Raw genomic sequence first — 70,308 nt, forward strand, 5'->3', positions numbered from 1 at the left:
CCTGCTTTTCCATCGAGTCCATTTTCGGGAGGCCAGTGGGCACTCACGGTCACGCCGGGGAGTGGGGAGGAGAGAGTGAGGGGTGGAAAGAGCAACGATGGAAAATGCTGTGGTGGTTTAAGAGGGACAGGAGAGAACAAGAGGGCAGATTAATGAATCATAAGGTGAGAAAGTAAAAGCAGGCTAGGGTTAGAACCGAGCTTAGAACAACTGCACTTGAATTTCCTACAGCATGGTTTATATTGCCTTCCTTCTTTTTCTCTTCTTTCTAACGGTAACTTAAAAGAAACAATAACAGCCAACATCTGAGATTGTCCTTCTTTCCGTAGCATTCACTGACACAAGATGAGTCAAGAAAGTCCTTCTCCAGAAGGAGCTGGGAGAGCAGGAGCGCACGAGGGGCTCTGCGGTGCCGAGCATGGAGCCACCCTTCGGCTTTCGTCCAGGGGCTGGTGGTGGCCACGCATGGGCTGTCTGTCTGGAAGAGCTCAGCCGCAGGACAGGGTGCTGGGCTGGGGAGGGGCCAGTGTGGGTGCTCCTGCATGTGGTGCCAGCACATGGCGGCACGGCTCCGGCACGGCTCCGGCATGGCTCCGGCACGGCTCCGGCGGCTGCCAATGCCGGCGAGCAGAGCTCAGCTGCTGGGTGGCCAGCGACGGGTTGCCCTCCGTGGGGTCTGCACCTGCATCTGCGGCCAAGGTCACCCTTCCCATTCTTCCTCATGGATGCTGTTGATGGATTTGGTAGGATCAGGCAGTCCAGTTGGCTTTCAGGGTCTTCTTACAACGTCATGATCTTTTTGGGCTTCCTTTTTTCTTTGTTGAAAATCTGTAAACCAAACCACTTTGATTTTCAGAACATCTGATACTGGAACATACAGGTCGGCTTTGTCTTTTTTAGGTATGGATGTATTTTTTTTATTTTTTGAGAAGCTCCCTCATTCTCTTGGGGTTTTGTGTCCCTTTTGACAAATGGAAAAATTTAAAAGAATAATTTAAATTTAAGAAATAAAAGAACCATTGAAATCAGTATTCACAGAAAAAGGCTATTGGGGTGGGGGGGGAAGATGAATTAAATGTTTCATCTGGTAGTTCAAGGTAATTATTTGAGCTAAAATATGAAGAGTGTATAAAGACTTATTCTACTTTTACCTAAAAATGAGGTAAAAAGTAGCAGTGAAGTAACCAGCACAGGCCCCGGTCCGGCAAAAACTGACACGTGCGCTACCTTTACGGCCATGGCATCGGGCAAGTGCTCACACTGACGGAGTCGAGCAGACCATTGCCAAGGCGCAGGCACTTTCCGCATGGCTCCTGGAGTCTTTTTTCCCTGACTTACCATCGTTATTACAACTTTCAGGTCATTGCTCCGGCCTGGGAGCGGCGTTGCAGCGGCTGTACGAGAGCAGTAGCCCAGCAGATAATCAGAGCAAAGGTGCTGGGGAGGGAGCAAGTGCTGCATTTCTCGGTTGAATCTGTAGATAGACAATTATTCACCGCTAAACTTCTGCATTAGCACTTTTCTCTGCTGTGGCTTCATGTGCCAGTTGGGTCAGGTGAAACCGCCTGTTTTGAAGCAGATATATCAGATACAGAAGCGGGAGGAGCCTGGTTTTTAAACACTGAATTTCCTCCACTCAGGGGTGAGGAAGAGTGTTTAGGGCAGATAACTGGGTCGAAATCTTTTTGTAGGGTAGGAGGCTTTCAGGGAGGTCATTCACTTCCTGAAATAACTCGGTGAACTGGCCCCTTGCCTGCATTTTTATCGTAAAGGACATGGGACATGCAGAAAGAGCAGCCTTGAGAAGGAGGGGGAGCGGGTGTTGCATGGGGTGAGCGGTGGGATGTTCTCCACAGGCCACGGGAGGAAGGACTGTTGCCAGCGACTCCCAGTTCACCTGTGCCGGAGCAGGTTGCAGCTGGGATGTGATTCCTTGGCAGCCTAAGCCCGGCAAGCTGGGCTGTCCCTCCCCTGCTCGCCAAGCTGAGCTGCGCTACCCAGCCTCCCTCCTTTGACCTGCGACAGGGCTTGTGCAGACCCAGTTTGGACCCAGGAGCTGAAGTGGCTGTGCACAGTCATTTGCTTGCTATGCCAGGCGTGCTCGCAGCTCCTCGCGGCTCCCACCGCCGGGTTGCACAAGCACCGGTGCTGGTGCCGGCTGAGGACACCGCACCTCTCCTGGCTCTGCCGGAGCCAGGCACGCATGTGGGTCACTCACACGGCGTGCTCAGGGTACCATCCATCCACCCCCCGCTCTGGTCTTAGCTGTACCGGTGTGTCAAGAGCAGTGTTTGCCCTTTGCAGTTCCCTGGGCAAAGTGGTGGACAGGGCGGCTTCAAAGCCTCGGAGCTTCTTCCACGTGAAGTGAAAGAGGCATAAAAGAACTTTTAACAAGCAAAAACTTCCTAGCAAAGGAAAAACTTCCTAGGAAAGCAAAAGCTTTCTAGCAAAGCAAAAATGTCCTAGCAAAGCAAAAACCAGGATCAAGTTCAGTTAAAAGATACAAAACACTGTCACATATAGAATTCCAGAATAATGACTTAAAAATTAATTAAATGTATTAAATAGGATGACAAAAGCAATCCTGCCATGTAGCCTCCCAGATTGAACAGTCAAGGCTCAAATAATTCTGTAAAGAAACATTATAGCAACAAAACCGCTAAGGGTTTGGTCAAAAGTCCCTTCAAGTCAGTGTCCTTTAGTTCTGCCAGACATTATTTAGGGTTCTTATTTGTCTCCTGCTCTGGTTTCACAGACGGCACGTCATGGGCTGTGGGATGAGTCGGGCAGCCCAGCGAGCACCCAGCACGGCTCACTGCCCGCCGGGCGCAGCCCTTCGCACCTTCAACCTTTAACAAGGGGACTAAAAGCAGGAGGTGAAGCTCTCCACATGTGCATGGGGAACGGCAGGCATCACCCCGCCATCTCCTCCGGACCTGTGCTCGAGAGTTGTGTCACCTCCTGGCTGGAAACTCCTCACTAATAGCTCGTCCTTCCTTCTCCCACGTGAGTCTGCGGCGAGGCTGGGAAGTGAGTAATCGGTGCGGCTCCCCGATGGCGTATGTCCTGAGAATGCGAGTCTGCCTCATAGACACCCCTAGATTAAGCCAGCTTAGAGCTCTAAAAATGCCTGTGGAAGCACAGCTGTTTATAACCTATTTACAGCTTCTTCCAGGTGAAAGACGGTGGCTCTGTCTTTGCGAGAGGAGAAGGTGCTTGACTACCGTGGCTTATCAAATTTTCACGTCATGTGTGCAGGGATCAATAACCTTATCTCCTCCAATTCACTGCAGTCCAATCCTTATGCTCCTGATTAAATGAGCCGTTCAAGGAAAACCAACAAAACTCGCGGGTGCCCAACATCTTTGCTTCCAAATGTTTCACCTCGTCATCTCCTCATCTACTGTGTCAAAGAAGAACATAAAACTGTGAAAAGCCAGAGCTTGCAATTGCTTGATGCCGTCTCGCTCCGTGATTGTACATGGAACAGAAAGCCCGAGGGCTACGAGCGCAGAGTCTGCTCTCCGAAAGCAGAGGAAGGGCTAATGGGAAGCAGTTTTAGATCGAATGAGGGCACGTCTTGGGTCCTTAGGCTTCTCGAGGTGAAATTCGGTTAGCAGAAGAAGGGTGATTCAGCCGTCAAAAAGTCCAAGCCCCGCTTGGGGGGAGCTGAGCAGCCGCCCTGTGCGATGGCACGTCCCCTGCGCAATGGCGCGTCCACTCGGGCGGGAAGTCGGGATGTGGTCCTCGGAGCGAGCCCACGTTGAGTCACAAAATACTGCTGGGGCTTCACTGCTGAGACACTGGCGCTTTTTTTTCCAGTGGGAGGCCACGATGATTTTATCATGTCGCTTCTGCAATGCCGTGCCTAGGAGATAAAATCTGGTACCGTGTGAAGAGCCGTAAGCAGTGCTATCATTTCTCAGATGCGGAATTAAATGGAAGTGGCACGTTTTCAAAACTGTTAGAACAGAACCCCCAAATTTATCACTGTCTGTCATTTTTCAATATGTTTCTTTCTAAGCCTCGCTTTCTGATGAGTAGAATAATTATAATTTAGCTAGAGTAACTTGGGGCTCCATTTTCAGTTAACAGATTGTTTATCAAAATGAAGACCCAGAGCAGCAGCTGTAGGATGGGGAGAAGGAGATTGACATGGATCGCAGACCAGTCCTGTGGGAAGCAGCTGAACAGAAGGGAATTTAATGACTACCTCCAAACACAAGTGATCGATTCACTGAACCCACTCAAGCAAGGCAGCACCGAGTGATTGGGTTTGGAGGATTCATTATTCATATGTAGTTATTGTGTGGTGAGAAGAGACACCTTTGGATAGAAATTCAGACCGAGTGGACTTTGCAGGATTAAATTTGCGAGGGCTATTTTATTTTAAAATTCAAGAATGTCTGCTCTGCAGGAAGACACCCAGACAAGTGCAGACTCATGTATTACACACCAGCCCCATCGCTAAAATCATCAGGGGTTCGATAAAATCCCGTCTAGCTGCACATGTGCACATACATTGAGCCTCCCGCAAACAACGGTGCTCTCATCACATGGCAGGGTCAGCCCACCCGAACGACACCCCAGACCCTGGGCCGATGCTCCTGGCAGTAAATCACTGGCCAAGACCCAGCCCCGCTGTCCCCAGCAGCAAAGTGCCCCCTGAGCAGTGACTTTTAACCCTTTGCTGGGGTTGACAGGCTTTGTACGGAGAGGTTTTCAATTTTTTAAGTTTATTCTCACCCTTGTGTCTAGATGGCAAAAATGACATGTAGTTCATATACATCTCATTTCCACCCTCTGTGGCAACCCTATCAAAATAAATGCAAGTACTATACAAACACACTGAAATTATATTTTTAAACAGCTTTTAAACTGTGTTTTTGCAAGTTTTTTGAGCAGTTTTCTCATTTTCCATCTGACATTTACTGGCACCCTGTTTTCTGGCATGAGGATTCTGAACATAATGCCAAGGTATGAAGGCAAATGAGTTCCAAGCAGGGAAAAGATGCTGATATACAAACTGCAACTCAGAAAATAACATCGGTAACGGAATTTAACTACAGTCATACCCCAAGTATGGACTGCAGAGTATCTGTAATCCACAGCAACATTGGTAAGGGTCCAAATCTGTGTCGTAGTCATGTTGTTTTTACTGTGTTTTCAGTTTAATACTTGATGACACAATCGCTTGAAAATCAGTGAGAAAACGTGATGGGTGAGAGGATCAGAAAGTGCAACAGGGATTCATGTAGATCTCCTATTTCCCTCGTCCCAGAGGAATAACGTGATTTGGGGGATGGTGCTGCAAGACTGCAGATCTCTGAGATGACTCTGTAAAACAACGGCGAGAACTCCTCCTCTCCGAAGCGAGTTGCTCTGTGGTTGTAACGATGACTTCATCTTTCCAAACCTGAATCCGCCGGGTCTACACGGCAGCATTCCTCCACCCTTACACATGCCTGCTGCCCCGCTCACTGAAGCACTCCTGGGCACGTTTTCAAGCACCTGACTAATGCTCGAATCAGTGGGATTTTTCCTGTGTTGAGAGGCAGGAAAATGTCTCAGGGCTAAAGCTACGAAAAGAATTAGGTGTCTCATCTAAGTGCTGCTTTAAGAAACTGAGTGTGAATGTGTATCCTCAACACCGGGGAGATTTTGGGTAAGCCCAGACATTTCTCCTGATAGATCGCCAGGTCAGTCATCAGTATTTGCTGGTCAGCACGTGGCTGCTGCTGACCCGCCAGTTCATGTTTCAGCTACGTTAGCACTTCAGGATTAGGCCCTGTCCTGTTTATCTCACCCGCACGAGCTCCTTGGGTGTACCTGCTGGGCTAGGGCCAGCTGGAAGCACCTCCAGAAGGATGGTGCCTTCCCTTCACTTGGTGTGTTTGTGCACTGTGCGCTCACCTAGGCTAAATCTCCCTTTCTGCTTGAATGGACATAAATGCCCATTGCCCATGCACAGGTGGTGTCTCCTAAGTCACACGTTGCATTGGGGCAGAAGCTATAGGCTGCAACTCATCTCCTCCAGGATAACTTGGTTCGCAAGGGTCATAACTTGGTACTCAGGGGTTTTAACTTGGTGCCCAAGGGTCATAACTTGGTGCCAAGGGGTTTTAACTTGGTGCCCAAGGGTCATAACTTGGTGCCCAAGGGTCATAACTTGGTGCTTGAGGGTCATAACTTGGTGCCCGAGGGTCATAACTTGGTGCTCAGGGGTCAAGGCTGTGGGCTCCTCCAGGCAGCAAAGCAATGGTGTCTGGGGCAGCAGTGGGTGCTCACCTGGTGCTCTTCTGGGCTGAACTTTCTTGCTACAGGTCAAACGCAGATTATGTGACCCAAGGCTGTGAAAGGCAGATTCAAGTTTTTCCTGCACCATGCAATGCAAATCCTAGAAGATTTACACATTTGTGTATTCCAACATGTTCATGAGGGGAAAAGAAAACCATAACTTTAAAACCCAGAATAACCATAACTTTAAAACCCAGAATGAAAGACAGCTTGATTTGTTAGCAGGTAAGAGAATATCAGTGAATCATTTATCACCCAGAGTGTTTACATCAGCAAGTAAATGCGTGTCTTGGATCTTCTTCTTTGGCAGCAGACCATGAAAATAGTTATTTTCTAAAAGCAATCTCATATAAAGACTAAAAACCCCCGCGTGTCGGTGCTTTAGCGTGCCACACAGCTGCGCAGCAGGTCAGGGTGGGAACTGGTGAGTCACAATTTCCAGACCTTACTTTCCTCACCAGCACCAAAGCTTTACGGCAGCCAGGTGTGAAAATAACCGTAGTGGTGCAGGTCCGGTTTTTCCTGACTCCTTTGAATCTCTTTGTGAGAAGACAGCCTATCTTCCTAACCAGAGACCCCTTCCCAGGGTGGTCTCCATGCACTGTGTAACTCCGTTAGCCAGTTCATACGAACTCGTTCGCCAGCCTCGTGCTGGCCCAAGGAGCCTGCTAAGGAGTAAGCGTCACTGAATGATCCGCTGGTGGTCTCGGGGAAGTGTAAGAGTTTTCCTCCAATTTAGCAAAACGCACAGCAGAAATTAAACTGGACCTTAAAACAACTTGTGGGAGAGAGAGGAATCCAGAGAGGAAAGGAGGGCAGGGTGTCTATCCCAAGCGTCCCATGTGCTCCCCGCTATCCAGGGTAGACCAGGCGAACGCGGAGAGCCTTCCGAGCACCCCTCTTTCTGCTCTGGGACCCCACGCGGCTCGCGTCCCCGGGAGCCGAGTGCCCTACACCCCTGCGCATCCCGGGAAAGGCGACTGCAAAGGGAAGCCCCTTCCACAAACAATATCAGGCGTGTCTCAAACATCAGCCCCCAGGCAGGCGCTTGCCCACGGGAGCGATAGAGACGATTTCAATATGCAACTGCGTAATTATATGGGACTGCTCAGAAAGGCAAGTAAAGTTTGGTAGGATTATTTAATACTGACAGAGCATATAAATCCTGCCAATAACCACCCCTAATTCTAATCACAGCGAAGCAAGTTTTATAGGGAGAGCATTTTGTTAGAACAAATGATCTATTTGGGGGAAAAAGGATTACAAGCTTTTCGGTTCACAAGCTCTTCTGTACATATGAAATGGAAGGAACAAATTTCAAGCTTTAGTTTCTATTTCATTAATTCAAATTAGTGGTTGGTTAGACCAGACACAATATTTATTTCATTTCCAAATAACAAATATTGTGAGAGGACCTATTTAGTCAGGAGTAAGCAGGCATTTCCTAGTCTTGGTTAGATGCTTTTAAAATGTCTCTATAAACTGCAGGAGGAGTGAGGGCTTCATTTTCCTGCTAATGTTGTGTTTTCAGCCTAGGTAAGATAAGAAACACCCTTTATTCTTGCCCAAACTACTCATGCAACAAAACTCTTATCGTAAAAAGACATTGACAGGAACAGTTAACGCACTGTATAATTAAAGCAATAAATTAATTACCAGGCTTCCCTGGTGACTATTAAACACTTGAGGCAAAAGAGCTGCCTTTTGCTCCTTGTTGAAGGATTATTACTATTTAGTTTGAACGCTAGCTTGAACAAGCTAGGTTACTTCCTCTGGAGCAAACGCGTAGCCACGAAACCCTTCCCGTTTGCAGAGACGTAGAGGTTGGTGAGGCAGCTTTGCCCACGTGTTCTCGACTCAGGAGTTGGGACCTCCTCTGACACATTCCTCCAGATTCTGGGTGATTTCGGTGGTTGCAACAAGGAGCCTTAAGAGCCGGACACAGCCCTCAGCTGCAGGAGGATTTTAGTTGTAGGGAAATGCCTGTAAGCCACTACCCGGGGTCGGGCCAGGGGAAACGGCACCAGTGAAAGGCCACGCGTGTGGCACCCCGGGACACACAGGGTATTTGGCATCTCCTCGGGTCTGTGTGAGCACAGGGTGACTCACGCCAGGCAGCAGACGGAATGACTCACGGTTTTTACTGAGCTGATGGACTTCTCAGACCCAAAATGTAATCTGCTCTTCTTATCTAAGAACTCTTAACATTCCGTCTTTGTTTAAATACCTTCTTTCCAGCATTTTGTACGGAAAACATTTTAAACGCCATCAGTAAAAGGCTGTTTATGCGCGGGGAGCTTTGCTCAAAGGAACTTTGAAACTCTATTACAATTTATAAGTCTTCATTTCACATCTTCCTTCATTTTTTTCCATGGAAGTTGGCTTCAGATAAGCTCCCTGGGGAGCAGAGCATGAGATGTGCGGGTAGCAGCAGCGGGCAGAGGCGGGCAACACGGCGTTGGGATGGTGCGTGGCGGAGGACCACGTGGAAGAGCCGGCTGCGTGCTGTGGGCGGAAGAAACGTGAGTCAGGGCAAACTGGTTCCCAAAGAGGGACGTGTCGTGCCTTGTTGATCAGCAGCCTTCCCACTGAGGAAATCCCAACCACGCGGGAGCTGAGGAGCTAATTGAGACCTGGGATGTGGTTGCTGAAGCTTGCAGGTCTCTGCAGTCACGCCCATGAAAGAGCCATCGCACTTCCAGGGGAAAAAGTGATGCGGCTGAATTACCGGTTGTATTTCCAGTAGAGCCTCTTTCGCAGACACATACAAAGTTTCCCTCCATTGTATTCAACAGGCTTTGGGCCAGAATCCCCCAGATTTGCAAATAAGTCCAATGCTTTACTCATCAAAACACATAACTGAAGTTTTGAGGGAAAACCTATAGCAACCTATTAACTTTTCCATTCTCTTTTTCATGACTTTGTGGCTATAACTGTGGGCTTAGGTAGATAAATTTAGATGTTTGAATAATAACATGAAGTAGTTGCCTCACTGAACAAGCTCTCGGAGCTGAAAGACCTTCCATTCATATGCTGAGCTTGCTGCCGATCCCATAAAAACCTACGTGCACTGCAATAACTGGATCAAAACAGGATGCTGGGGCAAGGAGGAACGATGATCCCAGGGCAAGACTAAATCGCTAGCCTAATTTACCAGGGTTCATTAGCCTCCAGTGCCACGTGGGTGATTAAGGGCTCAGGTTAATCCTTGAGTCCAAGCCACTAATTTGAGAGACTCGGCCTATCTCTTGTGTGGGGCAGGAGCACACACCGCCTGTCCAAATACTGCTGTGCTGGAGCAAGGGGCTCATGCAGAGCTGTAGGATGGGTCGCACGGAGCCCGTTTTTGTGTGTGTCTGCTGTGCTGGTAGAGCTGGTGGGGCCCTACGTGGACACCCATGGGGTCAGCTCATTCTGTATCTCATAAATCACAGGATCATAGAATCATAGAATCATGAAGGTTGGAAAAGACCTCTAGGATCATCAAGCCCAGCTGACTTGATCGCCTCCAATGTCTTCCCCGTCAATGAGGTATCCCCACATCACCGTACGTCAATGCTCTGCTATCAATCGCTGCAAAGCACTAGATCTTAAGCCCTCAGAGATTTCCCGTGGCAAAATGCAGCAGGGTTTGCAAGCAATTCTATAAGTGGATTCAAAGATACATCAAGTTGCATTTTGCCTCGCCTTCCTTAAACAGGAAATGCAAATGAAATCACCACCCTGGACTCAGCCTTCCTAGGCTGCAGAGAACAGCTAGAGCCTACTGAGCAGGCTGTTAGTCCCAGGAATGTGCTAAAGATTAACCATCAATGGCTAGCTATTTAAATTGGTCTGATAACAACAAAAGCCGCCTCTTGCCCCGCCCCCCCCATTTTAGAGGTTTCAGAGCTTCCCTTGCTAGGGAGGAACCGGCCCAGGAGTCAGTAGTACCACGGGGCAGGAGCGGGTAGGTAAGGTGGGGATCTGCCCTTCGCTCTGTGGGAAGCGACCTTGGAGCTGGGCGCTGCCGTTCTTGCTCCTCAGCTGGGGCTGGGAACAGGGCCTGACTTTGCCCTCAAGGCTCTTCGCTTCAGCGGGGAAGCGAGGAAGGGGTGGCACGTCCCAGGAAATAAGCAACAATTTCCCCCCCCCCGCCATTTCTAATTAATAAGAAATTCCTCTCTGACTCCAACAGAGAGGTGTTGGTAAGGACACAGGGCTCCACGGGCCACCTAGAAGTGTCACAGCCACCTTGCTCGGAACGGGGTCTGTGCCCTGCGGAGGTGCCGTGGGTGCGCAGCAGGAGCCTTCGGTGCCCCGGCCCGCGGGCACGTACCGCAGGGCACGTACGGGTATGCAGCACCTGGGCCTCCCCTGCTTGCCCTGGGCAAAAGCATCCTCAGATTCAAAAAATTGCTGGAAAAAGAAAACTGAGTGCAACTTGATCTGTTTATGGGGCACATGTGATATAGATATAGATCACATGTCTATAGAGCTTAGGGGACTGGACTTGCTGATCGAGACTTTCCAGTTTGTAAAGGGGTTTATGCACTTTTATCTTCCCGTTCTATATCTTACCTTCCCCCCCCTTTCGCCTGTTCCCCGATACATTTGTGGCTTGCTTAGCCATATTTCCATCACTATTATTCTTTATAGCCCTCTTCTTCACAATGTTCCTCTTTCCTTCAAGATATCTGCTTTTCTGTGCCTCGTTTTTATCTGTATTTACTGTATTTTCTCACTTCCTTCCAGTTTTCTTCTGCCTCGTTAGTACTAAGAGGTGGCATTAATCACCCCAGCTGGGTGGGACATCTCTAGATACCTCCTTTTTCCCCATCTTTTTTTTGCCCGTGGGGAAAAAGAGGGGTTTGACGGCATATCCAAGAGGGAAAAGCCCGTTCCAGGCACCGCTCGCTGCACGCGCTCGCAGTGACATGCTTATGGACACGCTTCAGCCGTGGACGTGGCAGCGTTAGGTTTACAACTGGGCTCAAAGATCCTAAAGGTCTTTTCCAACCTGGATGAGTCTATATAGCCCCCGCCTTGGATGTGTCCCAGCAGCGGTGCTTCTGGCCGCGGCTGGCTCCCTGCGGCCGGGACCCCGGCCAACCCACCCGGGGCGCAGCGGGGTGCGCTGGGTGCTCCCCACCCAGGGGCGGAGGGATGGGAGCGGCGGCGAGATGGAGATCCCCGCTGTGGGTCATACCCCTTCGCAGCACTCGGTGCCTCGGGGCTTGGGAGCTGCCCCCCCGGGGGTGGGCGGCGGCGGGGCTGGTCCGCAGGTGAGGGCAGGACAGACACCTGGACGGGACGGACACCTTGACGGGACGGGCACCGGCGGCGGGATGGGCACCTGTAGTGGAGCGGGAGTGCCTGGACGTGGGTCTCCGGGCGGTGGGCAGGCAGGCAGCATGTCCGCTCCCCGCAAAGGTGAGTCTCGGTTCCGGCTGTGTGGGGCTTTGGGGGGGCAGGTTGCTGTTCCCCGAGGGGCGGCATCCCTTCTTCCAACCCCGGTGGCACCCACGGAGCCCCCTTCCCCCACCCCGCTGCGCTAGGGGCTGTCAGGGGACGGGTCCCACAGCCAGCCTGGGGGGAGTAGCCGCCGCCTCTCACCTCGCTGTGCCTGTAAGGGCTTTTTCCGCCTTTCCCCCAAATCAGCACAACCCCAAGAAACCAAACCCTGACGAATCCCAGTCCCCCGGAGGTACCTTTCACGCCTACCACCACATGCTTTTAATAAAGCATAACCTTGCTACCCATTTTTTTTTCTTTCCTGTATCCCTGCCTTTGTTAATGAGCCTGCGTAAAGCCAAACGTGAATTATTCTTCACGGCTCACGCGTAGCTAATGCCGGCTGGGTGAGTGAATGTCCGGTGGCCAAAAGCCTGTGGGTTGTTTGCAAAGCTTTGCAAAGCGTCCCCACTGATTTCTTGCCCTAAAATTATGTGTTGTGCTGTTAGTCACCGGTTATCTGATCTGCTCCCTCTCCCTGGGCTGCCTGCAGAAGCGCTTGTGTGGGGTGGGAGAATGCGAAAAGGTGCCTTTGCCCAAGGAGAGGCGGCGGTGTTGGCAGGTACCTTCCTGTATTCGGAAAAACTGTTTCACAAACACTTGTGAGGACAAGAGAAACAAATAACTGTTTTTTCTGTGGGTGTGCCCGGGCATTAAAACATGAATGAATAGTGTATAAACTCCTGTTCGGCTGTGGAAGGAGCGTGGTATTTATTTTCCTGGCTGTTCCTGGAGAGTGCACAGGAAAATAAAATAGTGCAGAAACCTTGCTTTTGAGTTACAGCGCTCAGCCGGAGACCGACGTGGAATTACTTTATCTGACTATTCCCAATAATTGGAATTAAATGGATTAATTTCCATTTGAACAACTTCAGTCCAGCCCTGCCTTTGTTCCATTTGCTAGTCCCACTGTTCAGCCTAAGAAGAGGTTTATGGTAAATACCCGGCTGTCACCTTTGGTCCCTTTAAATTCTGAGATGTCCCCCTCAGCCGCAGCCTGCCCTGGCTGGGACAAGCCTCCCCGTCCCCTGGCGAGCAGCACCCGCAGCCCGCGCACCCAGGGGATCCGTGTTCCCTGCGACTCCTTGGGGCTGTCGCTCTTTTAGTCCTGGGCAAAACCTATCACTGAGGCAGCCAAGGAGCTGCACCTCTTTCTGGCCAAGAGGGTAAAAATATGTATTATACTGAATTATATATAAAATATATATTATTAAATATATTTTTTTTCAATATTTTATCTCAAATGTTACTCAAAATAACATTATCTGAATAATTTGGGATATTCCTTATATAAGCAAGGGCGATGCTTTCCCGCTTGGCGTGTCCTGGATTCTCTCTTGCGGGAGCTTTAGACCAAGCCACCCATCATAAACAAAAGCACAGAGACGTGCTTTTATATTCATAAAAATATCATTTGACTGCTACGGCACTTGTCACACCTGTGTTGCCGGTCACAGGCCTAGCAGAGCAAAGCTCCCGTGCTCGATGGGTCACCGAAAGGCGACTGTTTATAAAGGGCAGTGGGTTTTTTTTCCGCGAACGCCAAGCCTTTTAAATTGTGCCTTCTAGCAAGGAAATCCTGTGAATAATAGATGAACTTTGGCACTTTCTTTTTACACTTGCTTTCGAAGCGGAGAGTGTGTTTGCGTGCCGCAGGCGGCGGCGGTGCTTCCCCCAAGGGTGTTTTAGGGTCACCCGCCGAGCACCCCCTTATGGGCTAGCTGGGGTGGTGGGGTGCTGAGCTCTGCGGCCAGCTTTGCTGGGGGGGTTCTGCTGCCACAGAGGTGCCCGGAGGAGTACTGAGGTCCAGCTGTGCAGCCCTGCGGGCAGATCCAGCTGTGCAACACCTGCTCTGCTGCTGGGGGGGGGGCGCCAAGCTGGGGAAGGAGGACCCTCCCAAGGACTCCTGCCTCCCAGCCCAGGGCTGCCAGGCCAAGCTAGAGGGCTGAGCCTGTTATCGCTGCCTTTCCTGGCTCAACTGCTTCAGAGCTGAAAAACATTCCCATTCCAGGACTTATCCCCTGGGGGCGAGCGGAGGTTTCAGCCTGAATTAGCAGGGCTGAAAGGAGAGTTGATCCTGGGTTGCCTTTGTGTTGGGTGAGGGGGTGGCTGCCAGATTGCAGGCCGGAGGGAAAACAGCAGCCAGCAAGGCAGAACTTGGTTTAACCCCTTGTAGTGTTGGTGGGAACCATCCTCTGTACCATGAAAAACCTCTTCTGTGCCGTGGCTGTAGGTGTCTGGGACGTCTGATATCTTCCAGCCTGGATAAACTGTGGCACTGTGAAATCAGGGGACGAGATTTGGAGTGAGTGGGTTTTTTTAGCTTGATGTGAAAGCCCTTGAGGGCTCTCTCTGGACACCCAGCTCCTCTTTGCTATGCAAGCTGTGGTAGGAAAGGCAGCTCGCTCTTGTGCAACCTGAGTTTCTTCCTCTCTCCCACATCCAGAACAGGCCAGCTCGGCGATGGCCAAGGATGCGGCATCTGCCGATGCTCCTGGCTGTTAGAAGGTGAAGAGTAAATGGGAAAGTAATAAGAGTTTTTAGTTTATTGCTCTCTGAATTTGTACATCACTTAAGAACTGGAGTTCTAAGTAGTTGCCCTGGGGGACTTAAAGTTAGTGTATTGAATTTCTTTACCTTTATTTCTAGTTAATTTCTGATTTAACCTTCTGTTGCCTGCCTGGGACACAAGGCAATGGTGTATGGAGATGTCTCTGGTGCGGGTGAGCTGCCGCGGATCCTCCTGGGCGGTGATGGAAACCAGCTCCGTGCGGCTCTCTGGGGCAATGGCATTCCTCCTCCACCGCAGCAATAAATGTTTCAAGTTGCCTTATTATATTTTATTAGAAGATGAGCTAGTTAAGAAATGCACTAGCCTGAGTATCTTCCTGGTAGTGCTGCAATGCTCGGTGCTGGGATGACTCTGCGAACACAAGGGTTTGGCCTGCAGCATCTCTGCGGGCAGGACTGCTGTTATGGAGCTAAACTGCAGGAGCCCCGAGACTTTGAACTTAAGTGACTTAAAATAAATGCGTTTTTAAACAAAATATTATTGTAAATTATCAGTAAACTTTGTAAAGTGCAACCACTTTTTGCCTCCTCCACTGTGAGCAAACCCATCCACACCCTCTGTGCTCTGTAAGGGGCTTTGTTAGTCCTCTGTGCTAGCCTTAATTGGTTCCAGATCCTTCAAATGTGCTCATTTAAAAAAAAAATCAGCTTGCCTGACATGCAGCTGGGAGCTCACCGAGTACCTGGGATAGGGCTGGAATAGGCATCTTGAGATACAGGAGCTCGCTTCAGAGCAATGCAGCTGACACTGGATGTCACCATTGCACAGCACAAGCCTAATGAAGGTGCTCGGGACTTTATTCTCCCTGTGATAGGGAGGGAAAAAGCCTTATCTTTTGTTTCCCATCTATTCCCCCCAGGTAGTTGTGTTGGTTTTCTTTTTTTCCTGAGAGTTATGATATCATTCAGGCTTCGTGCTGCTTCTTGCATCTAAGCAGGATGGGGGTAATCCTTCTGAACCTGATTAAAACCAGTTCTAACTGGCATAGTCGCTGGGAACGCGGAGCCAAGCGGGGACGGAATTCCCTGGCGGCGGCGGGATTACTGCGCGCGGTGTAATGGGGTTTGGCTTATAAACGTCGAAACTTCGAAAGTTTTGTTTCATTCTGAGTTAAACTGCACTCATGTGCAAGTTACTCCTTTCCTGCCTGAGATCCCTGGCCACCTGTTTTCTGAAACAATATAGGATTGGGGTGGAGGTTGCTAGTAGAAAGTCATTGAAATCTTCAGGGAAAATAATGTGTGAATATTTCTCTCTTCCCATGTATTAAAAAAAAAATCAGGTGTCTGCATAATTTTTTAAGTTGTTCTAAATGCTGCTTTAACCTTGCACTGCCTGCTTGGCTCCAGCACACCCCTAAAGCTGAAATGGAATTAAATAGGGTGGAATAACGGCATTATTCTCCGTCCTTGCATAATGAAACCAGCCCCTCTCGTCTCACCTTTGCACAGAACGGAGAAACGCACGTATAGTGACGACTACCCTGCTGCTCACTGAGCAAATCACACGAGAAGACCACGGCTTGGAGGGAAACTACGTCCTTTATGGATCCTCTTGTGCCCAAATCACCGAGGAGGCTGAATACGTGAAAAAGGTATTTCACAGAATCCCAGAATCCCAGGTCGGAAGGGACCTCAGGGATCATCTGGTCCAACCTTTCTGGGAAGAGCCCAGCCTAGACAAGATGGCCCAGCACCCTGTCCAGACGACTCTTGAAGGTGTCCAACGTGGCCGAGCCAACCCCTTCCCTGGGGAGATTATTCCAGTGGTGACTGTCCTCACTGTGAAAAATTTCCCTCTGGTGTCCAATCGGAATCTCCCCAAGAGCAACTTGTGTCCATCCCCCTTGTCCTCTCCACGGGACTCCGTGTAAAAAGGGAGTCTCCGTCTTCTTTGTAGCTGCCCCTTAAGTACTGGTTCTGCAGTTGTCACTGCTCTGTTCCTTCCTTTGCTTCAGCAGGAGACGTGGCGAGCAGAACTAACAACCCGAGAGGGAAAACTGTGACCTGCATGGCAATACGTGCTTGGAAACCCTTTTGATCTACATGTTGATTCTAGAAGTGCTATTTTACTCCGCAGCAGTGACTTCGTTATAGCACCCTCTGCATTAGGTTGGGTTAAAGTACTTTAAAGGTCTTGAGGGGAGCCCTTCTCGCTCTCTGCAGCTGCCTGAGAGGGGCTGGAGTGAGGGGGGGGCTGGTCTCTGCTCCCAAGTCACCAGGGACAGGGCGAGAGGGAACGGCCTCAAGCTGCGCCAGGGGAGGTTTAGGTTGGAGATGAGGGGAAATGTCTTCCCTGCCAGAGCGGTCAGGCCCTGGCACAGGCTGCCCAGAGAGGTGGGGGAGTCACCGTCCCTGGGGGGGTTCAAAGGACGTGCAGCCGTGGCCCTTGGGGCCATGGTTTAGGAGGGCTGGGGGTGTTGGGATGGGGGTTGGCCTTGATGGTCCCAGAGGTCTTTTCCAGCCTTAATGATTCTGTGACTCTATCCTGGAGTCAGTAAAACCAAGCGCGCCTTGAAGAGCACAACATACATTCACACGTTTTGAGATGTGTGAGATAGTCTTGAGTTGCTCCTTGCCTGAATGCCGGAGGAAATGCAGGGAGAAGAGAGGTCAATGAATGCATTTAATGTGTCTAATGACAGAAGGCCTCAAACTTTTGATTTAAGTAGAAGGAATGAAGAAATATTTTTTTTTTACAATTACATTTCTGAAGCTGCAGTATGGCACTGTCACTTTGAAAATTTTGTGACGAATTCTGAAGCATCTCATAATCCCAAATCATTTACGTGAAGCAATTACTGAGGAAAAACAAGTATATATTCTGTGGTGGTGACACCAACTCATGAAGGGCCTGGGATGCTGACCGCTTGATGCTGAGCCCACCTTCAATAGGTAGGGCATGCCCTGTCGTGGTATTTTTTGGTTAAGAAGAGATCTTGTCAGCAACGAGACTCAGCCTAGCAGATCTGATATCTTATTTCTTCACTCTAAGCAGCAGAGCACGGTGATGATAATACGCACGGGCAGCCTTTCTGCATCCCAGCTGAGCCCAGAAGAGCGCTGTGGACTGGGTGAGGGGAAGGATCAGTGGGCTGAAACACGGCTAATTAAGAAATAATCGATCACAAAAAGTTCTTTTTAAAAAATGCTTACTCCTTTCACTGCTCAGTTGAGAAATGAGGTTGAAGGAAAACCTCTATAGTGAAAAGAAAGTGATTTATGTTTTAAATCCTTTAAAAAGTACAGACTGACCTTTGTTTGTAGTAGTTTATTTTTAACAAATGGACTTGGCAAGAGGTAAGAAAGGCCGTGTAAATGCCGGTGTGTTCTGGCATGAATCTGACCGACTGCAGGTCATGCTCCTTGCACATACCCGTTCCCAAAGCAGACGGGAGGCAAGCACCGAGCACACGTTTGTGAACGCCCGTAGGAGGGGAAAAATAAGTGGTTTAAGCAACTTAAAGCCACTTTAAGCAAGTGGTTTTGAGCAAAGAGGCAGCACCAAGGAAGCAAACAGATTTGGAAATGTTGAGTCCAAACCCTTAAAATATGCTGGGGTAAGAAGTGGTTCTTTTAACAGGAAGCGTTGGACAGCGTTTACGCACACGCATTTATGCAGCCTCGCCTACATTGCAACGTACGCTGCAATACTGGTAAAGCTAATTAATCTTATACCTGTGGAATAACACTGTAGAGAGTGGGAGAGAGCTATTTATCAGAACTGACAGGCAAATGCTTTCCAGTGCAAAGGCCCGGCAAGCCAAACAAGCAAAACATTTTAATTTCAGTTAATTTGTGGAGGTGGAGGAGCTGTGCTGGCTGCTGCCCCGTGAGCAGCTCGGACCCGACTCTCCGGAGAGCTGCCTGTTATCTGCCCCGTGCTCCCGGCGCAAGCCCGAGGGGGGTGTCCCTAAGACGCCAGGTCTTTCAGAGTCACCTGGATTGGCCAAGCTGCTTTTCTATTATTTTAAAAATAATTTCCACATGCGTTTCCTTTAGCAGCTTCCTCACGTCTCGGGCAACAAAGCGGAGTCTCAGAACAGCGGCTGTAGCAGCTGCACTCCCGTTGCGAGGGCAATGAAGGAAACTGAAGAGCAGCTGCTGGTGGTGAGCAAGGAAAACCAAGTGCTGAAGATCAAGGTGCGTTCGGGGTTTTGGTTGGGTTTTTTGTGAGGTTTCAGATGAATATGTGAGCCTTGCAGCCCAGTTAGAGTCGGGTCCCGGCGGCTCAGCTCTCCCACGCCAGAGCCTTTCTGTTAGGGAAGGGGCAGATTCTGTTTTGCTTCCAGCTTGCTGCAAACCCTTGTATTCCAGCAGGCAACAAAATTCATGTCAAAGTCTGCTGGTGGGCTCACATCCCGCTTGTGGCTAGTGAAACAGCAAGTCAGCTCCGTGGTACTCAACAGCAGGTGTATTTACAAGCGGTTGGAATTGCATCTCTCCTTTTAAACCATCAGCCTTTCTTATGGGGGGGGTGGCTCAACACTGAATATTATCACAGAATCCCAGAATCCCAGGTCGGAAGGGACCTCAGGGATCATCTGATCCAACCTTTCTGGGAAGAGCCCAGCCTAGACAAGATGGCCCAGCGCCCTGTCCAGATGACTCTTGAAGGTGCCCAATGTGGCCGAGCCAACCCCTTCCCTGGGGAGATTATTCCAATGGTGACTGTCCTCACTGTGAAAAATTTCCCTCTGGTGTCCCATTGGAATCTGCCCAAGAGCAACTTGTGTCCAATCTGACTTTATTTGGAAACTAAAATGCCTGTCAGATATTGCCCACAGGTGTTTAGGATTCCTTTATTTTTGACAAGGGTAAACACTGGAATTTGATCTTGTATAGAGGGCTTATTTTTTGGCATGTGATTATAATATCACATTTTTAAAGCACAATGTATACATATCATACGATTTCTCTTTCTAGCTGGAAGCCATGAGAGAATCAGGTGTACAGGCATTCAGATCTGCCTCCCAGAAATTGTATGAGAATTACCAGAGTCAGTCAGAAGAACTGAATAAAAGTCATGAGACTGAGAAGAAGCAAATACAGGTACAAATCTCTTCCACGTGTGACCATCCTGTTCAACTATCAAAATATACACGTGGGCTCTGGCTCTCTGTGCTGCAAACGTCAACCTAAGAGCTACCGAGTCGCTTCTGCTAGCGCCGTGGGGAAGTTAAATGGGAAAAGTAGTAAGAAAAATTATTTTGGTTTTATTCCTGATTCTCAGAATCGGGTTGGTAGAGTTGGATCAAAACTCCTTGAGCCCTGCCTCTGTCCGTCTGCCGCGTTCACCAGCTTACAGCACCCCTGCTTTAACGCCCTTCTTGGTCGCAGGCCTACAACCTCCAACAAGAAGAGAAGCTCCAGCAAAGCTCAGAAAACGCCAGCCGCCTTGCTGAAAGCATGAGGGAAAAATGCACCCGCATGGCGGAGATGGAGCAGCGTGTGCGAAGGATGGAGGAGGTATGTCCGCCCGCTCCTCGCGTCCATCCGTCCCGGCAGCGGGAGTCGGCGCAGGCGAAGAACCTGCCCTGGGAGTGCCGGCGCTTGGAAAGAGGGGTTAATTGCTTTCAGGGTTTGGGGTGTGTTAGCTGTTGGAATCGGGACTAAAAAGGCTTCTGCCATGTTCCATCAAATTGAGAATCTTTAGCTGTAACTACAAATAAAAGGTGCAACTTGAGCTCCCTCTTTCAGTTATTTCAGAACTTGCTTAAAAACTGGAGAGCATCAGGGAGAAGTCTTGATTTGTAGCTACTCATGACTTCCACTCCTGAATAGCTGCTCTTTCACCTTCCCCCATCGGTGTACTTTAGCATTTGAAATGAAAATGTTGCCATCCTAGCGCCAAAATCCGCTCCTTCTTAACTCTCAGAAAATTGCCACTGTAAGTATCCGAAATCCCGGGCAGGCAAATGACCGCGGTGGCAACCTGACAGCTGCGTGCACAGAAACTCACAGAAAATCCCTTCCCCTTGACTGCGAACCTTCTTTGGTGTTAGTTGCGTTGGAAGAAGTGACGGCACCGCGCATCATTTTTCTGATGTACGGTGCTCAGCAGCAGTGGGAATTATTCCTACAGAAGTGCCATCCTAACACTGAGCTTTTCCTCTCCTGGGATTACTGTAACCACGGGGTCGATGAGTGCACTCCCACCCCCATCACATGCCGGTCATCTTTCTGACACTGAGAGTTCTGCCATCAGTTTTGTCCAGATTTTTCCCTTCGCGGACAAGGTTTTTGAGAGGTGGACCTAGCACTAACTATCCTGTGGCCGCGTAGCAGGGACTCTCCCAAGACTTAAGGATTTTGCTAATTAAGTAATGGAGAGAACTGCTATTTTAAGAGAGTTTGGGCTTTTCTCATGGTAAATCAGTAGTCATTCCTTCCAGATTCCATTCAGAGAGGTCAGACTGGTTTGTATCTCCAGCTGATGTTGACACTGGTTATTGGTTGTTGCTGAATTCTGTTTTCAGCCATTGAGTGGGACCGTTGAGGGTACAACCAAACCTTTCTTGCTAATTGAACAACAGGATACGCAATACAGTTTTTATATAACTTGAACTGTTTCCTTAGGAAAAGAAATCTCTGATAGAGAAGAAAAAGTCATCTGAAAAGATGCTTCAACAGATGATGTCAAGGGATGAAGACAGCACACGGTGATTAAATGCATGTGATAATGTGTTTTTCTTTCTTTCCGGGGGATTATTTCATGTTGGGCACCAGACAATCGCTTGCTCAACTTCCTTCTGGTACTAAAATTACTCATGATTGAAAGCAGCTGGTTCAAAACCTGATTTACCAAGATTGTTTGAAGAAGCCAAGACAGATGTTGGTGTCCTGAAGCTCTTAGATGTTGATTCTACTCGAATTCCTTGTACTTTTCCTTCCACCTTCCATGCATGAATTGCTTCCCTTTCCTGATTCTTGGGTGGGGTCAAGGCTGCTTTGGCGACATTGTGCATGCAGTAGGTAAGGCAAAAGCCTTAATTATTTATTAATTTACCTATCAACAGCTTGTAAGGGTGGTTCTGCCAGCCAAAATATGTCTCAGACTATGGTTTTATTTGTTCTGCACAATAAAGAAGCCTTTACGTGTGTAGTTCTGTATAAATTACAGCTGTGTATCCTCAAGAACATCCTTGCTAGCAACAAGCTCTTGAGCTTTGTCCCGAGGTGGGAAAGGGGCTGGGTGGGTCAGTGACCCCTGGGGACTGAACCTGGGCTGCTTCTGCTCTCACCCGCAGGTGTCTGGATCTCCAGAGGCAGGTTTCCACCCTGCAGGAGCAGATCGGCCACCTGCAGCGCGTGATCCAGGCGCAGCACCACGGCCTGCGCGGCGTGATAGAGGAGGTCAGGCTGGCGCGGCCGTCCCGCCGGGCAGGTCTTCAGCGGTCGGGAAGAGAAACGGGAGCTGCTGGCTCTGGGCTTGTCTTAAGCACGTGTGCTTAAAGACACAGCTTGCTTGTCACGCTGAGCCTGGCTTTGCGCACCCTGCATGCAGACATCCACATGCGTTTCAACATTAAGATGGGAATGGCATTACTGTAAAAATATTATTATTATGGTGAAGACAGTGATTTCAGGCGGATCCCTGAGTTCTCCTAGAGCGTTCTAGGAGAAAAGTTTTGTGTCAGCCCTGGTGTGGCCAGCAGGAGCCGGGCAGGGATGGGGCCCCTGTGCTCGGCACTGGGGAGGCCCCACCTCGAATGCTGGGCTCAGGTTTGGGCCCCTCGGGACAAGAAGGCCCTGGAGGGGCTGGAGCGTGTCCAGAGAAGGGCAGCAGGGCTGGGGCAGGGTCTGGAGCACAAGTGTGCTGGGGGGCGGCTGAGGGGGCTGGGGGGGTTTAGCCTGGAGAAGAGGGGGCTGAGGGGAGCCCTTCTCGCTCTCTGCAGCTGCCTGAGAGGGGCTGGAGTGAGGGGGGGGCTGGTCTCTGCTCCCAAGTCACCAGGGACAGGACGAGAGGGAACGGCCTCAAGCTGCACGAGGGGAGGCTTAGACTGGATATTAGGAGAAATCTCTTTACAGAAGGAGTGGTCAGGCATTGGAACGGGCTGCCCAGAGAGGTGGGGGAGTCTGGGGGTGTCAAAAAAAATGTGTAGGTGTGGCACTTCAGGACATGGTTTAGGAGGCCTGGGGGTGTTGGGTTGGGGGTTGGACTTGATCCGAGAGGTCTTTTCCAGCCTTAATGATTCTGTGATTCCCGGAGGGGGCCTGGCTCCCTGCTCCATGCCATGCTCCTGGGGGGAGCTGGCTGACCTGGGACGATCTGCCTGAGGTGCCCACCCTCAGCTGCTCTCACTTGAAGTCGGTGAAGCCGCTCCCACGAGCAAAGCCAACAGGCTGACATCCTAGAAAGACTACAATAAAACTCAAAGCAATCAGCTGCTTCCCAAAGTCATGATACAACGTGAGCTGTTTTACTTAGCGACTGGTTTTGTACGTATGAGCTCCCGCTGCACTCCCCTCGCTGAACATGTGCTTGCCTTCTCCTACCCAGCTCAGGCAAGGCCCCGCACTAATTAGCTTTCATAATCAGGTTTCTGTACATATGCCAACAGGAGGTAGACTTGTTATCCTAAGGAAAACGCGACACCGTGTGTTGAGAAACTGTTTTATAAATTGTTTAATCAACTCGTTTCAGTTCTTCTATGGTAAAAGATGAGGGACTTGAATGTTCTCTGATTCCCCTGGTACGGTGAGACATTTAATGCTGTGATTTTGTTCGAGACACAGATGTTTTTGATGTATTAAGGTTTCAAAGCTCTTACAAACTTTATTTCCTAACTCTCAGGCAGAGGAACTCAACAAGGAACTCAGGAGCCAAGATAGAAAAATAGATAACCTGACAGAGAAGCTGACTGTGCTGGCAGCGCAGGTGAGGTCGGGAAGTAAAAAGCAATGTTGAAGTGAGAGAGCAAAAGCGGTTCTCTGCAGTCAGGGGACCCTTCGTGCTGCTGGGTTTGTACGACACTGTTTGGGTGGTGTTTCTTTGTGCTGCGTCTTTCATTTGGTTTTAAAAAAAACCAAACAAACCCCAAAGACAAAAAAACCCCCCTAAAACCCTTTCTGGAAGAGCGGCAGGTCCTAGCTGGCGTCCGGGCTTGTCTCTTGTTATGCTGAGAGGGGTTTGTTTTCCTTTTTTTCCTTGTAGAATAAAGAACTGAAAGGCAGAGTGGAGTTCTGTTCTGGCCAGTCTAAGACTAAAGCTTCAAAAGCTGTCTGGACAGTGTAAGTACCTCGGGAGGTGCCGCTGGGCACGGGAACGGCTGAGCCCACCCTCTTCCTCCTCGCAGGCCACCTCCAGTGTCCCTGCAGGGGTTTGAGAGGGCTGAGCCAGGCCTTGCTGGGAGCAACCACATTTCATCCTGCAGAGATTATCTTCCTTACAAAGGCGAGGCAAAACAAGCTCAGCTTCAGACTTAGTAGCTGATGGTGTGATGGTGTTACCCTGCGTCCCGACTCCTAGGCAGCCGCCTGGCTCTGCTGGGCGTGCTCTGCATGTCACCCGAGGGCATCTGCAGCAGCTTGTACATCGTTCAAGGTTAAATGGGAGCCTTTTCTGGGGGTACAGTCCTTTGCTGTAGTAGACGTGGGCGCAAGTTTCTGCTCCTAGTTAGCAGACAGGCATTTAAAGTCAGCTTCTCCATATCCAGGGCCATAGTTGTAAACCCCTGACTTACTTCATATGCGGTTGCAGTGGGTTTAAGCCTGGCTTGGGCAGGCGAGGCGGGTCTGCGTGATCTCTACCTTCTTGTGCTTCACTCTGCAGCACCCCACGAGATTTTGGACCATCCCCTTACCTGATGCTCACCAGGGTAAGGAAGCAAGAGAGCTAAAAGGACGACTGGATGTTTCTCCCCTACCTTCGTCAGACGGACTTTCTCTGTGTGTTGCAACCTGTAACTCCTACGGCCTCTTTGCTACCACCAAGCACCTTCAGCACGTGCTGCCTCTCCACGCCACGTGGTGCAGAAGCGGTGCTGCAGAGCTGCACTTGGAAGAACAAACCTGGCGACAAGGCGAGAGGTGCCGAGAGAGGCGGTGAGCTCGTGAACGCCCGCACGGCCCCGGCCGTACCTGGGGGATGCTGCATGGCCGGACCAGCTCTGCGCCCGCCCTGGTGCAGGCAGTGTGAAGGGGCTCCTGCCTACACAGACTGCGGCAGGGACTCGGCTTAACCGCAGTTCTCGTTTAGGTAAGATGATAAAATAAACCTTTGGCTACTTGGTACCTTGCAGAGTCGCCGCTCTCCCGCCTGCTGTTGGAGCCCGGTGGGAACCGGGCTCAGCATGGTTTAGGCGTAGCAGCAGCCTAACGTCAGTGTCCTTGAGCAAGGAGCCAGCAGATCCCTTTCTGGGTTAACCTGGCTCTTGCTTTCCTGAAAAGTTTCCATGGCAAAGGGTAAGTTTTCTGCCCAGGTCAGCGGGTGTGTGAAGTTCCTCCTTGAGCCTTTCCTCTGGCTGAAATCCCTTTTGGAAGGGAAAGCAGCTGCTGCAGGGGGAAGGGCTGTTTTATTCTCCTCCCTGAAGCGGGAGAGGTGCTGCTTGTGGTCAGCAATCCCGTGCTGGAGCTGTGGCACGCCTCGGAGAGCTAAACGGTGTCCCCAGGGGAGCAACGATGGCTTTGCACACTCCCGTTTACCTCTGCTGTGGGACAGAGGGAACCTGAGAACGGCCGTGCCCCCTGTCTGTCTTCTAATCCCTGACATGCAGAGCAGCGTTTGGGGAAAAAGGAAGTGTTGATCCTTAAATAAGGCTTAAAGGTACTAAGTTTCAGTTTGCTCCTTTTCTTAGCCAACTTTAGCTGCATTATTTGGACATGGTGGCACTCTGGGATTAAACTTGGTGAAGGTGCAAATAAAAGCTTGGCACCTGCTTAGCACCGGGGCGAGGCAGGCTGCGTGCGTTCCGGCAGCGCAGCACACAGCCTGCCCGGTTATACTGCATTAATCACCACTGAAGAGGGAGGGTGAGCTTTGTAAACGGTACCATTTCCCTGCCAAGCGAGGGCAAGGAGCTGGTGGCCAGTCCTCACCCACCCCTTGCGGGAGAAACTGAGCTCAGCCTGAAGTCAGGGTGCCGGCGCTGAGCTGCCACGGGGCAGGCTGGGTGCTGAGCTGTGGCGAGGCTTGCAACTGCACCCTGAGCAACCCTTGGCCAGCCTGAAAAGCCCTGCTCCTCTTTTCCCTGCTCCTCCGCTTGTTTTCCTAAGCTGCCAGCCTGCTAATGCTGCGTAGCTAGGCTGCACCTCTCAGGGTGAAGCCTCTGCTCCCCCCGCCCCAAAACAGCTGAGACACCGGCTTTAAAAATGTACTTTTATTCTGAAAATAACAGTGCAGAAACCGAGTCACAGGATACATTCCTCAGCTGTATGACACAAACCCAGACACCAGTGAATCAGTTGACAGTATGTTTTGAAGCCACGGGTACTTTGGTAAAACCGAGTGACAGTAACATCGGTAAGCAAGCGCCACGGTCCAATCAAGGGGCATCTAGAATAAAAAATACTATTCAAGAGAGTTTCAATCACACTCATAGCACTAGGCATAGCACAGACCTGTTGAGGACAAACATAAAACATGCTTACAGTAGCGTAACAGAAGGAAACACGTAAAAGGTAATTGATACAGGATGCTTAGTGTTTATCGGGAAGGTGAAAGATACCTTAAGGAAACCAAAGAACCATTTAACTTCTGTAAGTAAGTCGAGTAAGATACAACAGGCTGCTTCTAATACACAGTTTGTCCATTAAGCCCTATTGCACGATGAGGACGGACAACTTTAGGGTCTACTTTCTAAAGTTACGTTTAACTAGGTGACCGTATGGAACAAAAGCATAGTAAAGACTCATTTCCTCTGTTCCTTTAACTAGTTTAGATAGAAATAATAAATCAGAAACAGATCTGCTCAGCATCAGAGAGATCCCAAGTCAACAGCATCCTCTGGGGAAAAAAAAAACCACCATGAAATTTATCCTATATGGGTGTGGGGGGTGTTTTTTGTTTTGCAGGGGAGGGACTTTATGTTTGAAGTAGAAGAATTAAGATAAGAAAGAAGCTGTGAAAATCTGGCTTCCTCTTTAAAGGCGCCTCAAGCCAGGTCTAGCAGTCAGGTAAAAAGAACTAATCATTTTTAGAGCTTCACATCAGTTACCACGGTTTTTTTTCCCCCCCTTCCTTTTCTTTCTGAGTAAGATCAGAGCATGGTCTGAAACTCCTACAGTGTTCACACCTGTATAAAAATAGCAGTCACTTCCAGGTTATTTTTACGCTTGCTACTTTTCTTCAGTCACAGTGCCAAGAATACAGATTTTAAAATAACAGTTCCAGATTTTTTTTTTTTTGGTAAAGTTTGGGCTGAAAACTTCAGTTGTATCCACAGATGGAAATAGTTCTAGGCGATAAAACCCCTCACTTACAACAGTCCCACAGAGTCGCTACGGAGCCGGTATCGCAACCACATCTCACACAACTTCTAATGAAGCTCCTTACGCGATCCAAACCTCTAAAATGTAAACGTATGCGTGACAACCCTTTACACATTCAGAAGGTTAAATAAGATGCAGCCTTCAGAAAGCAGTTAAGGCAATCGGTTTTTATAAGGTTACCAAGACAGCAAGGCAATGGCCGCTGCTCTCAAATGTCCTTTGCTACCTCATACTTACTGTCAGTCGCAGCCGCGTGAGCAGTCGGCAAATTGCCTGCTCTTGCCCTAGGTTTCCTCTTATGAAGAAAAAAAAACACGTTTCAAGCACCCAACCCCCTTCTTTTTTTCCTTTTTTTTTTTTGTTTTGAGAAGCAAATACCCTTCCTCTTGCAAAAAACCACAGAAGGCAAAGGCTACAAAAGAGACATGAGTTACTTAAGTCCCTGCTACTGGTTTTCTTTAGCACCACGACCTCCCCCGGGCAGGGAGCTGAGCTGGATGCTGGGCTCAGGACTCGACCGGGGCTCCAAGGGGGCTCTGCCGCAGCACCCTGGCTGGAAGAGGAGATGGTGGAGTGGGGAAACCGCATCAGCCAGGCTGAGAAATGAGGTGGTGCCACCTGCGAGGGCTGTAACTGCAGCTTGGTACCTGCCAGGGCAGAGCAGGGCCCCTGGCTGAGCTCTCCTGCCAAATGCTTTTGTTTGGAAATGAGTCATTAGAACAAGGAAAAGAAAAAGAAACCCACGCTTTACTAGCTGATTACAGATAAAAATATTTCTTAAAATGAAAGCAGAAGCTCAAACGACTGTGAAGGCTAAAATACATGATGTGCCACATGCTATCTCCCGGCCCCCCGCCGTTTCCAACGCTGCCGTGGCTCTGAGCGGAATAATCTTCTTCATGGCTGGATAATATATTTAAAATATAATAAAAATAAGCTCATTTGCATCTGTATGTTCGTGGAGTAGGTACTTCTGTGTGATTTTTTATTTTACACCATTTTAGCTCTAGTTGTTTTGCCCTGACGGTATCTCCTTACTTCCCAGAGACACTCCAGACCCAATTCAGCCAAGCACTTACGCACAAGCTTAAGTAACTTCTCAAACTGGGCTCTCTGGTAAACCCCATAAACACTCAAGGGCATTTCTCTTATCTAAAGCGTGCTGCCTCTAGTACCGCTTCTGTCCTGCAACTTCCAGCCAGCCCTAGGCATTCCCACCCCTCCGCCTGCCTCCGCAGGCGACTCGTTTTATTCGTGAGGATGCAAAGCAGCGCAGGACCCTGCCCTGGCACTGGCCCGCATCTCCCCTCGCCCACCTGGTAGCAGGGCTGGCCGAGGCACCGGAGTGGCATAACGCAACCACAGGCAGCGTAAATTCACTGCTGGAACGATTTCTACAGCGAAAAAGGTATTTTCAATGCATTTAAAAAAGAAAAGTCCCATTTGACAACAGCACGCTTCCTTTCTTGCATTCTTGGGGGTGCAAGAAGACCTAAAGAAGGTCGCGGCACTATTACTTCCAGGGGACGGCGAGGGCAAGGCCAGCAAAGGATGCACAAATGCCAGAGTAAAAGCAGCAACAACAGCTTAAAAACATTCCCAGCTGACGGAACGATTCCTCGCTCCTCCGAGTCTCACCCCCAGGGTCTGAATTCGCTAAATGGGGCAGTTCGGAAACGGAGCGGCAACACCAGACTTCGGCACCCCACTTCGGCAAAGCAAATATTTAGCAAGGGAGAGGGACGCGTTTCTCCCGCCGAGACGCACGGAGCGAAAGGCTGCAGGCGAACGGAAGGAGCCGCAACCAGGGGGTCCCCCTGTAGTGCCTGCGGCCGCGGGGCAGCACTCCAGCACTACTCTGGCATAGTGTATTAACATTTTTACATTCATGCTTAAAACCGGGAGGACAAAAATACCTCTAGATCAGGTAGAACGGACTACGGCGAGCTCTTAAGGATGAGACAAGAGGTGTCGCGCTGTTACGCTGTATACGTGAGTTAACCGGGACACGCCAAGAGGATGAAGGGAACAGATTCAACAAGAAGTCGGGTAATTTGAACTGTCATGGTTAATATCACAGCCTGAGACGGCTGCTGGAGACGAGGAAGGCAGATCTATGCAGAGGGAAAAGGAAACCAAGATTATTCTCGGCGTAAGATCCCGCAAGCCGCGCCTCTGAAGGACGGCTGTTACCGTCACCGTTGTCAGTGCACAGCACTGTTCAGTTCGGAAGTTACCACACATGCTGCGCGCTAAGTCTGCAGCAAGAGGGATACTGGAAAACTGCAGTAAGGTATTTCTAAAAGGACACAGAAAAGAGACCTTGAGAAACCAGTGCCTGCACCGAAATTCAAGACAAAAGCCCACAGGGTTAGAATACCTGCACTGATGTTTAATTTTTAGGATCACCCTGGATAAAATATCACAGGGCCTTCTCTCCATCTCCAGCCCTGATGCGGGACACCTAGCAGGCTTGCAAACAAGCCTGCTCAAGAGCAAATGCTTAACTTCCAGTTCAAATATGTATAATCAAGTTTTGCAACAGCAGAATCTGGATTCAATTTCTAGTGGGGTGGGATGAGGCTATATCCTTCCAGAGACGTTAAGTGAAAGCAAATTAACTTCCCAGGCCGGTGTCCTGGAAGGATTTATAGGTCTGACCACATCCAAGTGAAACGCTTCGAGCAACAGGAGTGCAAAGAGAATGAAAACGGTAGGGTATGTGGCTCCAGCGAGGGATACATTCAGGAGTTTGCAGTGCAGTCGGAAGAGCTGGAACCAGGAAAGTGCTGTGCCAAGCGGCTGTGCCTCGCCGGTGCCCGAGCAGCCTGTACCCACTGTACAGATGCCTGGGCTGTGCTGCGCTGCCCTGCCAGCTCTTTTCCAGCAGGTCTCAAGCAGCAGGAGGGTGCCTCCAGCTCACCATGCTGCTGCTGGAAAAGTGACCTAAGGGGACCCATTACAGAGCTACGGCAGGAGCGAAGGAAAGCCCTTCAACTGGACAGCGGGTACTGGGTAGATGTGGGAGAGGGTCTGCCAGTGTGTGGGGTAGAAAAGTTCCCTTCCATACAGGCACGGCTCTGCAAGACTGTGAGCAGCCCCCCTGTAGCGTTGGCTCCTCGCTGCAGATACCATTATTCTCCGGATATTACACAGAACTTGTGATCCTTAACACTGCTATCGCTTTCAGTTCCTACCACGGCAGCAAGGAGTGGCCCTGAGTCATCCGTGCAGGGCTGCGGTCGCTCAGCGGGGGCTCGCAGGAGCTGTGACGCTGCGGGAAGACAGACGGACGTCGCCAAGTGGACATAGAAGAAAGCGAATCTGCTGGTGGGCGTGGGAAACCTAAGAGGAATAGTTATGAAGAAATAAAATGGAGCAAGAATCAAACGATGATGGAGAGGGGACAGAAGGCAATTTTTAGTAAGGGTTTGTTATCTAGGTTTTTGGAGAGTCAACCTGATAAACAACAAAGCTGTTAGTAGCCATTTAGAATCACTTATCATGTTCCTCTTCTTCATTTAATGACGAGATACTATACCACCTACCGGGGAACACGTTCAAACCTCTCTCCCTTCCCTCCAAACAAAATTTTGATGGCAAAATCCTTTTGGGAGAATAATTTCACCTGCAGTCACAGATCTGTTTTTTTTTAAAAAAAAACCCCACAGAGAATAATAATCGATTTCTTGTATTCGCAAATATATAAATACAAGCCCAGCAACGGAAGGTTTACTACAGCCACTCCCCCTTCGTTCCCAAACAGACCCCTCGCGCAGCGCTGGGCTGCGAGGGGCGCCCGTGCGCCCGCCCCATCCGTGCTGGGGAGTTTCAGAGGCTGTACCCTTCTGGAACGGAGCTCCCTGGGAAGGGGCCGCCCGCTCTGACAAGCCACTGGAGCTCACTGGCAAGGTTAGGAGAAACCTTCCCCCAGGCCACACTGTCCTGGGTATCACTGCTGTATTTCTGTCTAATTCTGATTATTCTGAGAGTGCTAGCTTCAGCAGGCGGAGAGGTAAGTAGAAGCAACCGAGCTTCATCAAGGTGCTTTGAAACAGCGCCAGGTTTGGGATTTTACACACCTTTGTATGAATCATCTGTCTGGTACTGAAGGCGCTCCCAGCTTTGTAACAGCTTTTAGACAAGCTGTACTTGGGCCGCTCTGGGAAGCAGGCTTTGCTTGGCTCTTGCTAGTTTACCGTTCGTAGCAACTTCCTTCATTCCTGTTCAACGGACAAAAACCTGACGCCACAAAATGAGAGATTTCTTTGAAAGTGAGACAGGGAGCTCCTCAGATCACCATTTTCAGGAATTCAAGACTCTTTTTTTAAAAAAAAAAAAAACGTTTACATTTTATGCTAGATACTAAAAAGCAATACAACTTCACTTCAAAAAACTCCCTGAACTTCCAGTCTATGTATCTCAGGAAATGGAGGAACTGAGTATCAGCCTGATTGCTATCAGCCTACTTATATCTTCTGCCTGGGAAACTACCTGTCGACTACCACAACAGCTTTTCCACCTCTTGAGGTGTTAGGACTGTTTATAGCCTATAACAGGACCTGCATTATACCTGTTTGTATAGTATACGCTACACATAGCCTTAGGTAGAGCCTATCACTTATATAATCTTAATCTTTACAGCCTGCAAGTTAGATTTCCGGCATGGTAATTGCACCTATTTGGTTACTCACCCAATGGGTCTGCTCCTACGGACGTACCATCTGCCCTCTTAACACACCAAATCGCCAAGTAAACGCCGTTTTAGGAGCTGGGCAGAAAAAGCTGTTATTGTTTCAGTAGTGAATCTGGTAAATTCTCCATTTTTGGGAAGCACTGAAACACTTTACGAGCTTGCTGTTCACAAAGTTTGCAATTTCCAATCAATCGAAGCTGAAAACAGTTAAATAAATGAAAGCCCGCAATCCTGCCAACCCAACCGATTAAGCTTGACCTGTAGAGAGATCAATTTTTAACCCCCAGTCTGCACCCTCCTGAGTGATTTGAAAGCAGCTTAAAGCGCAAGAAACACAAATAGACCTTTAACTACCACCTGTATAAATACAGAACAGTTATTCTACAACAAACGACAGGGTAGACTAATAAATATGCTGTAACTTGGTTTAGAAAATGATCTATACTTATAAATATAGTATTTGTCTTTATTTTTTTCCTGTATTTGTCTTTGTTTGTGATAAGCAACTTGCTATTTCACTAGAACTTGCTTTCACCCGTAGAAGAAATCCTTTGCTCAACCCTTCCGCTGCAGCACGCCACCAAGGGCAACTTCTACCCCTTGCGCTGAGATAACCTGCAAACTTCTACAACACGCTCCCGTCATTCCAAGTCCCCGCATCCCATTTTTTTTTTCCCCATTTTGCCCTCCCGCAGAGAATTTAAGAGTGTGAGAAAGCCGTCTTGTTGAAAACCTCAGTGTCCGGAGGAGCCGGCGAAGCTGCAGCGGTAATTTAAAGGCGCCCTCAGCACAGCAGCATTTACAGTTCCCTTCTAGGCAGGGCAAACAGCCACAAGTTCTTGCCCGTGTCCTGCCTGCGATACGCAGTTACCCAGAGAAAAAAGGAAGAAAAAGGATCGTTTCCTTACGTTGAGGAGGGGAGAATAGTTTTCTGCTAATGGTAAGAAGTTGTTTCATAAAATATAGTTTACCTCTGTTCCCATACATTTTACTCCCTTCTTTATAAACTGTCCCTGCAGCGTCAGAATCCCTCTCCCATAAAGCTCCAATCCCTGCTTGGATTATTGGCAACACAAGCAATGCTGCACAATTCCCTGATAATGATTCTTTTAAAAAAAAAAATACATTAAACGCCCTACTTTCTGCCCCCAACCCCAAACCACACACACAACCCACTCCCCCCCGACCACCGCCTCAGTGATTCAGTCAGGACAGATTCACAGCATTGCTTACCCTGTGCAAGTGATAAAGTTTTTCTTAATAGGCCACGTAAAATATTTTGTAGCTCCACCTTAGAAAACCCACGGTCCCTGACGCAGATTAAGAATTATAAAGAAACAGGATTCTGTGGAAAAATGGCACAGACCTAGAAAACCACCCGCCTCCGTTTTAATTTCAATATCCAGTGTATGCAGACAACAGGCTCTTTCCCTCTTATTTTAAAAAAATAAAGCTACTTTCCTCTATTCAGTATCCTGATCACATGAAAAATAAAGATGAGGGCTGGGGGAAGAGGAGTGGGGAAGAAGAGGTGGGAGAGTTTTCCATGAAGATGGCACCGTATCAGGAAGAATCATTTCAGCACAAAAGCCTCACTGAAACACAGCTTTTAGTTTTAAACCAGTTCTTTGGAGAAAAATGCACAATCCCAATAAAACAAATGTAACTTTGCTTCTCTGCATGGCTCAGGAGAGCCGGTTTGAATTTGGTGGTAGGTCAGCCATAATTTGATGAGATGTTTTCACTGGTTCTCACAGTTTAGAGGTGACGTTTAGCAGGCACACTTCTTCTCCTCCGCTTTTGCTGAATCTAGCTTTCCCGAGCTTCCCCCGTTGGCCGCGTCGGAGACCTGCGTCTTGTCCACGCACTGCTCCATACGCTTCATTATCAAGTCCAGAAGCGTGTCCACAGCCTTCTCCACGTTCTGTCCGGTAGCAGCACTTGTTTCAAAGTACGGTATGCTACGGTGGAAAGGAAACGGTTTGCTGTTAAAGACAACCCAGACTCAGCTCTTTGTAACAGTCTCGGTGCAGCCGGCAACGGTGGGTTTAGCAGCAATGAAATGCACGGGACAGATTTCTGGTTTGCTGGGATGCTATTTCCTCGCTGGGGAGAGCTCAAACTCCTGTTCCCAGCACATCGTGGGTTAGCCTGGAGAAGAGGGGGCTGAGGGGAGCCCTTCTCGCTCTCTGCAGCTGCCTGAGAGGGGCTGGAGTGAGGGGGGGGTTGGTCTCTGCTCCCAAGTCACCAGGGACAGGACGAGAGGAACCGGCCTCAAGCTGCGCCAGGGGAGGTTTAGGTTGGAGATGAGGGGAAATACCTTCCCTGCCAGAGCGGTCAGGCCCTGGCACAGGCTGCCCAGAGAGGTGGGGGAGTCACCGTCCCTGGGGGGGTTCAAAGGACGTGCAGCCGTGGCCCTTGGGGCCATGGTTTAGGAGGCCTGGGGGTGTTGGGTTGGGGGTTGGCCTTGATGGTCCCAGAGGTCTTTTCCAACCTTAACAATTCTATGATTCTATAACGACATGAGCACAAAACTGCCACATTAATTTACAAAATGCATCCTGGCATTTTGACTTCACGTTGCAATAACCTCAGCACAGACCTTGGCTGAAGAAGTCTTTCAGGTAACCAGAAAGTCTGTTTTCAAGCAAAACCTAGGTCTGCATCACAGAAAATTTCAGGGAACACAGAATATCCCAGAAACCTTTTTTTTCAGGCAGATAGTTGTAACTATTGCTACTCAGCAGACCCTGTAAGTACGGTCTCCCTCCCTTCCTGTCTACTTATACGCACAACTTAAATTAGCTGTCTCCATTCTGAAATCCCCTTTGAACCCAGAACACTGCCTTCCAAATCATCTTTTTCAGAAGAGAAGGTTATCAATCGCTCCAGCACTTCCATCACATGCAGTGTGGAATGAGCTACCATCTCCTCAGTGTCACTGTCCTCTTTACCTGGCTGCAGACAACTTTTTAACATTCTTTTGTTATTTTTAAGCCTAATTTGCTTACTACTTGCAGTCTTTCGGGCTACCTTCTGCTGCTGGCCCAATCCTCTCTGAACATCCCTCATTGTACAGTAAGGGCAACCAAGGGAAAAAAAAATACACGTTCTTTTTGCCCACGACACTATTTACTAACTATACTGACTATTTACTAACTATATTGACTATCAGCCAACTTATCCAGTCACAGGACACTCTGCAGGTGGTTTTAGTGCAAAGAAATGTAGAAGGCTCACTAGAACAGGAAAAGAGCTTTATTATCCATCAGGGAAAAACAAATAAATTCAGCACACCTAGAACCTGACTAAAAACCCACAGGTGTCATCATTTCCAAACTAATTAGAAAAGCAAATTATAAATATTGTTAGTTATTTAGTTCACGACATTGAGTCTTCTCCTGCCCTGAACTCTCAGGACAAGCCAACACCCCAAGAATGTAGTTTTCTAGTAAGATCGTTTCATTTCAGCCTCATTTCTTACGTTGTAATATTTCGGCCAAACTACTAGAACAGCGTGTTTCATTTTCTCTATTTCCAATACAAACAGGTCAAGCTGCAAGTGTGACAAGTTGGATATCACTACAGGTGTATGTGATACTGCAGTGCCTACAGATCTTAGAGTTTATGAGGACACCTGCAAGCATCTCTAGCCGGTCATCAGCTACGCTTACAACAGTTATACACTAAATTTAGCTTCTGTTGTAATTTGCTTACCCGTATTTGTCTGCCAGTTCTTTTGCTTGCCTTTCGTTTACCTCCCTTTGGTCTGACAAATCAGCTTTATTGCCAATTAAGACTATATCTGGATTCTCACAATACGCATTGGCTTGCAGCTGACCTAGAAGCAAAAATAAAGAGGAGTTAAGAGAATGCTGGAAGTGCCTCAGAGGCCAAGAGAGTTGACAAAATAATTCAAAATACGTGTCTTCCACCGCACCTCAAAATATCCTAGACAATCGTGATCATGCCAAACACATTTCCTTGTCATACGTTTATTTGCTAAGGGGAATTTTTCCAAATAGGAAGCAGAAATGGTACTAGGAAATGATTTCCAGGATCTATTTTACCAACGTACAAGACTTAACTGCAACGAGGGGCCCTAAACACGGCGTTTTAGCAGAGGAGAACCTCCACCAGCCAGAACTTTGGTTCTACGTGACTCGGAAGGACATTGTGGAAGCACAAACAACATCCCACGTCACCTGCAAATGCAGCTCTTCAGAAGTATAGGACAAAATCCTGAAGTGCGTTTTTCTCTTGGATGTACTCGGTGGTTTAAATGCAGTTTTATCCATTTGAAGATCCAGGCCCAAATACCGTCCACAGCCTCACCCCTTGTAAGCAATTGTACAAAGCCACTTACTTACACTTGCCTCAATCCTGAGGGGACTGACTTGAAAGGGTGCCGTAAACACAGAAGAAATTAGAGACTCAGCTCGGTGAGCAGTGGAAGATTGTGATGGCGGGGCTTGTTTAGTGGGAGGAAGGCATTTCTGAAGAAGATGGAGCTGTTTTCACACAGCTATCTGGATTCTCACATTATCCCCACTTTGTTTGCTGGAAAACTGCCAGCTGGAAGGGTACTGGCCTCTATCCTTCCAGCACTCTACGTGCCCTCAATTAAAAACAAACTTCAAGAATTTAACCTTTGTTTCAGTTTTAGTCTAGCTGTTGTCTGAAGGAAAACCAACAACAGCAAACGCTATGCGCTTTCGAACCAGATCCTCAAAGCCCAGTCTTAATTTTAATTTAAACCACCGAGGAAGGAATCATGTTCTGCTTTATAAAGAGAAAATGCACCATAAAGGTAACAGCGATGCCCGAAGTACAGTTTCCAAGCCCCTGTATATCATCTAAAATATGGGGTATGGCCAAGGAAGTGTCGAGCGCCATGAGTTTTCAAGAGGCAACAGATTTATTCGAATTGTACCAAATCCAAACAAGATTATCAAGAATATGCCCAAAACAGTCTATCATGCAAACAAAAAAAATAAGAACATGTATCTTTCCAACCTGATGAATTACAGCCAATTTACTGATGAATTACAACCAAATTACAGGCTGCAAGTACCCACTTATGGCTGCACTAGACATAACTACTTTCTTTGAGCATCTTCCAGCTCACAAAACAACGACACGCACAAAGCCTAGGAGCCTAAAATACACAAGAAAGCTTCAAGTCAACCGATAAATGCAAGCTTGGCGGTTCTACTTACTCATCCAATTTCTGACATTTAAGAAGCTCTGTTGACTGGTGAGATCAAACATCAGTAAAAAGCCCATCGCATCTCTGAAAAACGCCGTGGTGAGACTGCGAAATCTGAAGGTGGAAGAGAAAAAGACAACATAGCTCTATTAATACAAAGTGATCTCTAAGGTAAGCACTTTTCTGGCAAGCCTAAATTGAGTAGGGGAAAGAGATAAAGTAAAGCTTTCCTGAATTGCCTGTGCAAAAATTCTATTTAAAAAAAATACCCTGAAATCTGAAGAATCCGCAAGATTTAGCGGACATACATAACCTTGGAAGTAAAACCAAAACAAAATAATCCTGGACTTCCACTTTAGCTACGATGTGTCGCACCAGTCAACATTTATTCATCGGTGTGTTAGTAACTTACCAGAGGCAGCTTATATGTGAGAATGCAAACATTGTCAGTGACTAATCTGTTAGTCCAAATTCTGCCTGATTTAGGCGAGCGCGAGACAGAGAGAGAAGGGTTGGTTAAAAAAGATAGCGAAGCATTTAGTGTATCACAGATCCCAGCGATAGAAATGGATTCGCCTGCCGAGATCATACACGCTTAGTCGATGGACGCGCACTACTCAATATAGTCAATATTAAAGAAAACGAAGAGCAGGTGGCTCTTTACATGCTTTTGATGGTTCGATGTGACGATCTGCTGTGAAGCTCAGCGAAAAGGAGAGGAGAAGGTAACCTTTCCCTGCAGAGCCCTAGACGCAGGCGCGCTCCGTAAGCAGACCTGCGTAAGCGTGAGTTCACGAGGGACACGGTTCACAGCCTTCCTGCGAAGCTATGGAGCTGGATGAAACTACAAACCCTGAAATGCAACTCTGTTAGTCACCAAAAGGTCACGAGCCTGTTCAAGTCAGAAACGTGCTGGAAACCTGTGCAAATTCTGGTGTTTTCTGTATCACAGGGATGTAGCACATGACCAAACAGCACTATATAATCGCACACAAACCAGAAAGAGTAACTGATGTTTTATGACACTTACCCATGAAAATTAAAACAAAAGCTCTCCACGGAGACATGTCAGATGTCTGACACTACTTTTAGGGTTTCTTTCCAGGGGAAAAAAAAAAATAAAGGTAGCCTCAAAATGCCAGATCTCTTGCAGAGGTGTATACACAAACAGTGTTTGAGAGTAAAGGAAAGAGATGCAGACACAAAATTTCAGCTTCTTTCTGCTTTTCATCCAGCAGCAACCCCTCGCACATGGTATTTACACAGCTCACTCCAAAACCCTGAAACCTGCCTCAGGTTAGGAGCCACGGTAGTGTTGGGTTGACGATTGGACCTGATGACCCTAGACGCCTTTTCCAACCTTTATAATTCTAAGATTCTATGATTTTCATCACGACTTTTCATCTTGCCCACTGGGCAAACACTTCAGTCCGCTGCTCTTTGGTCACTGTTACACAGCAAACAGGTACGAGTCGCGTTTTCTTCCCTTGTTGATAGATGACATCAGGAGTCATACTGAGGGCAACCTCACACGCTTTATCATCGTGAAAACCAGTGTACGTAACTAGCCAGGGGAAGCTTAGGAAAGCAGTACACACCCTTCTCCCTTTAAAAAAAGGTAATAGGATCGAATTTACTAGTGACGAGTCAAGGAGGCCTTTGGAAAGAACAAACAAGTGTGCCCACAGAAGATGGGGAACAACTGGTTCGATAAAGAATCCTTCTGCAAAGGATTCTGGTCAGCCACGAACTCAACACGTCAACCACGGTATGCTGCTGCAAAGAAGGCAAACACAAGCAAAACCATAAATGTAAGATAAGAAGCAAGCTTTCCGTATTACTCAGCACCAGTAAGACTTGAACTGGAATTCTCCATCCCGCTTGCTTGCTGGTGGTGAGAGAGGCTGGAACCAGCCTGGGGCGGTACAGAACAGAAAGCTTGCTCATCATAGAAAAGGCTGAGCAAGCCCGGGGCACGTAAATTGGAGAAGGCTTAAGGAAGGCACCAGGCTGCTCAGGACTTCGTCCACCCGAGTTGTGAACACCTGCGAGAACACAGCCTGCACAGCCTCCAAGAGCGACCCGCTCCAGGGTTTAACCACTCCCGTGGTCATCGTCCTCCTACCAAGCTGGAATATCCTTGCTGCTGCTTGTGACTGCCACCTCTCGTCCTTTAGCTGTGAGCCTGAGAAGAGCCTGGCTTTGTCTTCTCCTCACTGGGTAGATGAAGACAGCAATTAGCCTCCCTTTAGTCCTCCTGCCTTCAGGCTGAAGAAGCTCAGCCCCCTTAGCCCTCACCGGATCATCGTATGCCCCTGCCTCCTGACCCCTTCTAATGGCACTCCACGGGACTTTGGTTTATCAGCACAACGTGTCCCACACTGGGGGTCCCAAGAACGGAAACACGGCCCCAGATGTGGCCTCAGAAGTGCTGCATAGAGGGGAATAACCACTTCCCTCAGTCTGACGGCTACACGCGTGCTAGTGCGGTCCCGCATGCTGTGCGCCTTCCTCAAAATATGCCTTACCATCCAAGCTAGCAAAAAAAATGTGAAATGCAAGGACAAGCCGCTTAGGTGGGTTATACAGTATCTTCCAGAGGAGATTGGGATCTTATTATGAAGCCAAAATAATGGTACAAAACAAACCAGAAAAGCTAACTGAGGAACCAGGAACCCACGGGTGCCAGCAACGAGGCAGTGCTGCTGAGGCAGGGAGCAGACCGCCTTCAGTTCTTCCAGTCCTGTCTTCTGCGATCCTCTGATCACCGCATCAAAACTTTATTGCTGGAAGGTATTTTTCTTGTCCTAAAATACGACGATTTCTGGTATTTTTTCACCTGAGTGGACTAACGGTTTACCCAGAAATGGGGGAAAAAAACTCAGAACTGCTTTCCAATGAGCTGAACTTGGTTACCTTTCCTGTCCGGCTGTGTCCCAGAGCTGGAGATGTACCTTGAAGGCTTTTCCTGGAGATCCATTTGGTCCTCTGCTGTTGTATACCTAACGAGAGAATCAAATCAGTACAGCCGTACAGCTCACGCCGAAATCCATCGCGTGGGCCACAGACCATTGTATTTTGTGCAAGCAATAAGTAAGGAGTAAAAGTTCAGTCTTTCAGTAAAAGCTGACTCTTACCTCTAAAAGCCACTTCAGAGGGCTGCTTATAAAAATACATTTAAAAACCCAGAAGCCACATGAAATGTCTATGAAAGCTGCACTTTAAAGATAATTTGGTCATGTTTGGTACTTCAAGTTAGGTACCAATTCTTTAAAATTTGGCACAGCACTGTGCTGAGCAAGCTGTCTGCGTTCTGCTTCATCGCTGTTGGTACAAAATTTACAGCTGGCTGACAGGATTAACCACTATTATATAAAGCTATTTTTTTTTCATTAACTTCTGTTGGACATTAATGACTTCCTTACTAAGTGCAATGGCAAACTGACAGTGCTTAAAAGGAATCACTGTGACCTTTTGCCGGGGCTCAATTCTTTATTAAGCAGAAATAGTGTGTAAATTAGCCATTGCAGTAAAAGACAGAGGGGTAAAATAAGTATCATCCAGTTTGGTTATCTGAGATAGCTTAGCAGACCCTCAGCAATTTTAAAAGCAGGCAAATATTGCCCTTGCGTTTAGATGAAGAGAATGTGGACTTTACGGACACGTCTGTATCCAGAGGCTGCGCTGACCCTGCGCGGGGAAGTGGAATCCTTCCTCACCTGCCCTCCCTGGGCTGTAAAATACAGCGTTCAGTTCTCCTGCACAACCAAGTTAATATTAATTGGGGGTTGGACTAGATGACCTCTGGAGGTCCATTCCAGCCTAGACTATTCTGTCGTTCTGTGGACTTATTTCAACTGTTGTCATTTCAACAGGCAGCTTCTGACCGCAGCGTGCCTTGCTTTCCTTTGTGGCAGGTGCCTGACGTGAAAACCAGAAAAGAATCGACGGATCAGCCGCACCACATTTGTGAATTAAGCTGGTTTGCTGGAGCACGTTGCTGTAATATTTAGTGCGATAAATGAGGACCTCAATATGACTTTTACACAACAGAACAACATGTTTAACCTTTTGGATCTCTTTCTTAGAAGACAATTTATTAGATAGACCTTCAAGACATTTCAAAGCTGGTAATTTCATGTAAGGTGTTGTTTCTCCCACACTTATAAACTATCTTACCCCAAAACGTACGGTAATGGAAAATTACGGAAGAAATCTGTCTGCAACCTTTAGCAGAGAAGTTCAACCTTCTGGGAAGAATCCAGCACCCACGTTCCAAATGCGTTAATGAGCCTCTGACCAGCCAGGGAAAGACTGTTCTGGCAATTTGCATGTTCAGACATTTCCTCGCAATAAAATCCTGGTTTTAACATTTTATTCTTATTACATCAGTGCAATCCCACAGTTCAGGCTCCACTCCGACCTGAGCAGCACGTTTAACCGGCTTAATTTGCGTAGCGCTGATTAGGAGAAATTTAAGACAGAATCCAGACCCACGGTTCTTTTATTTGGGGGACCCCTGAACACCCCTCTTCCAGGCAGAGCCTGCACACCCCCGTCACCACGGCAAAACTGAACGCGGCACAGCAGCCACAAATACTGGCAGTCATGAAAAAGCTGCCAGAGAAGATGAAGGTGAGTGGGGGAGCGATACCCATCTTTTCATGGTATTCTGGTGAAATAATAGGAGCTTAAAACATTACGTTAAAAATATTCAAATTTAAAGAGGTCTCCATCTTTCAACTGGGCAAGTACTTCCATTTCTTTTTATTAAGGAAACAATTAAAATAATTTCCCAGGGTCTAATACCTTGTATTTATCACAGTTTTACTGTTCAAGCAAGCTGGAGGGATCCCTGTCAGAAAGCTGAATTTGTCCCCTGTATTTAGCCTGTATCAGATGTCAGGATCAATGAGCAGATACATTAGTCACTTTAAATTTAAACAAAGCGAGTGTGCTCTCATATCCACAAAAAGCATCTGAGTGGCACTACAGAAGCCTCTCATCTTCTATTTAACATCAAGAAACAAAAGCATGGCAGAGCAGGCTTGCCCACCTTGCATTAAGGAGCACATCGATCCTAACCTACGAGGACTCCTGATCCCAGGCTCGGTACGCTCAGCCTCCAGCCTTGCTGCTGGCAGCGACTCGTAGGAGCAGCACGGTCCAGCTGCTGGAACGGCTTCTTGTGCCTTTGCTAGTTTACTGTGTGATCTGAAAGTGAGCTGAAACTTCTGTGCTTCTGTAAGGTTGCATCTCTTCTTTTTAAATTCTGAGTTTAGGGGGCAGAGTTATTTCTAGTCGTGAACACACCTCATTCACCAGCACGATGGAAACCTGCTCTTGGAAAGATCCTTTTATATCAACGTGCGATAAATCACCTTACAATCCAACACCAGGATAAGGATAATGGCATCTTTCCCCTTTATCCAGTTCCTAATTATGACTTGCTTAAGCCAAAAACTGGGCCAGCATTACCAACGCAGGCTATACCCCGCAGCAGGAGAGGCAGTACTCATTTACATAAAATTTGTTTTCAGCAGAAGTGAATAAAGACAAAAAGAAGGTGGTATCGTTCGTATGGGACAACTTACCACTCGTTTTTCCCGAAAATCTATCCCTACTGTCGTGATGAATTTCGGATTAAATTTGTTATCGGTGTATCTGTACAGGAACGTTGTTTTTCCAACCCCAGAGTCTCCAAGGGCCAGGAGTTTGATCAGATAATCATAGTCTCCATCAGTCATAGTGCTAATTTTTAGGAACCTATGTAAAGAGGAGAAAAAAAGTGATTTAATGATAACAAAACCTCCTTTCTGTTGGTTTTTCCCTCATTTCTATTGTTCGTTGAAACGCCACTGCCTGCGCTCAGGATCGGAAGATACGTTTGTGTATTTTGAAAAAACGCTAATGCAAAGCAGCAGCGAAACTCGCAATTTCAGTTCAGGTGCCAGGAGATAATGCATTTTCTAAATAAATCAAATTGAAGCTTAGAATGACAGAGTTTGGGACAAAAAGATTATTTTCATTCTGAGGATAACGATAAGGCCTATAATGAACATCGGTATGAAACCTACGGCTAAATCCTTCTGCTCAAAGTATTTCATTATGTGCTTGAAGAAAAAGGGTAGCGCAGAAGCAGGCGTGAAAAGGAAACTCAGACGTGGCAAGCACCATTCTCAGGGCTCAAGCTCTAACCAGTACTACATGATGTTATCAGGGCTCTGTACTTTTATCCTGAAAGAAATATTTCTTCCTCCTAAGAGAACTAATTAAAAAAGCAGAGTAAGCAATTATCCCAGGGCCACCGTTAATAAAAGGAGAGAGCTCAAATGCAGTTTGCTCTCTAGTATAACCAGATGAACCCGCAGCTGCCTTGTTCCGCAAAGCACACAACCAAAACCGCCCCCTCATCAAACGCTGCAGATACTAATTGGAGTGAAGAAGAAAGGGAAGCAGATGGCAAGCCCACCCCCTGGGTTCAGCTCCGTGCCTCGGTTAAGCTGCTGCTGTGACGGCAAGCGGGGGCATCTCCCCCAGCCTGGGGAGCCATCCGAGAGCGGCCGCCGTCCGGAGAAAGCCACGGACAGCTTCACCCCTTGGCAGCAGCTCTAGGCTCTTCTCTGTCTGTAGCAGTGAACAAGAGCAGCAAAGCCTGCCTCATTAAGCACTTGTAAAACACATATGCACATCAGAAAGTAACACAAATTTGCAGAAAGAGGAAAATATTTATCCCATTTACTTGAGCTGCCTCACAGCTCAGGCAGGAGCTCCCGGAGCAAAGTGCATGCTGCGGAAATGATTTCCGGGGGGTTCCTGGCTCTTTCCAATCTGCTGAGTCAAGTGACACAACATATTTGGGAGGCAAAGCCAAAGGAGGGACAGCTTTTCAGCATTTTCTTCTACTTTGCTCTTTCCCCGGTTGGCCAATGCAACCGAGCGCCTGCGTTCAGGGTGACCTGGGCTCCCGCTGACAGAACCATCTTTCCTCCACCCGAAGCAGGGCACACCATCTGCCAGCACAACCTCCTGCAAGAACCACGCCACAGACACGCAGCTTGAGCAAAGCACCTTCATAAAATTACCTCCCGGCCCGGCCAAGCCTTCACCCAGAGGAGGAGCACCCCTTCTCCAAGCGGGCTGCTTCCCCAGCAGGTGTTTATTATTTCAAGTTCAAGGGTAGCGTTGTATTACCCTAAACCTAAAGCTCACATTACTGTATTTACTTTGTTAATATTTGCTATGAAGCTGTAGCTTCATAGAGAAGGGAGACCTTTCACAGAGAAGAAAACACAGAAGGAAAGGGGACTCATGTAAGAAATAGACCTACAAAGTGTTTATTCACATGTATGAAACGCCCTGATGATGAGAAAACTGGGATCATACGAAACACCACCTAGTTTCCATCCTCTCTTACCTTGTTCTCAACATAATTGAAGCTTTCTCTTTTTTCCAACACCTTGTTAATCCTTAGCACAGATGAACAGCCGTTCCGTTTGGATCTCTAGGCTGAGACTAATTACCGTGGTATCAAAACAGGAGACCCTGGGCCATACCCCATTCATAAAAGCTACTGCTTGTTTCAGTACGAGACCTTAATTTCCGTCAGAATACAACCTACCTTTCTGAGCATTTAAATTAGCGAGTACTGACCTGCTTCGACTAAAACAGCGAACCAAGCCCGCTTTGATTATCCTGCATTTTTACAGCTTTAAGGATAAAAAAGCTGGCTGCGTACTGAGCAGTTTCATTGTACAAGATTTATACCGTTGACAGACAGAGAGCCACCCAGAGAGGCGGGACAAGCTTTTCAGAAATTCACCTTCCGATGATAAAGGTTTAACAAATCTAGAGAAAAAGGCCCCTGATCTGGCAGCGCCGCTCTGCCTTGCACTGCCTTGGGTCTGCCCTGGGCAGGGGAAGGCCAAAGCACCAACACTGTGGCTTCACAGAAATTAATTAAAGGCCTTTAATCCCTTCCAGAATATCCCAAGTTTACCACAAGGCTCCACTGAGCAAGAGCAGTTTCTCCCCAGAAGTCTGATTATCAAAATCAAAGTATTTCTGATTGATGCAATAACTGTTCTTTATGTATTTCATTCAACAGAACAGAAAAAAAAAAAAGGTGTCTTGGGAGATAATCCTCCCCCAAATGCTTGACTGGTAATACAAAGTGTTAATCTGGGATTAGACCCTGCTCCCAAATATCCGTGTTCTCCGGGAGCCGAAGTTCAGCATCTCCTTGCTATGCAAATGTGCAAAGCACAATATTCAGAATTTACCACACCTGTAAACGTTGAGCAAAATACACATCAGGCTAGGATGATTAAAACCCTATTTTTGTAAATCTGTCACGAGAAGGCAGCTGGCACTCCTATTCCCAGCACGGGCTGCTTCTCCAGAAGTTCCTGCCCACTTGCATGGGGGGCTGGACACGCGTGGCGGCCTCTCCCAGCCCGGCGCTAGCCAAGGCACCGGGGCCGGGGGGCAGCCTGGGAACCCCTGCCTCTTGGCAAGGTTACTCCGACACTGCTCTCCTCACCCGCTGTACCGCGTAGGAGAGCAAAACAGGAATTGCTTGCATAAAGGAGTTTTATTCCTTCAGATTTTAACCTGAAGCCACCTAAACAGTTTCCTTCTCCTGGAGCAGCTACGTGATAGAGGACGGGAGGAGCAAGCTTCACAAAAACCTGGGTGCGGGGGGGAGTTAGAATCATAGAATCATCAAACGGTTTGGGTGGGAAGGGACCTTTAGAGCCCAGCCAGTCCAAACCCCTGCAACAAGCAGGGACATCTTCAACTCGATCAGGTCGCTCAGAGCCCCGTCCAGCCTGGCCTTGAACACTTCCAGGGATGGGGCATCGACCACCTCTCGGGGCAACCTGGGCCAGGGCTTCACCACCCTCATTGTAAAGAATTTCTTCCTTATACCCAGTCTAAATCCACGCTCTTTTAGTTTAAATCCATCACCCCTTCCCTTATTGCAACAGCCCCCATTAAAATGTCTGTCCCCATCCTTCCTACAGCCACCCTTTAAGCACTGAAAGGCCGCCATAAGGTCCCCCCGCAGCCTTCTCTCCCCCAGGCTGAACAACCCCATCTCTCCCAGCCTCTCCTCACAGCAGAGGGGCTCCAGCCCTCGGAGCATTTCTGTGCCCCCTCTGGCCCCGCTCCAACAGCCCCGTGTCTGTCCCGTGCTGAGGAGCGCCGAGCTGGAGGCGGCGCTGCAGGGGGGTCTCACAGAGTCGGGGCAGGGGGGCAGGACCCCCTCCCTTGCCCTGCTGCCCGCGCTGGGGGAGGCAGCCCAGGGCACGGGTGGGTGTCTGGGCTGCGAGCGCACATTGTCAGCTCATGTCCAGCTTTTCACCCCCCGGCACACCCAAGTCCTTCTCAGCAGGGCTGCTCTCCATCCCTCCACCCCCCAGGCTGGATTGATACAGGGGTTGTCCCGACCCAGGTGCAGGGCCTTGCACTTGGCCTTCTTGAGCCTCGTGAGGTTCTCCCCGGCCCACCTCGAGCTTGTCCTGGTCTCTCTGGATGACATCCCGTCCTTCTGGCATGTCAACTGCCCTGCTCAGCTTGGTGTCACCTGTAAATGTGCTGAGGGTGCACTCGATCCCACTAAGACATCGATGAAGATATTAAACAGCACTGTTTACAGAGTTTCACAGACCAGACCGATCCACCGCCATCACGCTGCCATTACTGTGTTACCACATCAAAACGCTGTAGTACAGCAAACTAAGTTCTTGTTCCTCAGGAAATTTGAGCATTAAGATTTTAATTTCATTTAGAATGAGTTAAAATTACTACTGACTACTAATAATTACTATTAGATAAACATCTAAGCCTGCTTTTAAACATGTCTATAATTAACCAGATTTGAAAATCCTGAATGTTTCATTTTGTTTCATGATAAATGATAACAAACAGAACGTACAACTCAAGTATCTGAAATGAAGGAAGGTTCTTCAGTGGAGGAAGTTTGGGGTTCTTAGACTTTATTTCAAGAGAATTTCTTCCAGAAAAAAATCTGAAAAACACTTCATAATTTTCTACTAAGACGTTATTAACAAGGCATTTTAATAAAAGCGCACTATACTTTAGTCAACTCTCATTTTAAATGGCTCAATATATTGAGCTACTGAAAAGAAGCACCTCTGGGCTGTAACGCAAAGTCTTCCATTGCTAAAACAAGGCACCTCAATTCACGATTTTCCATGACGACATTCAAAAAGAAACATCGCCGTGCCTGGAACCTTTACTTTGAAGTCCTCACTGTCCTGAGAGCACCTACATGGACTTGAAGTTGTAATACCAGCGATGGGGACTCATTTCGCTGTGACGGTGCCTCCACCACAGACCACCTGCCACCAGAGCAGCCAGAACCAGCAAGGTCCCCCCCCGCCGTCTGTCCCGCAGGGCTCAGTCAACCTGCAAGCGCCCACACCAAGACCAAAACCAACCTTCCACTCAACTAACGCAACCTCACCCCCCAATTCTGAAGCCCGTGATGTCTCTCTAATACCACGTTACTATTTAAGCTTTCCAAAAACCCAAAGAGGCCTCCTGACCATCGTGCCCAACCCTCTCTGCCAACATGGCCAACAGCCAGAGGATGATAAATGTGACGTTTTGATGCTGTCCTTCCAGGCTGTGCGTCTAGACTGAGGCTGATTTAAAAAACACTCTTCTGCTTTCTTGGCAGACAAGATTCCCATCTAGACCACAAGCAGCATCTTGTTTCCTGATTGATTATTTTGTTCCATCCCTATTTAATGTTCTCTAACTACAGTGTGAGAGATCATTTAAAATCTGGCACTTGTCAGCAGATACTCCGGAGAACATTTTCTCGATAGAGAGATATGGCTTCACATAAACCAACCAAACCTTAAGATATTCAGTTATAGCCTACAGGGAGAGGAAAATCTACTCCTCGGGCACCGTGCCTTTGCTCTGCGGCTCTATAGCCAAGGCACATCCCACCGCACCCAGCTTGGCGTGCCCGGAGGAGCCTCCCAAACACAGCACCTCCAAAGGAGGGACCGCGGAAGCAGGAGGGCTCCAGCCCTCTGTACCTTCATCAATATCCCCTCCACCTGAAGGAGCACCCTCCGCACGAGCCAGCAGCGCTCACTGAAGTAACGCTGAACTCTGCTCCAGAAGACCCACCCCAGCGCACGGAGAGGGATGCGGAGGAGAAAAGCTGTAAGTCTGTTTTTCTTCTTCCATTCGTGGCGTGTTCCTTAAAAATTGGGAGAAAGGCAATTCGTTGAAATTTAAATTGCTTTGGAAAAAAATTACTTTTGGCTGGGAACACACTCTGCAGAAAAATGGTTTCAATTCAGAAACTTTTTCATCTCAAGGTGTTTATATGTACAGTAAAAACAAGCAGGCTGGAATTCAGACGAACTGATACACACTGCCTGTTAGTCATACTTTTAGCCTCTCAGAATTGGAAAAGATTGAAATATTTTAAAACTCTGACATTTCAAGCTTCGCAGATCTTTACATTTTAGAAGACTTTCTTAATCGAATAGATTTTCTGACGACACATTTTCTCGTCAGTGGAGACAGTTGTTGAAAGGTGTTCAACAATTACGCGAGTAGCTCACGGGAATATCACCAAGGAAAAGCTACGTGCGCCATGAAAGAGAAGTCGGTTCCAGAAAGTAAGCTTTTATTTCCCTTGACACACTGCTAGTGAAAAGTGAACAAACAAAAATGTATAAATAGCATTAGCTCTAGAAAGTGCAGGATATAAAATCGCAGCGCACATATTGCACCAGCAGCTGGTCAGCAAGAGATTCGTTCCCTCTGCAGCACAATAAATCAGCGCCACTACTATTCATCCAAGCTTTTAAATGTAAAAACAATCACAAAACTAAAAAAAAATCAGCGCTGTCCTGAGGGCCAGCACACCGATGACCGTATCAGAGGCACAACACGCATACATGGTAACTATCACTTACTCAAACCAGCGGAACTGAGCCGACCAGGGGAAAGCTTCACGAGCAAGCTCTGTGCTCCCTACTGCAGACTTGCTGCTCCTCTTTGATTCTGCTGCAGAGAGGCCGGAGTCCGACCTCTCCAGCATCATTAAGACCTCCACCACTTCCAAGATGCTGTTCCAAGAGTCCAGTTCCAAGACCCCATAGCATCAAAAAACTACAGACTGACCCCTTCCAGCCTTCTTTGGTGCATGGCAGGAGCCAGCACGCCCTCGGTCATGGGATGACATGCCTAAGCACAGGCACAAGTACTGGACCGCATGAACACGACCTGCGGAATCCCCCAGAGCAACTATGGCACCATCCTTTCATTCCAAAGATCCTGTTCCTGGATGTCTTCGGGGTCAGCAGGTGACAAGGGCACTCACCACCACCATGTGGCATGCAGAGAGATGACCCCAATACCAACACACAACTTAAAAATACTTTGCAAAGGGCCTGAGAAACAGGTGGGCATTGGCCAAGTTTAGCACGGTGCCTATCAAGATGGCCATTTCTCATCCCCAAGCACTCCACAGATGCACCATTAACCTTCTGATAAGAAAAGAGCTGCATGGAGATTTCCAGCAAAGAAAAGAGCAGAGAGCCAGGCAAAGCTGATTTGTGGGAGGACAGGCTGCCTGCTAGGCTTCCTGTTAGAGTCGCTTCTAGGAGATGAAAAACACTGATGGCAGCAGGCTCCTGCTGGAAATCAGAGTCACTATGTAAAGAGAGGTTTGAAATGCATTCTTTCTAGCTCCGTCTGTCCTCCTAAAGAAATCATACAGGCTGTAGCAGAAAGACATCCCAGGATCGACCTGGACGTGGCTGGTCTTTGAAGTTCTTTAGTTACGGCCTTTGAACAGAAAAGTTCTGCAACACGAACAGAAAGCTTCCCCTGGTCTTCTGCAGGAACACCAGAAAACTGCCTTTTCTTTCGTCCTCAAGATCCTGACTGGTATTAACTCTATCCCAGCCACAACCAGTACAGTGAAGAACTAAACTCTAGTCCCCCGTTGCCCTCAAAACCTCTCAACCTTTTACCCTCTTGCTGTGGGACAACATCTCTCGCTGACAGAGCATTCGAGAGAGAACCGCCACGCCGACCAGATTATTAACATCAAACTCATTAACTCAGCCACGTCAGACACCTCTTCCCTAGCAGAGAGAACATACAGGAACTTCTGCAACGCAAAGTGGAGCAGACAGAGAATTAAATTTAAGAGCACATTACAGAAAGTAGCCTCACAAGTCCTTCCCGAGTGGAAGAAAGAGACAGGATGTAGGAAAGATAAGATAAAACTCCGTCCAGTCATCCCAGCATCACGCTATAATTTGTCTGCAATCATCTGCCAAAAAAGCAAAGCCTTACAGCTGCCAAGTAAATGGCCCACAATGAGCCAAACCTTTTTTTTCCCCCCTCAAAAATCAAACAACTCACTGGAGCTACCCTGAGATGAAATTAAAGCTAGCTTCTCTGCTCAAAATCAGGCATACACAGTAATTTCCACATAGGAGCTGTGAGCAACAATACGTAACAAATGCGGCATTAGTGTGAAAGACATGCTCCTTCCTCATTTTCTTCCTTACAGTGGAAACCCCCGGAGGACCAGACGGATGCTTTCTGGCACAGATGCCTCGCAGCATTTGAGCGCAGACAGCTTCAGGCTTCGGTATGTAAAAGACACTTGGCAAGCCACAGCCACATACTACTGTTTTAGTAAGCCAGGATACCCTTTCTAATAAAGAAATATACACAGAACACACTGGATTTTAGAAGTTCTTCTCTGAACGTATGGACTTTCAGCTTTCACCGGTTTGAGCGCAGGCCGGACCTAACGCCACAGGTAAGAAGGCGAGTTCGTGACCAGGCTCCTATCTGCCACGTGTGCCCTGTGAAGGAGCCATTGCCCTTTACATTCCGCTCCAGCTCACGAGAAGCCCACAGCAGGCATTCACACAAGCAAAACCAGTAAAACTTCCAAATACCACTTTCTAAATAGACGGGTAACCACCAGACATTTCCTAAGCTGGAACCTATTCGCGCCGCCGCACGTCCCACAGGTATTATTCAGAATAAACCCAACAGCACGCTCGCAGCTACCCACCTCCATCCGTGTTTTCTATCCACAAGCCCACCCCTTCTGGGGTTCTTTACTCACACGGCGTGCTCTGCTACCCTAAGTCGTACTTAAAGAAGGAAGAGCAGCGCTGAAGCCCTTCCCTCCCAGCCAACGTGGTGTCGCTGCCTAAAGGCTCTCTCACTGCACACAGACAGAGCAAATACGTATTTACCTTTGTGTGGGCAAGGGAGAAGAGTGACTAATTCAGTCGTTTTCAGTACTAAATCGATATGAAAAATACACGCAATACAAAAAAGAAAAAAAAGGCAAAGACAAGGACTGTGCCCAACCGTCACCACAAGCTGTTATCACGACACTTCCCCGGCACTTTTCCCCTCTGGGCCAAACACACAGTATGAGGTGAGTTTTAAGACAGGCCACCATACACATTTTCCTCTACTTCACCATTTCAAAAACCTGCTCGGTAAGTATAGGAATTAGTTCTGGGTTGACTATGCCTCAGTAGGTGTGTATTTAGCACATAATCCAGTCTATCACACTTGATTGACTACACAACTACAACTGCGCTACTGACCGGAAAATAACAACTCAAAAAATACCTGCAAAACACACAAGAAAGGGATTTTGCAAAAGGCAGCAGAATCCTGCCACCGTGAAGTAACTCAGATGGCAAAGAGTCCAACCTTTCGCTCGCACTTCAAAAGGGAAAACAAGCACAGTCACTAATAGCATTTATAGGAATGTTATTTAAGAAGGAAGAAAGCCAGTATGAGGAAGTTTCAGTGGCTCATTGGAAAAAAAAAAATCTCATAAACCACACATAAATCATGTAACTACCTTTGAGGGAGTCCAAAAGTTGCACAAGGGCTGGACGTGCGCAGGGAAGCACGTCTGGATAAACGGGAGAGACTGGGGGTAGCAGCAGCGCCGTCTCAAGCGCAGGGTCACTTCCCACCTTACATGCCAAGTAGCTCCCTTCTGACCCGCTCTTCAAACCCCCCCGAGTCTCTCCTGCTCTTTTGAAGGCAAGCAAAAGCTATCATTCATTATGTTACTTATCTGTCTGTGTGTCAGGGGAAAAAAAATAAATTCTATGAAAATTTATGAGCTAAAATAGTTATCTGAAAGACATGAAGTGGGCTAGACTTCCCCTTTAACTGCAGAAGCATGGTATCATTATCCATACTTCATCTCTCCCTGACCTTATCAAATTCATGTTTTGAATCCAAAACTCATCATAAATCTTCTGTAAAGCTCCTTTGACAAAGCCCAGCCTTTGCCACCAAGCACGTGACTGTTACACTGTTTTTCCTCCAGATCTCTATTTAAATTTAGGAACCCTGATATGCCGATGAAGCCTCCAAACTGGATGATTACATCTAAAAGACCCAAACGTTTGCCAGCTACTCATGTTTTTTATAACACTCCCCTTCTTCCTGCATACATGAATCAATATGTGCAATGAACAGCTATCAACAGAGTAAAGAGCAAAGGGGTGGGGGGAGGAAAGTGAACTCCACAGCTTAGAAAGCCCGGCCCAATAGTTGGGGCCATCCTCCGACGGTACGGAACAGCATCGCTCCGCTAACCAGTTATGCTGGTTTACAGTTAGTCAGGCCAAAGGCTGGATGATACAGCTCAATTATGTTACCGTGGATCCTTCCTAATCTCCATCCAAAACTATTTTTGGAAGCACTGGGGAACACAGGGCTGACCACGATCAGGCAGGAGCCATCGTTTGCCCTCTAACTGATCCCCGAATCAACCCCAACCCATCTTTCGGAGCATCTTCACAGTGAAGTATCTAATGGAAAGTCTGAATCAAGATTAAGACTACGAGAATTTCTATTTCATGCTGCCTATAGATAATGGGCTATATGTATAGTAAAGGAAAAAAGGGAACCCAGCCATACCAGTTTGGGAATGGACAGAAAGCAGCGAGCAGAGCCTACTGCTGGCTACAGCACCTTTTACAGCTCCGGAATGCCGCAGCCACCGTTCCTGTGAAGCTGACGGCCCTTCTAACAGCAATCCTCTTCCTAAAAAAATCCAGCTTCTTCGCATTTCATTCATTTGCATCGCTGCGCAAGCGGCCTGTACCTCCCTGCCCGCCTGAGGCTAGCAGGAGCTAACCCGAGTGTGCAATGTTGTCCGAAAGGAACGGCCTGTGCGAGGCTGCCCCGTTAGGGGCTACTGCCCGCCCGACTGGGAAATGCCATGCTCCCAGTCGCTACCGGCCTCCTCCGAGCGGGAGGCCAGCCACCGAGGGGAAGGGACCCGCTCTCTGCCAGGCTTAAAGTGCAGCCAGGGAGATCTCAGTCCCACCTGACAAAGGAGTACGTCGGTTTAGTGAATGAAAAGCAAAGCTGCTATTACAGTAGTTCAAGCTATCGGCTGGCTGCACCCTCGACAGGTCCGTATTTCTATATATCGCTGCTTTGCCCAAAATCTTTGGGCTAGGTTTCCAGTTCCTTTAATACCAAACCTCCATTAGGGTGGCAAACTCACTTTGCTGTATCCCAGGCCTGTGCAGGGGCTTACCTAGAAACACAGAGGCTTTTCCGTGGCTCAAGTGCAGCTTTACATGGTTCTCTCAGACCCTAAAGGGCCACAGACCGGCCCTGCCGCTTGCACACCCGGTTCACACCTGATCCCGGGGAATGCTATACAGGTAAATGCATTTGATTGCCCTTCATCAAAAGCCCTTCTGCAACAGCAGTTTCCCTTTTGCTGTCAGACAGGTAAAGATTTTTGGCATAACTGGAAATGAATGCCTTTAGTTCCATATTGTTTAGGACAGGCTTGGAAAGCTCTAACACTTGGAGTGTCCCTTTAAACAATCTCGGCAATAATTGTTAGGCACAATAGCAGCTACACCTCCCTCCACACAGTAAGGCAGACTTCCACTCCCTCTACCCTTCTGTTTAAATAAAAACGTACAACAGCAATCAAAACCGTTTGGCTTGTCAAATAATCTGATCCCATTTATCGTGGCTCTTTAAGGACTGCGGATCGTAAAGAAGGTTCCTCAAGATAGAAAGTCATTAGTTATAACAGCTAATGGCTATTATACATTTAAATTGCTGCTTTGAAAACAGTAAATCATTTCTCCTTTCCACAGCACACAATCTTATGTGAACGCTGAAGCAATCTGATTATTCCATGAAAGGTTTTAGGAATTAAAGTCTATTGCACTGCTCAGGCACGAATTGGTTATCCCAGAAGTTTTAACCCCTTAAAGCTGCAGAGAGAACAGATATTTCTCTCTTCCAGCCGAGGCTGTACCGGAGAGGAGAAAGGTCTTCTCACGCCCGTCCTTCCGACTCCCCGCGATGCTCCTCCTGCGATACCGCTGCCGCTGCCAGCAAGCGTCCCAGGGCGCGCTCCTCCTCCCTCTGCGCCAGTGGTCTTCTGCTCACCTGAGGACATGGCAGGCAGACACCAGAAACACCACCTCCGAAGTTCTCACGTTAGCCGGTTCTTTTCCTAGCTCTCAAGAAACGGCCCCACCCCGGTAAATGCCAGCCCTGCCTGTCCCACGCCGATGGCGCTGGGAGCGGACATGGGAGACAAGCAAATGAAAGGTTTTGAGGGCAAGAACGAGGAGTGAATTAGGAGGTGCCACAAGCAAGATTAGCAATGACTTTTACCACTGGGAATTAGCCAGTTCTTCAAGATTCAAAAGGAAACGTAAATCTTAAAGCTCCTTTCCTGATACAAAATTTTGAGATTACATGGCCCACTCTCTATCAGTCATTCCAGAGAATTAGCCATTGCCTGATAAACCTGCTGTGGTTTAGATCACAGAAGCTGCCTATTTCCATGCTGTCTGGCCATTTCATAATGCTGCATTAACTAGACCTGAGCGCAGGGAATATCGCAGCAGGGAGTACTCGGACGCAGGCACAGGGTCCCGCTTCATCTCGGGTACCTCCATCCAGGCCAACACCCTCACCCGGGGATGGCGGAGGGGGGAAGGACCGATTGCCAGGCTCCAACTTTTTCCTAATGCCACCCAAATCAAACCCCGACCTGCTGCGTTACGCTACCGACAACGCTGCTTCCCCGCGTTGCATTTCCACACGCAAAACGCAAACCACAGACTTTGCTGGATTACTCTCGGTGGGTTTGTTTCTCAGTGAAAGAAGGAGCAAAAGCAAAGCTTTCATGGGAAACCGCACAACGTATACTTACAGTTGTCTATGCAGCAGTTCTGAGACTAAATACCTGCCGCACGCTCACAGGAAAATCAGCTTGGAAAATTGAGGCTGCAATGCATGAACAGTGAGAAAAGGACAGCTTTTCCCGGGGTGGGGGGGGAAGGCAATCAGTTCTTGGAAATGCAAGCTGGGACTTCCAGCAGGCAGGGCTCGCAGACATGCAGGTAAGCAGCGTACAATTGTATTTTGAGACATGCTCTCAAGGGCAGTATACTTTTCGAGACGCTATTATGCCAGCTTTAAACAGTGACAGCATGTATTTCAGTAATGACCAGGTTGTGGTATGTCAGCCTTAGCAGTTTCTAGGCACGCTCGAAAGGAGTGTGTTGCTACTCCCCAGTTCACACATTTTAGCAGGCTGCAATATAGTGCTGATTCTTTGAAGGCAAAAATAAGCCCCACACCATGAGAGCTGTCGCTTTTCTCTGCAGCTGTTCAAACTTCCCTAGCACCATGTTTTAACAGAGCTTTCCAACAACGCTGTGTGCAAAACTGCCAACAGTGCCTTCTTGCGCATTTACTTGTAACACCCCATCTTGAGAACTTCACACACAGCCAAAACCCACCAGATTTGTTGAGAAGAGTTTTTCAGCACGGGAAAACTGTTTCTCCTTTGAGTCAAAGTCTGATTAAAGAACTGAAAGAGGAGTCACACTCTCTCTCACTGGTGTGAATTAGCATAACTCCAGGACTCGGGCCTTTTTTCCCCCCCATATGCCTGCAAGGATGAAATACCTTTGGCAATTTTGTTTTTCCACCTCCAGCCCATGGCATAAAGGTACTGTAAAAGAACTTTTCATAATAGAGTTGAGAACAGGCAGGCTATTTTGCTGCTACTCTGCGTACCTGCCTTTCTCCTCCTGCCACGGCCACTCGCTAAGACGCTTCAGTTAAGCTCCGCAGAAGTTGTGCTTAGCTTAAGGACCAAATCTGTTTCCACGATCCCTGCGACGTGCATAAAACTGCATAAAAGAAGCCTCCCCAAGATCTAACAGGTATAACAGAGTATTAACCGTACCTCGGCGTAACAACGCTGTTCACAGTGTTTCTGAAATAGCCTTTTTGTAATGAAAAAGTGCGTTCAGCTCATCTTCTTGTACACTTCGCATCGTATTTTCACCTCCTTCCTCCACCCGAATTAGGGAGTGACAGCAGCCGCAGCAGCACAAAACCCTGCCTGTTCACGGAAGAACTATTTCGGGGTAACTATATTTGGATGTTCGAGAATCAGAGCGCCTCGTTACGAATCCCCTCTATGCTTTATATGCATCATTCATTGACATGCATCGTTCAGGGGATGCTTTATGCCGCCCTTCCCTTTCTACCAGCCAGCTCTTTTTTACATTCACAAATCTGCCAGCTCGAAATACGGCGCAAATCTATGCACCCCAGAGCCCCTCCGCACGTCCCCCCTCGCCGCTGTCGCGAAGGGACCGCAGTCGCGATAGCGGCCGCATGTCGGGGTCGGCGCTCCCGTCCGACCCCCCGCAGCCGGCTCCCCACCCCCGGGCTCCATCTTACCCTCCCTCCGGACACCGAGTCCCGCGGCCGCCCCGGCCCGCAGCCCCGCCGAGCCGCGCTAGCGCCGGAGCCGCGGCCGGCGGCGGCGGGAAGGGTCGCCCCGCTCCCCTGCCCCGCTCCCCGCGGGCGGCACGGACCTGTCCTCCGGGAGCGCCGCGCCGCCTGCGCCTCTCTCCTCGCTGTCGGCGGCGGCGGAGGGCCGAGCGGGGCGCGGAGCACCTCCCTCTGCGGGAGACCGGCGCCGAGGCTGGGCCCAGGCGGGGGCGGAGGCGGCGCTGCCGGGGCCGCCGCACGGATGTGGGCGCTCGCCCCGGGGCTGGCGGCTGCCGGCGGCGGGGCGGGGAGGGGACGGGACGGGAAGGGAAGCGAGGAGGGGTCTCGGCTTCTCCTGAGGGGATGTGGCCCCCGCCGGCCCGCTCCGCTCCGCCCCGGGAGTCCCTCCGTGAGGCGCTGACACCCGCGGAGGAGGTCACCCTCCCCCCGGCAGGCCAGGGCGGGAGAGCCCGGGGGACGGCGGCGGCCAGCTGGGAGCGGGTCAGGCCAAGGCCTCAGAGACCGGGCAGAAGGGGTCTCACGGCAGACACCCCCCCCCTTCCTTGATTTCCCCTCAGGCCAAGCGGCCCCTCTCCAGTGAAGGCTTTCCAGCTTCCCCCTGAGGGAACCAGGGGCCTGAGCTGCCTCTCTGACGGGGAGAGTCCCTGCCCCAAGCGGGACGCAGCCATCGGCTTTCCTGGGCCTGCGAGCGGGGCCCAGCCCTACCTGCCTGGAAGGACGAGGAGGGCAGGAGCCTGCGAGCCGAGCCCCGCAGCCTGGCTGGTCCCAACTTGTGCCCTCGGTTTAACACGCATTCAGGTTTTACCGGCGGTTCTCCAGGGGAGCCGCCCTGCCTGAGCATGGCTCCAGCATTACGGGCCTGACACAGGGCGAAGAACAGCTGTCGCCCACCACGTATCACCCCCCTGAATCCTTAGGGGATGAAGTTCATTCCACAGCCTTGCGAGTTCAAGTTGACTCAAATTTTCCTTTTAATCTACCTCCTAGTTCCCAAAACTCAATGCGAGGCAGTCGGGTTGTGGTTCAAACCCTGCCGCTATTCCAGCATCCCAACGCTGCGAGGGGCAAGCGGTGCAGCTGCACGAGTTCATCCACTCTAGTCCAGTCACTCCTAACCCAATCGCTCCGTGCCACTGAAAAAAAAACCAACCCAGTACTTTGTAGCTAAAGTGCAGCTCTATCTGAAGCGCTTCCACACAACAATCCTAGGACAAGGACATTCAGCGAGCTCACACAGCCCAGCCTGCGCGGTTATACTCATTCCTGCTGCAGGCCTGTCATTACATGAGGGTAACTCTTTACCCTAACTTGTAATGAATTTGGTGTCTCCATTGCGCTTGAGAAGCCTCACGGGGCTGGGAGAGAGGTGTTCTCTCCCTGGTACTGCGCGTTGGTGTTCGCGTGGAAAACAATAACATTTGCACTGCGCTGCTGATAGCTGGCACGTAGCGCCAGCATAGTTTGGCCCCAAAATATCAGCTTTAAAAATAAGAATGCGATAGGCAGGAGAGGGAGAGAGCTGGGCGAGAACGGCACAGAAAAATAAGGGCTGGTGTTACCCTGTGTACTTATTTTGGCAAGGTTATCGCACATTTCAAAGCCCTTGGGTGGCAGAGCTGCATGTTCGGGGCGAGTTCTAATAATTTCACTGAAATCCTTGCACTTGTAGTTTCAGCAGAGTACACAGTGACCTTGCAACTTATAATTCGTCTTTTATATGTCGTCGTTTCGTGCGTGAGGTGGTCATTGATGAGATGTGATGGGGAACGCTGGGGTATCGCACTGATCAAGTAGGCTGATAGAACACATCACCGCGTGAGGGACAAAGAATGGGCGTGTGAGCTTCGTACCCTACTTGAATACATAGGAACCCTTCTGCCATTATTTTTGTCTATTTTGATTTCTGTGTGTCCAGAGATACCTGCAAAACCGGGATAGCTGCGGGTAACCTTTCGTGATCCCGGGAGGACAATTCAGCCGCCGATCCTGCGCCCAGTCCCACTTTCTAGCACTTGCAGCCACTTAAAGGTCTGTTTAAATGGTTTCTGCCCTTCCCCGGGGTTTGTTACTGGCAACGTTTCACAACAGCGCTGTCACTACCATGAGAAAATAGAGTTTTTCTGAGCAGTTTTGTTCTTCGGGCTACACAGCTTACAAATAAACCTTCCTACCGATGGCGAGCACATCCTATTTGAAAAATACTTTCCGTGCAGCTCAGCTGGGAGCAGCAATCGTTCGGTTTAAGATCAGTCAGACCGCTTGCCAGCCTCAGCTGCTGCTGCGACATTCGTAAACGGGTTATCACCGGTCTGTTTGCCCCTTTCCCCGCTGGTAGATGCCCAGTGCTCGTTGATAGAGGAGATCAAACTGTTGGCAAACATTTCTTGGAGGCCTCGCAGCTCAGAACTTCGCACCCACACAGTATCCGACAAATTGGCTTGCAATCAGCGGTGATTCAGTTTGGCCACACAGGCAATTAGTAACTCTGCTGGTTGCCAGCTCTTTTTATATAACTGGAAATGTTTGGCTGTGACGGACGGTTCCAGACAGAAGCATTTCTCTAAAGCCCTTGCAGTTTCCAGATAAGTTTCCTCTTCATCTCCTCTAGGCTGCTAGATGTTAAATAAAACTCCGGTCGCTGTGTTTCTTTTGGGTCCCTTAAATTAAAGGCGAATGTCTTGGTAACCTCAGTTTCCTGCTTATTCCTCTAACAATTAAAATTCAGCGTTACTCACAAGAACAGGAAACGTGCATGGATCCTGTTCTTTCCAGATAGAGAAATCTCATGCGAAGCAGCAATGACTAAACAAGTACTTCACGGAGATATTTGAGAAAATCAAACAAAAATTACTAATGAAAGGGTGGTATTTCCTGATACACTTCTTTTTTTTTTAAAAAAGAGGGCTGGATCTGCTTTGAAAGCAGTAGCAGGATGTGGTATTTATGTTCCCTGTGACGAGCGTATTTGCATTAGCTGCGATATTGCACCACAATGAAAGCAAATATGTTATCTCACCTGTTCTCCCTGTGCCCACAGCCGGGAACAAATACCAGCTGGCAGCAGCTGCCCAGCTCGGCATAGCTTCACTCTTCCCCAGTGACAAGGAAGAAGTTGCAGCCAACTCTCTCTCTCTCCCCCTGTTTTTCCTTTAATTATCTCAGAAAGTTATTTCTTATTCAAATTCTTCTTTAAGGCCTGGTCTACTTGGGGGAAACCAGAATCATTTTAACTCTGTTTAGCAAAACCGGTGTATGCCTTTAAGTAAGCTGTCTTAAACCAGTTCTGGTGGCTCAGTTGTGGTTTTGCACAACATATTGATAGCGTCGTTTTTCATCTCGCTAATGCAAGCTAAATTAATGTATAGTCAACCTCATTAAACTGCTACAAACTTCTCATGCAAATGCACTCAACCTGCTTTAGTCTCGCTTAACTCACTTGGCTCGGGTCTGTAAGGACCGGGGCACGCTGCTCTCTTCCGGTGGCCTAACAAGGTGGGATTCCTGTCGCTGGGGATGTGACATGCCAAATATGTGAGCTCTTGTGGGGAGCCTTAAGACACGTCAGACTGCCATGGGGCCCTCCTGAGGGTTGGGGGAGCGATATTTAATGAAAGCAATCGGACACGGGTATGTCTGAATGGAGTCAGGACAAAGTGGTGCTGCTGTATTTCATGCTGTTTCTCAACCTGTCCTTAACCAAAGCGCTGCCTGAATTACCAAGGTTCTTTAAGGAGAAACTTTCTATATGTTTTAAATAGTATCGGGGGTGTTTCTTGGTCCTCTGAAAAAAAAACCCCTACCCAGACTAAACTGGCAAGCAATAGTATACGCCATTTGTAAAGGGCTTATTTAGATCAGAACATAGAAACTAGATACATGGCCAAGGTGAATCTGGAGCAAACAGTTGACTTAATTACAGAAGGCCGAGGCGTTAATTAGGTAAGGTACATATTGCAGATTTATTTCATGAGTAAGGCTCATATATCTGTCCTGCTTTCTCCCCTTCCTCCTCCACTCCGCTGCCACCCGCATTCCAGACGTGCTGGGCATCCGCGAACGGTTCGGGGCCCCAGGAGCTCCCATCGCCCCTTCCCCCGGTTTGTGTGCTCGCTGGGTGTTGGACTGGTTGTAGGTCCCTTCTAACTGAAATATTCTAGGCTAGGCTAGGCTAGGCTAGGCTCATCTAGTCTATGTCTGCACTCATACATAAAGACAGAGCTCACTTCTCGGTGCTTGTCGGCGAAACTCCGCTAAGCTCATCAAAACTCCGTTGGTTTATGCCGATAGGGCATTTAATCCATTAAATGTTTCCTAAACAATAATGATTCGGCAGGATATGCTTACATTTTCTGCACCATGATTCGATAGCCAGGGGCTAATTAGTTAAGAACAAGAGGAATTAACAAGGTTGGTTGGAAACCAATATCCTCTTCTGCCTAAAATGATGTTAAAAAGAAAAGCCCTGATTACTTAGTTATTTATTGCAACTGAGTTCTTGGATGAAAATATATTTTTTTCATCTAGAAGGTTGCCCCAGATTTTTTTTCAGACCCAGAAAATGTTATTTTCCTGGAAAAAAAACCCACAACATTGTCCAGGCCAGCAGATAATGACCTTGATCATTTCTGCCTAGTCAAAAACTCAGCCTACAATTGCAAGTAATTTGCATCACTCTTTAAAATCTGTTGTTTAACTTCAAAATGCACCTAATGCCCTCTGTTACAACGTTTTAAATATTCGATGTGCCCAGCCATTCAGAGACAGACCAGGATGGCTTTGATGCTGCAAGCACCGAGCGTCAGCACCTGAATAACTGTCTGTACCTGCATTTATTTATTCACGGTGAAGAAAGCCGTATAATAAAGCCTGCACTGAACTTCATCAGTTCCTTGATTTTGACTTGGTCTCCCGTGACTCTCACTTGCAGAAGTAGCAATTAGTAAGTGCTGGCCAGTTGGAAATGTAATAATGTTCCATTTCAGTACCTGAGGCTGTTGCGATAGGAAAAAATGCTCTAATTTGACAAGCCCCGTCTCATTTCCTTAACTTAATCTGAGCTGATTTATAACAGCTTATCACGCTGTGTCCATGTGGGTTCCTTTTCCCTAGTTTCCTCTGGACGTTTTCATGTTATCTCCAGAAACATTACAAAACACTACAAGAAGGGCCTTGAGGGGCTGGAGCGTGTCCAGAGAAGGGCAGCGGGGCTGGGGCAGGGTCTGGAGCACAAGTGTGCTGGGGGGCGGCTGAGGGGGCTGGGGGGGTTTAGCCTGGAGAAGGGGGGGCTGAGGGGAGCCCTTCTCGCTCTCTGCAGCTGCCTGAGAGGGGCTGGAGTGAGGGGGGGGTTGGTCTCTGCTCCCAAGTCACCAGGGACAGGGCGAGAGGGAACGGCCTCAAGCTGCATCAGGGGAGGTTTAGGTTGGAGATGAGGGGAAATGCCTTCCCTGCCAGAGCGGTCAGGCCCTGGCACAGGCTGCCCAGAGAGGTGGGGGAGTCTCCAACCCTGAAAGTATTTAAAAGAAGGGCAGACGTGGTGCTTCAGGATCTGGTTTAGTGGTGGGCTTGGCAGTGATAGGTTAGCGGTTGGACTCGATGATCTTAAGGGTTTTTTCAAACCTTAACGATTCTATGTTTCTATGAAAACGAGAACAAAACACAAGAGAAAAGTATTTCTTGTGGGCCTAAAGTGCATCACTTCCGAGCGAGCTGCTCCCGCGTTTCAACAGAGCTAGCTGCGAATTTGCTTTCAAATTACATCAAATCACTTTTATAAACTCAGAAAAACAGGCTGAAGGAAAACCCCCGGCTTCGTGCAGCTCCCCCTCTCCTGCGGTGGTGGCTCTGGTCTCCCGAGGCACCAGTCGGTGTCACAACTGCGGGATTTTCTGTTGATTCATGCGCCGAGTTAATTACCAACACGGGAAAGGAAGCCGCTGGCTTGCAGGGTGGCTCTCCCGAAATGACGGCGAAGGCACAGCCTCGCCGTGCAGACACGGGGCTCGGGTCCCCGCTGCTCTGCCGTCCTGGTCGGTGGGGCAGAGACCGACCCGCGGGGCTAGAGGAGAAGCAAGAGGGAAGACCAGGGTTTACACCCGTGTCTTGGATGATGACGTTGTGCGTTTCTGCAGCAGAAGGAAGCGGTGCAAATATCATTGCCAAAATCTCGGCTGCGGTAAGGGAGGAAACGAAGCATCTAGTCATCCTGTGCAAAATTATGCACTGATGAGAATGGGATGATTCAATTAAATGAGCCAGTGGAATGGCAGAAATACAGGTATAAGCCCCCATTTTCTGAACCGATAGCTGAAAATTGTTTGCTCTGGTTCAAACAAAACACATTTGCCTGGATGAAGAGTTACTGATGATCAGGTAGGTCGGGTCTATGCCCAGAACTACCGGACAAGGTGGCAGTAGAGATCTCTTCTCACCATCTTGTAAGTCCACAAGAGGGGTTCAATGAGGGTGACTGTGAATCAGAGGACGGGTAATTTAGGGATGTGGCGCCACATCCGATACAATCTATCTGAGCCAACTGTCACCACAAAAAACCCAGTGACGTAGCTTTGTGCAAGCCATCGGCTCCTTGAAGTATTCACGTATGCTCATACATCCCCTGTCCGTAATATCAAACGGAAGGCGTTTTAGCTAGGAATCACTTAAAAAATCTTTCTTTGCACCAAAAGTGGCTCTTATTACACGCAGCATAGCGAGGGCTAAAAAGCTCTGAATGAAATTAATCTGTAAAACCTGGAAACAGAGTGCTCCTTAATGCGCTGAGCGAGCCTGATTTGCCGGGTGCTGGAAAATAGCGTGGACTTCTGAGAACGAGTAATGTTTTATCCATGCTCAAAATTAATCTAAAAAGATTTCCATAAAATTATGACACACTGAGAAAAGCTTCTGGATGTGCTCTGGCTGATTAAACCCTGCAGAGGTGCTGGCTGCTGGCTGGGAGGTGCAGGCAGGCCCCGGCAGCGCAGAGCCAGCACCGCTGGGCGCCCGGTTGCTCCTCGCAGGCACCTCTCGCTCCCCGCCCTGCGCCTTCCTCTTTAGAAACTCTGCCTAGGAAGAATAAAATTAAAGCTTGAGCCCAGCGGGAAGCTGGAGCCAAGGGCTCTGCGATGTTCCCCGGCGGGCAGGACGGCATCGCCCGGGGAGTGTCCTTGGGCTGGCGGGGACGGCAGGGGTAGCCTGTCTGCTGAAGCAGCACTTTGGGGGCAAGATGCAAAACCCAATGGGGTCTAAAGCACAGCTGCAGCCTGAGCTTGGGGAGCTGAATCGCTCCCATGCATCAGAGCGAGAGGGGCCATGGAAATACAGGGGAACACATGTGCCGTAGGTGCTTCGCAAGCACTTCACACCTGGTTTGGACAAGGACAGGAGATTTGGCTCAGAAGGAACAAACGTGGCCTAAGCGCTCCACGCCTTTGACGAGAAGTGGCCCTTCACATTTAAATGGAGGTGTACGACAGGAAATATTCACCACAGAGGCAATCAGCGGCGCAAATTCAAATCAGACTCATCAAGCCTTGTTAGCTCCTGCTCGGCGCTGACCCAGCTGAGTCTCGGTTGGCTTCTGCAGAGCCGCTCGTGCGTGGAGATGCGGCAGTCCAGGGCCGCCGCTGGCCGGGGCATCCAAAGGAGCTTGGATAGCTGCTCAGTGCTCCGTCGAGCGTGGGGGACATGCTGTGCGAGCCGTGCTGGGGCTGCGGCGGGCCCTGCGCGTGGTCCATCGCCACCCTGCCCGTGCTCGAGGTGTAATCATCGCAGCCTGCTCAGGGTTCCCCCTAGGTTATTCAGTTATTCCCCTCTCACCGCATGCGGTTACGCAAAGGACGTGAATGGGAGGAAATCGGGCTTTTTCACATCATTCCCCAGGTCGTGTTCCTCATTCTGCGTTTTCCTGCCTATCCGAGGTCCCTCTGCTGTAGCAGCTGGAACGGTTCGCTCGTATCAGGCACACAGCACCAACCAGCTGGCCTCAATTTGGTAGTTAAATAAAATATCCCCCTGGTCTGAAAATGTTGCTGGTTTTCCCTCGGTGTGCCGCTGGCCCGAGAGCGCCCGCGGGGGCTCATTCCCTGCGAGCAGAGCAGCAAGAGCAGGGGGACGCTGAGCCTCCGCCGGTGTCTGCTTGTGGGTAGCAAATGGGGAAGAAAAGGCTTGGATTACTTGGTGACTGTCGGTTGAAACCTGCTTTAAAATATTGTAGAATCTGTCCAAGCCTTTTATTAGTTAGTCCCTATTTCTCTGTCTTCCTCTTGGTTTTGTTTTATTCTTTGCAGGCCTCAGGTATCGGTGTTTTCACTGCCAGTGCCTGGAGCACAAAAAGCATGCAAGGCTTTACACAGGGCCATCCTCTTCTCTTTAGAAAGCTAATATCTTTTATTTTCCATGGAAACAATCCTTCAGGATTTTATAATCTCAGTGAGCGGTGGAAGGCTCGCTCGGTGCATCTTAAGCCTCCTTTCTGCAAGAACTCGTAGCTAGAGATGCACAATTTTCTTCTCGTCCCTGATGTCCTCACAGTTTTTGCACACACCAATTTTTACCAGTAACATTTTCTTTTTGTTTCTCTTTTGCTTTGAGGATTTAATTCTCTGTCTTACGCCTTATGAGAAGAGAATTATGCAGATAGCTTTTCTTAAAATAAAAAGTAGTCTCTTGACATGGCTATGAAGAAGATAGTCTTTAATATTAATTTTTAAATTGAAATTTCAACGCACTCTTTTTTTTTTCCAATTTTGCTTCACTATTTGCAGTCATTAAGGAGCCACATAAACGTTCATGGAAAAGAAATGTAAAACTCAAACACTCGAAATACTGCCGACTTGTGAATTTTGAATTCTGTGTTGAATTCGGGCAAGTTGCCACTCAAAATTAGTTGCCTTTGAGTAATTTAAAGTACATGACTTTGCATTGCCTGCCCGAAGACAATTAATATTGAGGAACAGACGCTGTAGCGTGTGATCTGGGCTAAATTATTGCATACTGAATATTCAGAGCAGAATTTGTAACTGGCAGGCCACGGAGAAAAATACCTTCCACTGAATAAGCAACTGGTCAAACAAGTTGGAGACTACATTGAACAGAGAATATCAGCTTTAAAAAAAATCTTTTCCTGTCCAATTGAGGCACGAAAGGGAAGGCAAGGTTGAGAGCGGCCGCCCTCAACGGGGGACCCATGCCTTTGCCTTCAGCGGGGCTCGGGAGCCGTGTCCCGGCAGCGGCAAGGGTGGGAGCTGGTGGCCCTGGAGATCCCATTTGGTCCTGCCTTCCCACTGTACGTTACCCGTAGAGGATGATGTGTGTCTGAAAACACCACGGGCACCCATCCCTCCTCTGTTGGTCTTTTGGTTCGAATGAACATTTAATGCACATTTCTGCCATCCTCTTTTCCAGCAAATCCCTGGATAACTCCAGGACCTGTCTGTGAAGATTTTTAAAAGCCCTTTCAGAGAGGAGGATATTTATTCCTTACTTTGACTGAGCCGTTTTCATCCCAGCGGGATGGAGACAGCTATTCTTATTGAATGTCCTCCCCGCGTCGCTGCGTGCGTGGCGGGGGGAGTCGTCGTTAGGAACCGAGAGATAGCGCTTGCCGCCGTGTGCGATTACGGAAGGGTGGATTTAAGCTCGTTTGCCGTGTAATCGTGCGGCGTGCTTGTTAGCACTTGACTGCAATGAGGAGGAGAGTTATTTCTGTCCTAAACCAGTGACACACTCGTGTCGTGAGTTGCGCCTGCTCATTGCAGCCGTAGCCTGCGGATCACGTGGGTGCTGGGGAAAGCCGTGGCCCCATGGACAGATGAGCAGAGCAGCATGTGGTCAGGGTTACGTGTCCCAGGCTTGGTCCCACTCCTCGCCCGTCCACGCTCCCTCCTCCCAGGGCAGGACCAGGACTGCTTTGCCGGCCTCGCTCATGCAGGGCAGTGTATACACAGCCATGTGGCAGTCGCTGCCCCCTTCCCCGCTCTGACACCTTTGGGTTCGGCTGCGGCGAAGTCAGTATTCAGCTTTCAGCTTTAGCTTTGCACCCCCAGCCGCTTGTAACCCCCGAGTGTGCCGGGGCCGGCCGCAGGAGAGCCTGCGGGTGTCCTGGACCGATGGTGACCTTCCACAAGCAACAGCAGAGTCCGGTCTGCTACCATGCTGAAAAAACACCCCGTTCTGTCCCGTTTGCCCTAATAAAGTATTTATCTAGACATCTTAGAAAAATAATTCCAGTGTCGAAATTATTCACATATGATGGACTAAGCAACTGAACTGTGGCACGAGCTCGGCCACTTCTTACTACCAAGGTAGCCCCGTGGGGCAGAGCAGCAAGATGCCTGTGGCTCCCCATTGCATGTCTCGGGGGGAGAGATGAGGACTTTAAATTGTCTTCTCCTGTGCAGAGGCCCCGGCTGGGAGCGGGGTTGTAGGTCACGCCCCACCATGGTGGGGGTCACGCTCCCTCTTCCTTTCACCCGGACCTATAAACCCAGCAAGGTGCAAGAACACTTCGCAAAGAAGCAGCACCGAGCTCTCCAGACACAGGCAGCAGGGAAGCGCTGAGGACTGGGACACATTGCAAATCCCACGGAGGTCATTAGGTGCCTTAGTGAGGCTTCTCAAGAGACGCTTCCCCGCTGTGATTAACAGCCCCGAACCTACTGCTCCTGGCAGCTCAGTCAAGCTGATCTCTTGGGGTTCGGCGTTCGTTCCCTTTTTTTAAAGATGACTGGTGAGGAACTCCAATGGAATGTCTCGGAGCATTCACAGAGGATTTGGGAAATCTAATTTCCATACTGCCTCCTGCTAGAAGTACTTTTAAACCTCGTGCTCGTCCCCGGCCACCAGGGTGGCTGTCACAGCAGCCCAGGGCCTTCCCCGTGCAGCCATGGCACGGGCATTGATGACTGTGACAGCTTCTCACCTGGGTCACTGGAATCGATATTTGGTGGTCGGCTGAATTATTTTATTGCACTAAATGCTCTCCTAAACCTTCAGGCAAAGCTGAGGAAGAGATCTGGTGAAGCTTGCTGGGTTGTTTGGTTTCGCTGAAGCAGTTGGCTGCTGTAAGGCGGACCGAAATGTTGGGAGCCATGGACCGCCAAGGGAGAAGCCGAGGGCATGTTTCCTTCTCACAGACCTTTCCTCTGCTGAGCTGAACCTGTTTCAATTTTTTGACCTCTGTTGCAAAGTGGAGGTGCCAGAAAGGACTGTTCCAGGGGTCTCAGCCCAGTCCAGGCGACTCCCCACAAAATGGCAATGGGAAAAAGTCCACGTCACTGATTAAGACCTTTGCCTCCTCATTGAAGTCTGTCTTTTGATGTCTTGTGAGCTGAGGCAAATCCCAAGCCTCCAGGTCATTATACCTGTGCGTCCTCCATCTTCAGCGCAGCTGAGCACCGATTTGTAATTGCTGACCTCCTGGGAGTCCATGGACTATTTCTAAGGGACCATGAAGGATAACCGAGAAAAACCCAGTCTAGTGGAAGGAAACAGAGAGTAATGAAGCAATCTGTTCCCCCAAGGAAACATCGAGCTGAACAGATTGGATTCAACCAGCCAAGGGAACGATATATCTCATCTCGTCTTTGTCACCTGAGCCTCAAAGCGGACTGAAACCAAACCGCTCTGTGCAGTTCCATCGGCAAGATAAAAAGTGTTATTAAAAAACGCCAAGTTATTCTTAAGAATTATTCACGTTGCTCATACAGTTGTGCAATACTGCTTTATTGTATAATGTCATCATTTTAGTAAATGTATTAAAGTAGGACAAATTCTGATTTCATAGCTGAAAAGAGAAAGACGCTTAGAATCATAGAATGCTTCGCTGATAACACTCAAATAGTAGATAACTTCTGGAGAGGGAATAGTTCTGCAAGTTCAATGACTGTTTCAGGGGCTAATCTGCACCTGCACCGTGCCAGGCACGGTGGGATGCCGGGATGCGACTCGGGCTTCTTACCCGCAGAGTAGCCTAAATAATAATCTACACATTATAATCAGAGACATACATTGTTAATAACAAAACCTTCTTGTGTAAGCAAGGGCTCTTATCTTTTGCACATTTTAGGGCACACACTAAACGAAGAAATTAATACTTGATTTAATGGCACCAAGTTGTTCTAGCCACCCTGTGAAATGCTAGCTGGAGTATGCTGCAAAGAGCAGACCGGGGATGCAAAGTGGGGTTAGAATCTAAAAGAATATGGAATCTCATTACATTAAAAGCTGTGTAACAGGGAATATACATAACAGCGTTGTCTAGAAGAAAAGAGATTGTTTCAAACCAAGTTTTCCAGTTCCACCACCTACAGCTATCACTAGTCATCTACTTACAGAGGCAAGAGATGAAGGCTGCCTGTTGCGGCGTTAAGCAGACAGCATAGTCTGCAGCCTCTGATGAACCGTCTGGGTTATTTTTAAATTTTACCCATGTGAGAATAAGTGATTTAACTGTAATGAAATAGAACTGGTTTCGTGAACTCTGTCTTTCTGGTGTTTTCCTTGCGATCTGCTCCTCCTTGTTCCCATGAAAATCCAGATACGTGTTTTGGGTATTATATCAGCAGTTCAACCCCTTAAGCTACGCTTTGCAGTTTCTGTGGAATTATTGGATATTTCCAGTGTAATCTAGTCATTGTAGACCTCTCAGAGAAGCAACAAAGCCTTGCAGAGGAGGAGTGCTGAGCGGTACTAAAAGGCTTGAGCTACAGCAAGCGTCCTCGAGGCATGCCAGCAATGGCAGGACTGGTGATGCTGCCCTTGAAGCAGAGAAGAGGCAATAACAATTTGTCAAAAGTACATCACTAACATCTATCAGATGAAGCATTATTATCGTTCTACATGACCCGAGGGCTCCTCTCCAATCGCGGTATCGGAGGATGGAGATAGAGGGCTCCGGCTGGGGTCTCGGGACCCCAGGGCCAGCCAGATGCCTGCACGTGTGGTTAACGCAATGCCTCGGGGCAGGGAGGACTGGAAAAGGAGTGGGAGGAATCAAGGCTGCCATATATGCACAGGTCATCCCTACGATTGGCTGTGCTCGGACAGGGCAATTTTGGATGCTGCCTGGTGAGGTTGCGCCCCGAGGATGCCGCCGTGCAAAAGGAGTGAGTGCAAATGCCAGACATCACCAGCTGTGACAGCTGCATTAGCACGGCTGCTCTCCAGGGAACTCCATTAAAGGACCACTTTTCAACAGCCGCTGCACCGATTTGCAATAAATTTCTTTCTCAGATATCGTGGGGCTTTCCCAGCAGCAACAGTCAATCTTTACTGTAACAAACATCATCCATAACAGTTCTTGATTCAAAGTACATCTGAAGAAATTCTGGTTAAAGCTGAGGGGAAAATGATGTATGAAGATGTTGCAAAGAGCCCAAGTCTTTTTCAGAGAAAGAGCATCCACCCGGTCATGAGCGGGGTTCCTCAGGGCTCAGTGCTGGGGCCAATCTTGTGTAATATCTTCATCAACGATCTGGATGAGGGGATCAGGGGCACCCTCAGTGAGTTTGCAGACAACACCAAGTTGGGTGGGAGTGTTGATCTGCTCGAGGGCAGGAAGGCTCTGCAGAGCCTGGACAGGCTGCATCGATGGGCCGAGGCCAGTTGTGTGAGGTTTAACAAGGCCAAGTGCCGGGTCCTGCCCTTGGGTCACACCAACCCCAGGCAACGCCCCAGGCCTGGGGCAGAGGGGCTGGGAAGTGCCCGGCGGAGAAGGCCCTGGGGGTGCTGGCTGACAGCCGGC

The 70,308-nt window shown here is 48.7% G+C and overlaps 2 protein-coding genes across 3 annotated transcripts; one reads left to right on the forward strand and one right to left on the reverse strand.

Annotated features, from left to right (window-relative positions):
* Positions 1-11,515: 11,515 nt before the first annotated feature.
* Positions 11,516-24,602, forward strand: CCDC68 (coiled-coil domain containing 68). The gene is made up of 10 exons (XM_075076698.1): positions 11,516-11,709; positions 15,814-15,956; positions 18,364-18,504; positions 19,288-19,413; positions 19,702-19,830; positions 20,941-21,023; positions 21,612-21,717; positions 23,159-23,242; positions 23,519-23,595; positions 24,137-24,602. Exons 1-10 carry the CDS (start codon positions 11,625-11,627, stop codon positions 24,201-24,203), a joined length of 1,041 nt encoding a protein of 346 aa, XP_074932799.1. The 5' UTR covers positions 11,516-11,624; the 3' UTR covers positions 24,204-24,602.
* An 8,002-nt stretch (positions 24,603-32,604) lies between these two features.
* On the reverse strand, positions 32,605-56,947 carry RAB27B (RAB27B, member RAS oncogene family). 2 transcript variants are annotated; one of them, XM_075076697.1, is made up of 6 exons: positions 56,651-56,947; positions 42,293-42,464; positions 39,615-39,700; positions 36,709-36,812; positions 35,207-35,330; positions 32,605-33,450 (listed from the first exon to the last, which is right to left on the reverse strand). In XM_075076697.1, exons 2-6 carry the CDS (start codon positions 42,443-42,445, stop codon positions 33,261-33,263), a joined length of 657 nt encoding a protein of 218 aa, XP_074932798.1. In that variant the 5' UTR covers positions 42,446-42,464; positions 56,651-56,947; the 3' UTR covers positions 32,605-33,260. The 2 variants fall into 2 exon arrangements, with proteins under 2 accessions (XP_074932798.1, XP_074932797.1); XM_075076696.1 differs by lacking the exon at positions 56,651-56,947 and adding an exon at positions 54,058-55,840.
* Between the last annotated feature and the right edge of the window lie 13,361 nt (positions 56,948-70,308).

Source organism: Phalacrocorax aristotelis, chromosome W (genome assembly GCF_949628215.1).
Source record: "Phalacrocorax aristotelis chromosome W, bGulAri2.1, whole genome shotgun sequence".
Lineage (NCBI taxonomy): Eukaryota > Metazoa > Chordata > Aves > Suliformes > Phalacrocoracidae > Phalacrocorax > Phalacrocorax aristotelis.

Excerpts from the sequence above, each read along its gene's own strand:
- CCDC68 (XM_075076698.1), top strand. The coding sequence starts at position 11,625 with ATGGGCACCTGTAGTGGAGCGGGAGTGCCTGGACGTGGGTCTCCGGGC. Across the intron at positions 23,243-23,518 it reads TGACTGTGCTGGCAGCGCAG|AATAAAGAACTGAAAGGCAG; the intron begins GTGAGGTCGGGA and ends TTTTCCTTGTAG. Across the intron at positions 23,596-24,136 it reads TCAAAAGCTGTCTGGACAGT|CACCCCACGAGATTTTGGAC; the intron begins GTAAGTACCTCG and ends TTCACTCTGCAG.
- RAB27B (XM_075076697.1), bottom strand. The coding sequence starts at position 42,445 with ATGACTGATGGAGACTATGATTATCTGATCAAACTCCTGGCCCTTGGA. Across the intron at positions 35,331-36,708 it reads AAATGTCAGAAATTGGATGA|GTCAGCTGCAAGCCAATGCG; the intron begins GTAAGTAGAACC and ends TTTTGCTTCTAG. Across the intron at positions 33,451-35,206 it reads GAACTGGCAGACAAATACGG|CATACCGTACTTTGAAACAA; the intron begins GTAAGCAAATTA and ends TTTCCACCGTAG.